General features: G+C 40.4%; 2 protein-coding genes and 1 long non-coding RNA gene across 4 annotated transcripts; 2 read left to right on the forward strand and 1 right to left on the reverse strand.

The window, feature by feature from the left end:
- The first annotated feature begins 2,526 nt into the window (after positions 1–2,526).
- On the forward strand, positions 2,527–10,172 carry ddx18 (DEAD (Asp-Glu-Ala-Asp) box polypeptide 18). The gene is made up of 15 exons (XM_079663705.1): positions 2,527–2,646; positions 3,876–4,102; positions 5,272–5,430; positions 5,523–5,744; positions 6,219–6,354; positions 6,922–7,022; positions 7,132–7,331; positions 7,522–7,636; positions 7,960–8,099; positions 8,180–8,341; positions 8,438–8,590; positions 8,713–8,826; positions 9,279–9,335; positions 9,425–9,602; positions 9,729–10,172. The coding sequence occupies exons 2-15, from the start codon at positions 3,997–3,999 to the stop codon at positions 9,875–9,877; spliced, it is 1,992 nt and encodes a 663-aa protein (XP_079519831.1). The 5' UTR covers positions 2,527–2,646; positions 3,876–3,996; the 3' UTR covers positions 9,878–10,172.
- A 739-nt stretch (positions 10,173–10,911) lies between these two features.
- LOC307028567 (glycerol kinase-like) lies at positions 10,912–36,389 on the reverse strand. Of its 2 annotated transcripts, XM_079663706.1 has the most exons (20): positions 36,100–36,388; positions 33,222–33,295; positions 31,486–31,592; positions 31,277–31,354; positions 25,650–25,729; positions 25,412–25,549; positions 25,079–25,188; positions 24,864–24,930; positions 22,315–22,350; positions 21,845–21,912; positions 20,925–20,967; positions 20,738–20,818; positions 20,504–20,582; positions 20,235–20,331; positions 19,926–20,010; positions 19,552–19,672; positions 15,251–15,394; positions 13,144–13,230; positions 12,904–12,987; positions 10,912–11,752 (listed from the first exon to the last, which is right to left on the reverse strand). In XM_079663706.1, the coding sequence occupies exons 1-19, from the start codon at positions 36,151–36,153 to the stop codon at positions 12,905–12,907; spliced, it is 1,632 nt and encodes a 543-aa protein (XP_079519832.1). In that variant the 5' UTR covers positions 36,154–36,388; the 3' UTR covers positions 10,912–11,752; position 12,904. The 2 variants fall into 2 exon arrangements, with proteins under 2 accessions (XP_079519832.1, XP_079519833.1); XM_079663707.1 differs by lacking the exon at positions 12,904–12,987 and having other exon boundaries at positions 36,100–36,389.
- Positions 36,390–46,193: 9,804 nt separating this feature from the next.
- LOC307030369 lies at positions 46,194–47,414 on the forward strand. Its single transcript, XR_013805635.1, has 2 exons — positions 46,194–47,055; positions 47,276–47,414. It is a non-coding gene; the product is annotated as an uncharacterized lncRNA (long non-coding RNA).
- Positions 47,415–54,346: the final 6,932 nt, after the last annotated feature.

The following is a 54,346-nucleotide window of genomic DNA, read 5'->3' on the forward strand; positions in this document are numbered from 1 at the left end:
GACGAAATACACCATCGCCTCAGCTGTGCCAGTGGGGCTTTCTCAAGGCTAAGGAAGAGAGTCTTTGAGAACCGTGACCTCCAAGCAAAGACGAAAATCTTGGTCTATAAAGCTGTGGTGCTCCCCACTCTTCTGTATGGATCAGAAGCCTGGACCACATACAGCAGGCACTTAAAGGCACTTGAGGCATACCATCAGAGATCCCTCCGAAAAATCCTTAGGATTAGCTGGGAGGATCGGCGCACTAACACCAGCGTCCTGGAGGAGGCTGACATTCCCACCATCACTGCCACCATTGCCCAAAACCAGCTCAGATGGACTGGCCATGTTATCCGCATGCCTGACTCTCGCCTCCCAAAACAAGTCCTTTATTCCCAACTTGCTAAAGGGAAACGGGCCCCTGGAGGCCAAAAGAAGAGGTACAAAGATAACATAAAAACAAACCTAAAGAAGTGCCACATAGACCTAAAAGCTTGGGAAGACAGGGCAACAGACAGGGCGACCTGGAGAAACCTTGTCCGTGAGGGTGCTGCACTATACAATGATGACCTCTGCCATGCTGCACAAGACAAGCGCAGACTCAGGAAGGAGAGAGCAACCACCAAACAGGTCCAACCCAAACCCTCCACCACTACATTCCCATGTCCACACTGCACAAGGATAATCAGGACCAGAATCGGCCTCTATTCCCACCTGAAGACCCACAAGGACCAAGAAGGAGGACAGTCATACTCGACTACGAGTGACCGCCGATGATGATGATCCCTGCGTGGTATTATAGTAATAGCAAACAGCAACGTTCAACTCCTTTAATGGTATATTGCGAGTGCAATAAGAAGCTACAGGGACGTTAATCTACGTCGGTAATATTAACTTTATTTAATAAAAGATTTACATCATACAGCCCATGTAGTATAATAGTTTACAAATGATGAATTACAGCAAACATGTGCAATATATCCATTATTACAGCTCCGTGGGCTGGCAGTAAGGCGATATGGGTCCGTTCTTATTGTGCATCCATGGGTAAAGGTAAAGGGTAAAACGGGTAAAACTCATTTAGTACTGAACACGTCACATCACATGAACGTGCCGGTGTCGGTACTGAAGTATTATTTGAATTATTTGAAGTATTAAAGTAACGTGTTATGGCAGGAAAGTTTTATATAGCGTATTTCTGGTATATTCATTTTTATGTCAACCTGATACTGTATATAGAATGTGTGTTAAACTTGTGATTTCTGCCTTGAGTAAAATGATTACCCGTGGATGAGTATTTTTCAGAAAGTCAGTAGAAGAGGCATAGGAGTCTCGGCAGATGTATCCATGTTAATTGAATTGGTAAAAGGTCAGAGGAACTACAAGAGAGGGGCTTCCTCAGACCTAATACAATTAAAGTCTTGTTGATTAGTGGTTCATATCCAGCATGTATTAGCTAAGAAACGATAACAATGTTGGTGCGTAGCTGCATAGGGGAAAATGTATGTGCGCTCCTGTGCAGACGTTAGTTAATTGGATAATTCATATCCTGCAGGACTCCTAGAGAGGCAATGGGATAATGGTCATTCTGAATTATCAATACATGTATTCCGGTTAAGTGAGCTGACTTCGAGGTTAGAGGATGTGTGTGCTTAATTACTCTGTAGGAATTAGGAGCAGTTTGCATGGCAGGAAACATCCTTATTTAGACACACACACAAACACACACAACTCACTGGCTAGCTCGCTCAGAAGCGAACTCGCCAATAACAAATAACTAGGGAGGAGCAAGCGATAAAACTCCTCCCCACCTGTGTATAAATGTTGTGATGATTTTGGTGTTCGGCGCTCTTGTTCTGACTGGCCGATCCTGAGAAGTGTCTCACGCGGTGGTAGAACCTGAGCCCGGAGTACTCTGCATTTTGAAGCTGCTGTTGCGGAGTGCTTCGTGATTAGGTGTTGTATCTTTTACCATTAAAAGCAAATATTATTGTTTAACCCTTATCCTGGTGTTTTGAGTTTTCCTTCTTTTGAGAACCCGCTCATATAGGAACGGCGCGGAGCAGAGGTTCTGCCCCAACAGTACCATATGTGTTCGGGGTACCATATGTGTTCGGGGGCTGTCTCTTACCACATATGGAAATGTGAAATATGAACACATATGGTACCCCGAACACATATGGTACCGACACCGGGCGGCGAGGTCCCGTGGGTTAGATGCGCGTTCATAATGCAGAGGGAAATAACTCTCAGAATAACGTTATTAGCACATTTTTACAACTTGAGGAACGAATGTTTTTAATAAGGGCTATACAAGTGTTCATACTGGCTAGTTTATTTAGTTTAAAAAAAATTATCCAACGATTTACAGACCATTCTTTCCCCATGTAAGTCAATGGGAAAAAGTGTTTCCGGGCCTGGCTACCAAACGGAAGTGTAGTACCGCCGTTTGGCCAGCACGAATATTCTCATCTGAGTCCGGCGCACTTCCTGGGGGCTTGGTGTGTATGTGTGGCGCGAGCATGAGAGAAAGCGCGCACCGGTTACGTGTATTGTTGTTGTTAGCATCTGGTGCTAGCTAGCTGCGCTAACCGATATAATGAGCTGTCAACAAGGTGGAGGAGAGTCCTCTCCTGTCAGACTGAGAGACTGATAACTACGGCTCAGGTGAGGTAAAGGACTCTGAGTGTTTAGATAGTTAACTTAGTCTAAGTTCTCTGTGGGTCTCAAACGGTTTGGTCACCATTTATGTAAACACATATTTCCATTTGAGGGGTAGTGATTAGTAAAATATGCATGAATAATAATTAAAAAAATTCACTAGGTGAAAAAAGGTAAGATACACTTTAAAAACTTGTTGAGAGCTAAAACTAGTCTTTGCTGCTGCATCAAAGAGGAGCAGGGGGGAGAGGGGGAAGACGGGTGAGGCTGGTTCAGGAGCCCAGACACACTCACAACTATAAATGAACCAAAAACAAATAAATAAACAAGTTTCAATGTTTTACATATTGGATATGGTATGTTATTGGTTATGGCCATGTTCTTATGATTTTATGATTATTTAAATGTATACAGTTCTGTTTCATATGGGTGTAGTCTCTTTATTTCCCCCTCAAAGTGCACCAGATTGATGCATTTAAGTCCAACATTTAAAAAAAAATCTTACCGGGGGAGCATGCCCCCAGACCCCCCTAGGGGATTTGAGGTCCACCTCCACTTAAAATATGTTCACATGGATAGGTTCCTAAATAGATTGGCACGTTTAAAAAAAAGATAGTAACCCATTTCCATATGTTTATTCTGGGGTAGTATATTTAAAGTTTAGGGCTATCACTATTGGCAGCAACGCTGTAAATATTGACAAATAAATCCAGGAAAATGGCACAAAAGAAAACTGGTAGTGGCCTGGCTGGGTGTATAATTCCCGGCCTGACTTATTGTCCCAGTCCGGCCCTGCTTATATTTATACTTAGTTAGTTACAATTATATATAAAAACACATGATATACGTAGGCCTATGTGATATGATGTACTAATAATTCTAATATTTTAAAAAGTTTCTAAAATGTGCTGCACATAGACATCTAAATCTTTGAATACACCTGTCGGTCGTTAACTAAATCCAGTGGTAATCTAAAGATGTTCAGAAACGATGCAGGAATGTGGTACAATAATTCAAAAAATGTAATCTATAAAGTTAAAATAGTCAGCTAAAAGTGAGCTAAAATGAATGTATATTCTTTGTTGTACCTTAATAATACAACTAATGCTATTAATACTTACTCAGCGGGGTTAATGTTAGCATCGGGACGATCGGGACGCCCACCGAAGTTTCATTCAAACATTCAACATTTCTTGGAATTTTCTAACTTTAATATATTTTCCCCTGGCCAAAAGTCTTTCCTCAAAGGATTTTGAGAGTGGTCCTTCGCATTTTCACTCAGGCAATGCAGACTGCTACCCCCATTGGGTCCTGAACACCGCACACATATTACACACGTGTGCATGCACAGCAGCCATGGCGGACTTACAGATGAAGCTGCTCCGCAAGAAAATCCAGAAGAGAAGTGATAAAGACAAAGAGCGCAAACTGTTGAAAACGCAGGCAGAAGACAAAGAGACCGGTATGTCATGTAGAACAAATATGATCTTGTTGCATTTGTTTAGTGTTTCTGAAGGGGTGTCGAACTTACATGCTAGGCTAGCTACGTTAGCTTCTCACGAGAGGGATTTCAATCAGGAACTCTTGTCACACCGGTTAAACTGTTTCATGACATTAGCTGGTTTTAATATGTAACGATATATTTATCCGTGTGTCACCATAATTTGTTAACCATCACAATGATTGATTTTTTAATTTTTGTAATGCTGCTAGCTGGCACTGGACAACATGAAAGTTCTCCTTACGGATGTGACAGCAGAAGGCCCAAAAGTATCATCCTTCACTGGCTTCCATGAACCTAAAGAAACGTTTTAAACACCCTGGAAGAAAAGTGAAGCATCATGAAGTCCATCAGAACTGCTCAAAGATCTTTCCATATCCTGTGTGGTGTAAATTAAACTAAGTACTGTACTTAAGTAACATTTTGAGGGACTTGTACTTCATTAATATATAAATTTGTTGCTACTTTGTACTTCTACCCCACTAATATTGGACTTTTTACCCCACTATATTTATTTATCACTTTTTTATTTATATATATAACTGGCCGATCCTGAATATATATAGACACACAAAACAAAACACTGAACTACTAATAAACCCACTTTTTCACAAAGTCTCTTAAGATTTGCTCCACATTAACACGTTTTAAAAAGATTATATTGCACACAAGTGTTAAACAGTTTACTTTTACTCCACTACATTTAATACCTTTAGTTACTTTACAGATGTGCATGAATGATGTGAAATATAATCAAGTGTTAAATCAGACTTTAGTTCCACCTGGAGTAAATCCACAAGCTACCCTGCAGTATACAAAGTCATTCAAACTAGCTGCACCTTTACCAGCTTTGAGAACACTTTCATGATCAATCATCATAAAACATATTATTCTGAAATGGACCAATCTGTTGACTTTTGGTACTTTTAAGTATATTTTGATGATAATACTGTCAGAAAACTACTTTTTACTTGAGGAAAATGTTGATTGCAGTAATTTGACTTGCAACAGAGTATTCCTTCACACTGGTACTTCTACTTTCATTAAGTACGCAATCTGAGTACTTTTTCAACCTCTGCATATCATCTGGCTGATAGTGTGAATGTGTTTTTGTTTCAATGTGTTGACAGCAAACGGGTTGGAAACAGAACCCGAAGCTGCTTGTAAGCCTGACGACAAACCCAAGAAACCCCAGCAGAAACAGAAAGAGGGGACCCCCACTGAAGACGCTACTGCGAAGAAAAAGACCAAGAATAAGAGAAAGCTCGTGGACACTTCTGGATCACCAGGTAACACATGAGCAGTCTGCTAGCTTCACATTAAAAACTAAATATTTGTTTACCTGTGATGGCTAACCAACATGTCATACTCCTGTTTCCAGTTGAGAAGAAAACCAAAACGGTGACAGAAGCAGATGATGAAGAGGAGGACGATGAAGAGGTGGAGACTAGAGCAGCATTAGCAGATGGAGAACAGGATGCAGACAAACCAGAGGAAGCTGCAGATGATGATGACGAGAGCGGAGAGGAAGATGAGGACAACAAATCTGGAGAGGAAGATGATGAAGAGGAAGATCAACCTGAATTACCATCCGGCTTAACGGGTAAAGAAGAATTAGCGATCTGTTTAACTCACGGATGGGAGATGATAAGAATGTATAAAAACCAATTCCATTATTTATTCCTCTTAACGATCTGATTCCTTATCCTTTCCTAATAACCTGTTGGGTGGAAATAAACCGTTGGTACAGACAAGGCCTTTTAATCGATTTTACTTTGATTTTAATTTGTAGTCGTTGTTTGTATAAAAATGTAGAATATTACCATTGTTAAAAATTCTGCGTTTTAAACTGTCTTACACTTCTGTGAAGTTGTAATGTCAACAAGACGATAAGAAAAAACAGAGACTCTAGTGGTGGTCTTTCTGGGGGTCCCCAGTGATTCTCCTGAATGGACTCACTGCAAGCACACTGGATCTGACTAGTTTCCCAACCCCTTCCTGACATGCTGTGTTCCTATGCTTAATCTACGCCTTTCCTCTCAGCCCTCCACTGATGAACTGTTGTCTGCTATTACAGGAGCGTTTGAGGACACAGCCTTTACCTCTCTGTCTGAGCTGGTGAGTGACAACACGCTGAAAGCAGTGAAGGAGATGGGCTTTGAACACATGACTGAGATCCAGCACAAAAGTATTCGCCCCTTGCTGGAGGGAAGGTGAGCGTCACTCTGCTGTTACTCTTTAACGGACAGGTTTGTTGTTCTTAGGCTTTTAGGCATCCGTTTATTTTAGAAAGAAATGGAGAAGCACCTGTCGTTTGGCTAGGACAGGATTAGTCAAAGATATCGCAGATTATGTGCCAGTCAAGTCTATGCGTAGCTTGATGGTTGTTAACACCGGTCCACAGACAGTGACCGCCTTTTTGTCACAGCAACACACTTGTTAGACCCTATAGTGCCACAGTGACGCGTCTTAAAACCCGGAAGGACGTGATCCGTCTATTAAATGTGTGTCAACCACAGACCTTATTTCCAGCTATTTTCCAAAATCCTATGGAGAAATTGCATTGTTTTTTTTGTCAAAGGAAGTGGTAAAATGCTAACTTACTTCTGGGTTTTAGGACGCTTCACCGCGGCACTCTATTTTACACTTTATATATGAAAAGCAACTTATTCAGATCAAAAGGGAAAAGGTGATTTAAATGATTAAAATATATTTTTCATTCCCATTAAACGTTACTTTAGTGTTGTATTCATGAAACGGTCTTCTTTTCTTCTCTGTAGGGATGTCCTGGCGGCTGCCAAGACAGGAAGTGGTAAGACCCTGGCCTTCCTCATCCCGTCAATAGAGCTCATCTACAAACTCAAGTTCATGCCCAGGAACGGTGAGACTCCCGTTAATAGACTCTTTCTACAAATTGCTGAAACATTTCTTATTCCTTGTGTATCAAACTGTGTTCTGATGCTTCATACTGCCCCCCCACCAACCCCCAGGCACAGGAGTGGTGATCCTCACGCCCACACGCGAGTTGGCGATGCAGACCTATGGTGTGCTGAAGGAGCTGATCCAGCATCACGTGCACACCTTCGGGCTGATCATGGGGGGCAGCAACCGCTCCGCTGAGGCCCAGAGGCTCGCCAACGGGGTCAACATCGTGGTGGCCACACCAGGCCGACTGCTAGACCACCTGCAGGTGAGCTCAGCCCCAGAATCACCACATGTACTGAGCATCATGAACAGAGCATCACACATTCACCACACTGTAGAATTGGTGGTATGACACATTGACTAAACGTTTAATCACTGTTTTATATTTTCCTTCTCTAAACTCTTATTATGAATACGTGGATAAGATCATTCAAACTAAATAACATTGTCTTCAGAACACGCCCGGATTCATGTACAAGAACCTGCAGTGTCTCATCATTGATGAGGCCGACCGGATCCTAGAGGTGGGCTTCGAGGAGGAGCTGAAGCAGATCATCAAACTGCTGCCAAGTACGTGCCCACCCCACCCCTGACTGTTGTACACATTTGTTGGAGTATGTCAGCAATTTAATGATCCACTTCCAGAGTTAGGACAGTAATTGACAGTTTGAAAGAAAAAGCTCACAATCAAAACAGAAAATTAAGAAATATGTGTACTTTTAGTCCGTAATAAGCTTTTATATATTTAGATAATGTCCCGCCCTGTCTGCCAAACAGACATATTTCTGTTATGTTATAGTATCCAAAAAGACACACATCACAGGCTGTGTTGACCTCGCTCCTCTGATGCACCTTCTGTCTCTGAACCCCTGCCTATTGTCTGCTCTCTCCAGAGAAGAGACAGACCATGCTGTTTTCAGCCACGCAGACCCGGAAGGTGGAGGACCTGGCCCGTATCTCCCTGAAGAAAGAGCCGCTGTACGTGGGCGTGGATGACAACAAAGACAACGCCACAGTGGACGGCCTGGAGCAGGTAGGCTTTGCTGCGGTTTCTGTGAACGCAGAGCTGTACTGCCGCTCCGCAGCACTCTAAAGAAATGTCTCATGTTTCAGGGTTATGTGGTGTGCCCGTCAGAGAAGCGCTTCCTGCTGCTCTTCACCTTCCTGAAGAAGAACCGCAAGAAGAAGCTCATGGTCTTCTTCTCCTCCTGCATGTCTGTGAAGTTCCACTACGAACTTCTCAACTACATCGACCTACCTGTCATGGCCATCCATGTAAGAAGCGCCACGTAGCTTCACATTAAGTTGTGTTGAGTCTGTCTCGTCTACAAAGCCAGTGGTAGTAACAACGGTTCTTCTTCTCATTTCCAGGGCAAGCAGAAGCAGACCAAACGTACCACCACCTTCTTCCAGTTCTGCAACGCTGACTCGGGCATCCTGCTGTGTACTGACGTAGCTGCCAGAGGACTGGACATCCCCGAGGTGGACTGGATCGTCCAGTACGACCCCCCAGATGACCCCAAGGTATCAAAACGGCTCTTGTTATATCACATGATAATAATTGTTCAACACTTGTTTACTTCTGAATTAAGAAGAAATGTTAGGAATCCTATTAAGCCTACCAACCCCCTCTCCCCCCCTCACAGGAGTACATCCATAGGGTGGGCCGGACAGCCAGAGGCATCAACGGCAAGGGCCACGCGCTGCTGATCCTCCGCCCCGAGGAGCTTGGCTTCCTGCGCTTCCTGAAGCAAGCCAAGGTAACATCTCTCTGCCCCATTAACATTCACCTGAAGGCTCACGTAAATCCACAATTTACATTTTCTGCCAATTGTTATGCCTTTCCTGCTGGACATGTAGGACTTGTCTTTATTTACATGGCTATTTATTAGACTTTGCAAAAAGTGCTTAAAGTGAGAAAATATAACACTGATAGGGGTTCACATAATGCTGTGTTGCATTTTGACTAAATCTTTGTTCATCAAGTCACTATAAAAAGATCAGAGAATCCTAAATCGTTTTGGTTCATTTCTGAAATGTTCAATGTATTTTACAAACATTAACTCTTGGATTTTTGTTGTCCTAACTAGGGCTGGCTAGGAATATAGGGCTTAAATCTTTGATCATGATATCCATGATATGTATCACGTGTTAAGTATAAAATATTGAGGTCAGGTGAATAATGTCAGTATGAACACCGTTTTCTGTCCAGGTCCCATTGAGTGAGTTTGACTTTTCTTGGGCTAAAATCTCTGACATCCAGTCCCAGGTGAGAACTTATCTCTCTTAGAACATTTAAATACATGTATATATGGTTTTGTGCCAGTTTAATCACACACACTGTCTGATGTTCTTCAGCTGGAGAAGCTGATAGAGAAGAACTACTACCTTCACAAGTCAGCGCAGGAGGCCTACAAGTCGTACGTGAGAGCTTACGACTCCCACTCGCTCAAACAGATCTACAGCGTGAACACCCTGAACCTCCCCATGGTGGCGCTGTCCTTCGGCTTCAAAGTACCTCCATACGTCGATCTGAGTATCCTTTCCTGTGGTTTGTTTAATGTGTTAAGTCTGTCATGGCCTGTATCCCTCATTTCATGTGCAATGATATAGAAATGTATAATAAACTGCTGAAGTTTCCCTTAATCCGGCTCCTCTCCAGACGTGCACGGTGGTAAAGGAGGAAAGCTGCAGAAGAGAGGCGGTGGAGGTGGCTTTGGATACCAGAAGTCCAAATTTGGGCAAAAGTCAAAAGTCTTTAAGCATGTGAGCAAAGGAAAGGGGGGTGACAAGAGGCAGTTCTCCCGCTGAAGACCGAACAGTGAACTCCTGGACTGATTCCTCTGTGTATTTAAAGAACCGCCTTTTTTAGTACATGAACTTCCTGCTTTGTTAGGGCAGGCTCCGGCTTTCCTATATGTGTAAATGCATTGTGTAACTGTGAACAAACATCATCGGGGTGTGGTGTGTTAAAGCTGCATTCCAATGTGGACTTCCTGTTCCGGAATATTAAATCTGTTGACTTTAAATATGTTAAGTTTGACTCGTATTATGTAGACTTTGCTCATTACAATGAACTAACCTGAAATAAACCATGAGGTGCTGATGTACGTGTCTTTATTTTTCAACATCACATTTTTATCGATCCATTCCTGCAGAGCTGAGGGCTCTTCTTAAACAGGGTCTGATCATTAGGAACTACATGGAACGTTTTATACACCTTTTTTAAAAGAGCAATGTGTATTACCAGGCCACTTAATCTAGAGAGATAAGGGGGTGGGCAGCATTTGAACTCCAGTACTGGATCTATAAAATCTAAATGTATACAACTCATAATCTTCACGTGTGGTGTCAGTCTATTGTTAGCGCTGGACTAGCTAACTGGTCTGTTGCTTTGACAGTCTCTTTAATGTATTAAATCCAAAGTAGCAGAAACGGTCGAATCACCAGCACACTACAGTCATACAGACTCTAACATCAAGCGCGGAGCAGCTGTACTTTCTCGTCCTCATGATTTAAGACCAGAATGGAAACGGTCATTATCACCTCGAGGAGCCAGGCAAAGCTAGTCCGTTAGCTTCAGCAAATATCTGCAACAGTACATGGACGTCTTGACACTAATAGCTTCACATTCTGTTGGTTCCCTTTTTGAATGTGGTAAATTACATTTCTGGCAATATTTCACACATTGTGTCTTTGAAATATGTCAGATAATACAGTAACCAAATGCTATATATATATAAAAAGGTTAAACTTTCAGAAGACTAAATCTTGATGTCTTCATTCAGGATGTGTATGATTGTTTATATATAACTGACTAAATACAAAAACTCATGGAAACAATCGTAGTACCATGATGTTTTAATAGATTGTATAGGGGCTTCCTTTAGTCTTAGATTTGAGTAATGATCAACTCTCAAAGAAAGAATTCTTAAAAACATTAATCCATCTTAAAACAATCAGGTTAATAAACCTGTTTAAATCCTGCATGGCTCACAATCCTCATTATACACAGGATAAATTATAAAGTGCTGTTGTGATATTGCCTGCAGCTAGATGTCAGTTAATGCATAGTGTGTGCTAACATGTAGCATGTTTCCCCTCAATCTAGAAAGAAAATCATGGTAAAAATCCAGGAAACTAATTATGCCTGATATCCTTAACTCAGAAGATATCTCACAAATTTTAAGTTCTTCAAAAAATAAACCCCACTAACAGTAGAGATGCTGAGCAGTAACCTTTTTCAAGCATTAGTCCCACTAATCTTGTGCATCCCAAAGTTAAGAAAGAGGCACAAAGACATTAAAACAGTGTACACAACAATTAACAACAGTGTCACAGTGATGAGGTACACTAGTGTGCTTGTTTGCTACCAACACCTGAGTTTGCTATGCTCAACAAGTTGAAGAAGGCAAATTCATAGATTAAAAAAAGGATGCTTTAAGAACACTTTCTTTTCAGAAAAGAAAGACAAAAGAAATTCCATAAATCCCAAAACGGTTCCATAGTGCTCCCCAGGTTGTGTCAGTCTTTAATGCGGCTGGCTCTTCATCCTTCAGTCAGATGTGGGGTCCTACTGCTAGCTACATCATGCAGCCTTCAAGTCTTTTATCCACTGGGAGCACATCACTCTTCCAGAGGTGTTGCCATTGTACTGCTCCATGATCCACAGTTACAGCTGGGGATCTGTCAGGGGAAGGACAGTATTATCAGAGAGACTGCCACACAGATCGACAAAGTTCTTTTGGTTGGACATACGGTGGCAGGTAAAAATGTTTGAACCAAAACATGAACCCTGTGTGTGTTTGCTCTGCCAGTTAGCATCTTAGCACAGCTACGGTGTGGAACAGGTCCGACTCAGTCTGAATTCAGAGGTTCACCCCAAAAATACATATTACATATTTTTCCTTTTATCTCTAATCAATCTGTCTTAGTGCGAGTGGCAGAGTGTGGGAGATATCCACCTTTTTTTCAAAATATTAGATGGCACTCAGCATGTGGTTTCTTTATGTGTTAAAAAAGAAAATAAATCTGCCACAACAACAAAAACAAAGGCAACAGCAATGTCTCCTTCCGGAAATCATGACCTGGTTATTCCAAAGACCTTGTTGATAGCAGTTTAATGTAGGGACTACTTTATTTATACCAAACTACACCATGTTTTCCTTAGCGCAAACACAGAAGAGGCTTCAGCTCAGTCATTGGTAGGAGTAGTTTGGAAGAAGGAAAATAGTTCATACATCAAACTGCTCACAACAATGTTTAATTACATTATATTGTAGAGTTGGGGGAGACATCTCCAATACTCTGCATCCAACACAAAAACTATCTAGATTGATAAATGGCCCTACAGGCGTTTGATTTTGGGATGAGCCAGACTGAGCCCTGACTGCCTGTCTTTAAATTTAAACTGCTGCTTAACTAATTACATAACAACGTCTGGAAGAGTAATACACACAGTAACATGCACACCTAAACAACTTAAACAACATAGTAGGGCTAGAGCGACGCAGTTGATTAATTTGACAATAGTACTCTGTTGTCTAATAACTGTAGTATTTAAATTAGTTCTTTAAGAACAACTGTATTTACCATTCAGCACTCCTTAAAAAGCTGGGGGATAAACCTGTCATTCATTGATTGAAATCATTTGTTCAATGAAGGCCAGGTTTTGTTTCAGAGAATTCTTCGAAGTGTAAAAAATGTGTATTGAAAAACTGGTCGGTCAAACCCTTCAGAACAGTGTTAGTACAGCCTGGTAATGGGACCATGCCACAGTTAACCCTTCACAACATAAAGAAGCAGCCACACACACACAGCATGCAGCAATGTCGGACCTTAGGGGTCCGCTCTGATGTGGGGAGGGGGGGGAGGCACCCCCCAGGGTGTGCCGTTCATCTTCTTCCCTACACCTGTTGTCACTGAAGAAGAAAGAGAGCATCCAGAGGGATCAAACCAGACTATTGCACTTGTTCACTGTTTGAGATTCAGGGGAAAATGCTACAAAGAACTATACGTCACTGACGTTGTAATAACTCAATCCGTTTTGTTATAGGACAAATATTTCAGATGTGTACCGTTGGTATTGCAGCAGGGCTCGTTGGTCTCCCAGTTCATGGACCTCTGGACGGCTTTCTTCCAGCGAGCGTAGCGGAACTCGCTCTCTGTTTGTGAAGACGACACATACACCAGGGTCAGATTAGATCAGCGTTTCTCAAAGTATGGGGCGCGCTCCACTGGTGGGGCGCAGAGATGTGATAGGTGGGTCACGAAATAAAATTAAAAAAAATATATATATATATATATATATATTTTTTTTTTTTTCACACTGGTGGAATATCAAAACCATGGCCCGCCCGGAGTGCAAAAAGCATCAATGAAAGCGACCCTCTACCACACAAAACAACACCTGTAAATAACCCAATTTGTGTTCTTTGAAGTTGAAAAGGATATTGCATTGTGTTTGTTACTTTCGTTGCAGTTGTATGTCTTAGGTGTAATTTGGCATGCTTTTATTTTGAAGGCAAGTTTACGCTGTTGACAGTTGTTGTTGCTATGGAAACAAGACCATTACTCTCCCGTTCAGTTACTATAGCTGGCCCTCTGTGAATTCATGGCTGGACGTCCAATCAGCTCCTGTCATCACCTCGCAGAGACAAGCTTCTTTCATTTAACACTTCACATTCAAACAAACTGAATAGGCAGATGCAAAGGATTTATTTCTTTGGAAATGTTATTTTAAATACAATTTAGTCAAGTTATTTTTGGTAAAACTAATGACAAATATTACTAAAAACATATTTAAAAAATATATATAAAGCGAAATATAATTTGTTTGAATGTTTTTAAATATTATTTTGTAGAATATCTTAGGCCCTCAGAGACGGGCTCGCCACTGGTAAAAATCTCTCATACACACATGTGAAACACTCTCACAGACACACACAACAGCGTTGGAGTCGGGAAGAAAAGCAATGTGGAGCGAGAGAGAGAGAGAGAGAGCGAGAGAGCAAGAAAGAGAGCACACCTTTATCTATTTAATAAAGTTATAAAAAATAGAGTAAGAAATCATTCCAATGTGTACTATAGGACAGTAAAAAATTTAAAAGGGGAGGGATTAGTCAATTATGCATAAATAAAAAGAAAGAATGCTAACTAGGTAACATAAGATAAGAATAAACAAGTTTAAATTATTTGTTGTGATCATATTCTAAAGATGTTTGGATTATTGAAAAGTATACAGCTCCCTTTCATCTGAGTGTTGAGAGCTGTATCCATAAATTCATGTTGGGCTCAAAGTAGGGCTGCTCGATTATGGCAAAAATCATAATCTCGATTATTTGGGTCAAAAATGTATATCACTATTATTAAAAACGATTAACCATTTACTTTGAAAACATCAATTTATTGAAGAAAATAATTTGAAAAGTATGTTTTTAACAGTTGATTACCCTGAACTTTAAGTATAATTCAACTGAATTTTTTTTAAATTGTTTTATTTCGATTATGTTGTTTTCATAATCGTTGCAAGCCAAAATCGTAATTTGCGATTCAAATATGATTAATTGAGCAGCCCTAGCTCAAAGTGCACCAGATTGATGCATTTAACTTCAACATTTAAAAAACATCTTCCTGGGGGTGCATGCCCCCGGACCCTAGACTAGAGGATGTGACGTCCACCATCAAATAAAGCAGGTTAAAATAATTAAATTGAATACATTTTATTTTAGTAAACACTGAAAACGGGTCCCACAAACCCAAACAGCAAACAAAGGTTAAAGGTAGCATATAATAATGTTAAAATGTGCTAAATATATACACTGCAAAAAAAACAAAAAAGGAGTAAAAGTAGCTCACGACTTGTTTTATTTTTTGAAAGTAGCTCTCATCCTAAAAAAGGTTGGAGACCCCCCCTGTTATAGAACGATACATTTGACAATTTTAAGCTTGGCCTACCATTTTATTGGAGCGATGAGGAACAGGTGGGGCTTGAAAAGGCCCACCTGTTCAAAGTGGGGAATGACAGAAAAAGTTTGAGAACCACTGGATTAGATGTAGATTTGTAAAAGACACACCGTCATGATGGTAATATCCACTAGATGGCAGCAGTGATGTGAACCCCTATGAGAGTCACATGCTCTGTATCGAGTGCCTCACACATTTCCTCCAGTTTTTCCTCCTTACCATCAGGGTTGATCTGAGGTTCATATTTCTCAGATGTGGCGTTTGGCAGATGACTCGGGCTCAGGCTCCACACCCTCACCCCCTCTGCTGCCCCAGCTGCCATGGCTGCCCCCAGAGCGGTGGTCTCTGACATGGTGGGTCGCACTGGAACAACATGAGCCAGACACACAGGAGACATGTTTTCAGTTAGGTACAGTCATGTCCATTCATTCTACGAACTAGACAAGTTAATCATTTCATTTATATAAACGCTAAAATGTTTTTCATGTGGCAGATATTTAAGGAGGAACAATGTTTTAAATACCTGAGTTTATTTTTAATAATGCAATCTTCCAATGAGCATTTTAATCATGATCCAAGATAGAAAAGTGGTAAGATGTGTCCTGCTATGAGTAGGCTGGACGTTGTCATGCCTATTCAGTTTAAACTAATAATGTCATTTGGGTACACCGCTAAGTACACATCAGTTATCTTACCCTAATCTACAGCATTGAAGTCAACATCTGTGTGTGATTGTTTGTGTTTCCTTTGAACTGGGACAAAAGTCAGAGGACAGAGGGTTTAAAGTCCAGGTTCAATCATTGGTTACTCACAGTGACAAAACACTTTAACAACAGCTCTAAAGTTTCTCAGAGAACTTTGGTGAAGCTGTTGGACCTGCCAGTGTTCTACTGATTCACCTTTTCTTTTAATGCAGTTATATGGGACAGCTAAACCATTTCAATCCATGCAGCTGAACCAGAGAAAGGGGCAGTGTATATGTACATACTGCATACTCAATATGTATGCCCTTCATACTACACATTCAATTGTTGCCGTTACCATCACACTTCTCACACTCTTCACTCACAACACGCCTGAATCGATCATGTGACTGCATTGTCATGACATTACCGGTCCGAGCTACAGTTCATTTCAAAGTTTTTCACAGAAGCCCCATCAACATTTCACATTCAATTTCATATTTTCTCCTACTATTTTAATGAATTTGAAAAAACAGAACTATTTGTGTTAAGTCAATATATTCTACTGTTCATTATAAAATGTGAGCTCCTCCTAATCGTTTTGCACCATCATTTGTAAAAAAAAAAACAGTCTGCCTTTCAGTGCATCGGACAGTCTGGTGGGCTGCAATGGATTCCAGGCAGTTTATTTTGTAAGCTCACAGCTCAAATGTTGACTAGTAAACACCCGGACATTTCTCACTGACACGTCATCCACATATGTGTTAATAATACATACTCAATTTACCACATACTTAGTTTAAGTATCTTAGTAAGCCAGTTCCAACAGAGCCTCTTTTACATTCACGCATTCTTTCTTGTCAAAACCTGGGCCCTTTCTCATTTCTCTAACTCCCCTCCTCGACTCCCCTCCTCGACTCCTGTCCTCGAGACTTAGTCTCGCCCACAGGAGATGCGAACGGAGGAGTCGAGGAGGGGAGCCGAGGAGAAGCAGCAGGCGGTTAGAGGAATGAGAACTCCTCTCCTCTGAGCGGTCATCTTAAAGAGACGTCCATTAACACACACCTACACACTGTACCACACGCACCTACAGCTCCTAAAGCACATAATCAGGCTACAGCCGTTGTATATTTTATTATGTGAAGCACTAAATGGTCTTAGAAAAATATCGACTCTTTGTTTGTAGATATCTACTAAACTAAAGCAAATACGGAGAATAATGTAGGCCTGTTATACTGAGTGATATATATTTTACACACTGTTCTGCTTTCTGAACGGACCTCACAGCTGTTCTCTCTGTAAACATCGCGTTGCGATGAGAGCAGTTAATAAAATAATATCCAGGGGATGCATGCAGAGCTGTCATTGGCTGAGATAAGTCCGGCCGTGCGTCACGACCATGGTCACGACACTTTGAAACATCTCTGTTCCCGGAAATGCATCCACGAAGGAGCTGTGGAGGACCGTGGAGGACCCATCAGTGTATCCTCGGTTATAGCTCCTCCAGAGAGCCTCCTCGACGCTCGATCCTCGAAGTGCATTTAGAGAAATGAGATGTCCTTCAACATGGCGCGCTAAAATTCATTTCCGGGTCACTACCGGAGGACCGAGTTGTCGAGGAGTCAAGGAGTCGAGGAGTCGAGGAGGGGGATTTGATGAAATGAGAAAGGGCCCTGGAGTCTACATTACCCACAATGCAACCTACTGTTGCATTGCACCCATAAAAACCAAAACCATTTCCTTCACCCACTCTGCTCCCTGGTTCACCCCTGAACTCCGTCTGATGAAAACCCGTACCCGGCAACTTGAAAGACTCCGCAATAAAACAGGTCTCACGATTCATTCTCAAACATACAAGGACCACCTACAGCAATACAAAGATGCCCTTTCCCATGCCCACACCACCTACTACTCTCAGTTAATCCACTCCGGCTCCGGAAACCACAAAACACTCTTCTCCACAATAAACAAACTCCTCAGCCCCCTGGACACCACCACTCAGTCATTCACAGTCGACAAATGCAGCTCTTTTCTCACATTTTTTCAAAGCAAAATAGACAACATTTACAGCAGCTTAACCACCACCACCACATCTGCTCCCCCTCAAGCCACCTGCCCCCCCTTATCCTGCCAACCCCTGTCCCAGTTCTCCCCTGTCTCCCCTACTGACCTCTCTGATCTCCTCACAGGGATGAAAACTGCCACCTGCACCCTGGATCCCATCCCCTCCAGCTTTGTTAAGGCCTGCCTTCCTACTCTCTGTTCTCTCATCACTGCAACAATCAACTCCTCCCTGTCTTCTGGCATCATCCCTCCATCTTCTGAAAAAACCCGGACCCAACCCTGACAACCCTAATAACTTCAGACCAATCTCAAACCTACCCTTTCTGTCAAAAGTTCTGGAACGCGCTGTTTTGTCACAACTCAAGCATCACCTCTCCACCAATAACCTCTATGAAACTTTTCAATCCGGATTCCGCTCAAACCACTCCTCAAAATCACAAATGACCTTCTCCTCTCCTCCTCCTCCTCCTCCTCCTCCTCCTCCTCCTCCTCCTCCTCCTCCGACGCCGGTAACCTCAACATCCTCATCGACCTCAGCGCTGCCTTCGACACCATCAATCACTCCATCCTCCTCACCCGTCTTGAAACCACCTTCAACATCACTGCCCTCTCTTGGTTCACATCATACCTCTCTGACAGATACCAGTTCATCTACATCAATTAAGACATTAATCCGCCGTCATGGACTTCAATTCCACTGCTTTGTCGACGACATCCAGCTTTTCATCTCCACCAAGTCCATCTCCACTGCTACCCACTCCATCCTGACAAACTGCATCACTGAAATCAAATCCTGGCTCCAACTCAACTACCTCAAACTCAACTGCGAAAAATCTCCAATAATAATCATTGGACCAAAAAATCTCACTACATCTATCCATAACTTCACCCTCAACATTGACGTCTTTCCAGTTCAAACCTCCCCTCACATCCGGAACCTAGGCATCATATTTGACCAAACCCTCTCCTACAACACATACATCAAACAGATCACCAAGACAGCCTTCTTCCACCTCAAAAACCTCGCCCGTCTACGTCCATCCCTCTCCCCCTCCCCCTGCTGCAGAAACCCTCATCCACGCTTTCATCACCTCCCGTCTGGAATATTGCAACAGCCTCCTCTATGGTTCACCTGCAAAAATCATCAACAAACTTCAATATATCCAGAACTCCGCCGCCCGTCTACTCACCCACATCTGTGAACACGTCACACCCGTCCTCATCAAGCTCCACCGGCTCCCCATCCCCCAGAGAATTCAGTACAAAATCCTCCTGATGACATACAAAGCCCTCCATAACCTGACCCCATCCTACCTGACTGACCTCCGCTCTGCTACTGCCAACCTCCTGTCCCCCCTCACCCGGACCAACCTCAAGTCCTGGGGCTGCAGAGCCTTCTCCGTTGCTGCACCCACCCTCTGGAACTCACTACCCCAATCCATCAGAGACTCTTCCTCCCTCACCGTATTCAAAACATCACTAAAGACCCACCTGTTCAACACTGCATTCAACCACTGACCACCCCCCCCCCCCCCCCTCCTATTTTCTGTTTTGTTGATCTCTTTTTGTATTTTTGTATTCTCTGTCAAAGCATCTTTGAGTGTCTAGAAAAGCGCTATACAAGTATCATTTATTATATCTTATTGTAAGTCGTTTTGGATAAAAGCGTCAGCTAAATGTAATGTATTATTATTACTGTTGACCCTTTGTTCAGAGATTCAGAAACACGTGTTTATTGTTTGTAGTGCATGTGTGAGTTGTGAGTCCTCTCACCTACGGGGATGCAGAGGATGTCTGCCTGCAGCTGCATCAGGAGTCTGTTGGAGGTCATGCCTCCGTCCACCTGCAGCTCGTTCAGAGGGACGCCGCTGTCCTGGTTCATCGCATCCAGGATCTGAGACACACAGGGCTGTCACGTTAACCCAACAGCAGCCAATACCATTCACACACCTTTAAAACCTGAAGGATGGTCACTGTAGCTGAAATAAATGTTGTGCTTTCTTACCCTTTGTTGTTCTGTATGTATGTATGGATGGATGGGAATACATTACAATATAATATGTTTAAATACGTTTCTTAATCTTCCCCTATGTTGGGAATAGGTGTGTGTTTGGATACAGGAGGGAGCATGAGGAGACGCTGCTCACCTCTCTGGTCTGAAAGCAGACGGCCTCGAGGGCAGCAAAAGCCAAGTGGTTCCTGTTGGTGAACTGAGTGAGCCCACAGATGATCCTGGAAAACAAACAAAGGGAATATGTTAATAGGCAAACTTTAATGTTGATGGTCAAGGGGCTAAATTAGGGTTAGGGTCAACTAATACGTAATGTTATGCTTTTACGTTGCTTACGAGTCCCTTGAGAAGACACTAAGAAATCAAAGTATCACATTATAACTTGTCTCAGTTCAGTGTGAAATTACATTTGATAGCTCAACAGTTAAACATGCGCCTGCCTCACCCTCGTGCACTGGGCTCCCAGTAGGGGGCGTAGAGTCCGGAGAAGGCGGGCACAAAGTAACAGCCGTGAGACGTCCCGGCTGCAGCTGCTAGCTTCTCTGAGAGAGAACAGAAAGAGAAAGAGTTGTTAGTCAATCCCATTATATAATTAAAGGTTCTATATGTAAGCATTTACATGTATGAAACGCTTGATAGAGCCCATGTGTGATCACAGACAGATTTGTTCATGAATGGGTCAAATGTCACAGGTAAGCTGTAGCGTGTTAGTACCGATCTCTGAGGAAGACTGCACGATGCCCAGGTTGTCCTTCAGCCAGCACACCACTGCCCCGGCGATGGCTACAGAACCCTGGGAGGAACAAAGAAAAACATCAGGCCCAAATCACACAAGAGGCAGGTGGAACATATCACAGCAGAGTGCACCATTGAGGACTTCATTTTCGATCTGGAGGCGGATTTAGAAATAAAACGTAGTTGAAAATAAGACATAAAAGCTTCACACACCTCGAGGGCATAGCAGGCAGGCTCGTCTTTTCCCAGTTTGTAGGCAACTGTGGTCAGCAGGCCGTGGTCCGACATCAGAGGCTAACAGAATGACATGGAAACACATTATGCAAAGTGTAAAGCAAAGGAACATAGGGCACAGTAGGCAAGAAGGTAAGGTCATGTATTCTTGGACACAGTATCTTACCTTGGTCCCTGTATTTCTGAGCATGAAGCAGCCGGTCCCATACCTTCACAGAACCATGACGGAGAAACAGATAGATGAGAGTCCTGATGCATGTCATCAGTAACTCAAAGAGAAAATAACCTCCCTCACTTATAAGGTACTGAATGTTGGAGAATAATAGTTCTCAAGGTTTGAAGAACGTGATTAAAAGATGATGTTTTACTATATGACATTTATATTTTGTTGCTTTATTAACAAAGACAACACTGTGTAATGATCAGAACTAGAATGTATATTATTCTGATGTCCATGTTTTCATACATACTAAACTCGCTGGATTAAACACACCATCATCACGTTACCTGGTCATTGTTTTTTCTACTCTGATCTTTATAAACCTCCTATTCATATTTGTGTAATGTGTAATGTTTTATTAATGTCATTGTGCAGCTGCACCTGAAAGAAATACGTTTTGGAATAATAGCTCCCTATTTTCCCATTTTCTAACATTTGAAATGCTTTAGCTATTCTGACCATTTTCCCATATGTATATTTCATTATGTTTCTTGATAGATTTGGAAACATTATGAGCTCTTTGGTGACTTTCTTTCCGCACAAACATGACCGAGCAACACAAGAGTTGCCAATAGTTCCCAATGAATGCGCTCTTATTGGGACTGTCTGAACATCCTTCAGTAGAGGGCTGCAGCACCTTCAGTCAACCAATCAGCATGCTTAGATATGCATGCAAAATAGTATGTGATGTAATCTAGTTAATCTTAAATCAAGCTTTATCTGCTTTCCATTCGAATACAGGGGTCAACACAGATAGCGTTTTAAAATCATCAGGCATCGTTATTGTTATGAAATGTTGTCAAACACAATAGTAGTATACTATCTTTAGCAACGAGGTGTAATAAATAAAACAGTGGAGGGCTTACGTGTTTTTGGACTGGCCTTCCCTGAAGCACATCTGACCAACCAGGGCAGCCGACTGGTCGCCAAGACACTGAGGGACACAGTCACAGTAACAAAGAAATGATAATCCTCTACTGATTACACAAATATGCATACACAGATACAAGGGTGTACAACCCCCCAAAACACACAGTGTCTTACACTTCAAAAACAGACTAAGTCAAGATTTCCCTCGAAAAATGGAGCTGGGTGGATGCTGCCCTTTTTTCTTTAACAAAAATAATTAGAAAAGGAGGCCTTAAACAAGGTTATTAAAGAGTTGTGACATTATAAAGCTGTGAACTGGGTAGGAGATATTACAACTGAAAGTAAAAAAGGCTGTTTAATAGATACAGTACTGGAAAAATAAGAATCACATGTCTAAAAATATGGTGAATGTAACTTTATTAAGTAGTTATTAAGTAAGCAAGTAACATGACATGTACGTTCTTACCCCAGAGATTGGAACCCCTGCAAGAGAGCCGGATTTCTGGCAGGAAAACAAACACACACATGTTCAGAGGTAAAATAAATGATTGCAGGAAAATGCCAACTGTTATTTAATCCAGTTACAAAACAAGGGTAAATAGTGCACTGTGTTTGCATCCGAAACATTTTAATCAACATGAAGGGGCAACATGACAATCCAACACCCGAGATAGGAAAATACCCATTTGTAGCCAAGAACGCTACCATCCAAAATAAAAAAAGAGGAAAGGTCGCTCAGTGCAGTAGGATCTCCACCAGGCCTGTCTCCCTCTCCCCTCCCCACAAAGACCAGCTGAGTGTTCCTTAATGGCTCCTCCCTTAGAGTCAAGATGGTGACAAAATAGGAGATGAATTCATCTCCACCAGGGCTAATTTAAATGGATCATCGTGTATGGAATTGATCTGCAGATGAGCTGGTTTCAACTCAAACCAATCTTTTCTGTCCATGTCAGTTTAGATGGTCTGCCAGTTGCCAGAAATGCCTCATTATATAGATATACTGTATATACACACAGTATATTGCAACTGAATCAGTGCGACACAGCCGTAGATTTTACACAATTTTCTGTGGCGAAGGATCAGGATAATACTGTCTAGGGAAGCAGGAGTAGTATCAGCCAATGAAGCTGTCTCTTTTCTAGGGCCGCCTTCTAGTAGCATAATAGGTCAAAGGTAGGTTTAAGAGGATGTGGGTAAAGTACAGTCAATAACTGTATTCTGAGTTAAAGGTGGGGTAGGTAATTCACTTCAGAAACCCTTTTTGTTATATTCGATGGAATGCTCTTAACATCCCGATTAATTAATATATTAAATGCTTTGACAAAAAATATATACAAATATTTCATCTGTGGAAGCCGTGGCGCTGTAAAAAGCACGACCAATCATCTGAGCCGGCCCGCGGCAGATAACTGGATGGCCTACCTGCCTGTCAGCCTTCCATCTGTGCACAAACTTATCTCGTGCCCTCATTGGTCATGTGCGCGTTTGTGTGTGTTGGAGGAGGGGCTCTGTGAGGAAGTCTGAAGGAAGGAGCAGATTTTTTCCGGTTGTGTACTTTCAAATTCTAGCGCACTCGAGCTGGTTTCTCCATTCTTACCTACCCTACCTTTAAATGAAAGACTGTGAAAAACAAACTGGACTGCGGGGCAAAGGATGTGTTGCATAACAAATGAAAAACCAGGTTGTGGTCAAGAGATAAGACACAGGCACAGACAAACAAAGATAATGGAACCTAAGACACACACACACACACACACACACACACACACACACACACACACACACACACACACACACACACACACACACACACACACACACACACACACACACACACACACACACACACACACACACACACACACACACACACACACACACACACACACACACACACACACACACACACACACACACACACACACACACACACACACACACACACACACACACACACACACACACACACACACACACACACACACACACACACACACACACACACTAAAGAAATCTTATAGCTGTATTCATGAGTCCTGATTTTAATGAAATCCTCTTAACAACACATTTTCTGTCCATCAGGAATTCCAAAAGTAAATTGAACAGGACAATAACATTTAGCTGGAATTATGTTAGTACCTCACTATCTACACATCAGTACAGTATCTGCCTTTCTTTGGAAGAACACGTTGCATCTTATTAACTCATATGTTCACTACAGTGATTAAAATAGTTCATCAGGCCGATGCATTACATCGTGACTTTAGACTTTGATATGCTACAAGTCATATCAAGATTGCAATAAGATGTCATGGCCAAGGCTGAGCATTTCCACTTATGATCCGTGTAGCAATAATTCTAAAACAGAACCAGAGAGCATCTGCATACTGCCATATACTGAAGAAACAAATGCCTTCAAGTTGTGGGTTTTTCACGTCATTAGGGTAGTGCTGTGGCTATACGAGTGCTATCAGAGGAGAAGTATGTTTGTATAGGTACTGTTGAATTACTTTCATCAATGGCAGTGACCTCTGCTGTTTTGGTTGCAAAAGGAGAAATGGTGAGCTTGCATGTGTTATCAAATGATCTAAAAGTCTAATAATATACGTGCAAGTTAATTTCCTACGCTAACTTCCAGAGTGGCTGTGGTTCAGCCTTTTTCCATCCATTTATCCTGGGGACACAGCACCATGATGGTCAAGTGTTAGTTTCAGTAACTAATACGTAAATGAATAGATAAGCACACACTTAATGTTGAACAGGGATAGAGTTACATTAAGTAATTACAGGCATGAACAGATTCATTTAGAAAAAACTAAATATTTAGAGCTGCTGTGACTCATTTGGAGGGTCAATGGTTTGATTCTGGCAAAAAACCTAACCCCCCCAATGTGCTCCTATAAGCATTTCTACAGTATAGAATGTGTATGTAGATCACTTTGGATAAAAGTGTCAGGATGCATACAGAATCATGTCAAAACACAGACGGTCTAATTGAAGCTTAACTGAGCTTACCATCCAGCCGTAGATTTCAGAGGAGCTTCTGACAGTGGGGAGGACTTCCATCGGGACATCAAAGTACCTAAAAGCAGCATCACAGCAATCAGTGGTGAAGATGCGTGTTTATCGTGGACCAAACATGACAGACAGGGTTTTTATTGAGCAGGTCTGCAGTATAGTCTGTATTTGGACAGTGATTAGTGTGGTTTGATATGTTCCTGTTTGTTTACCTGCAGAGCTCAGGATCCCAGTCCATGCTGTGGATGTTGAAGAGCATGGTGCGGCTGGCATTTGAGACGTCTGTGCAGTGGACCCCCCCGTTGTTACCCCCCGTCAGGCACTGAGGAAAACCACACTGGAATTATCACATGTTGTATGTAAAAAAAGGGGCTGGAGATTCTTTATTTGTTTCTCTCTGCATCTCGTTATAGAACAGCCTCTGCGATGTCAAGAGAAACCGTTTCTCTTCTGCGACTCACATCGGAAACAACATATTCTGGATCGTAAACAGACTTTATAAAAAAGGCGCAGCTAATCAGGTACAAATACATATAGTTGCTTACCCAGATGATCCAGGAATCCACTGTTCCAAACATGGCACGCTGACTAAGCACCGCTTGCTGCACTTCCTCAACGTTGTCCAGCAGCCAGCGGAGCTTCACTGCGCTGAAGTAGGTGCTGATGGGAAGGCCGGTCTTGTGCTGGAGAGAGTCAGAGTCTTTGTTTAGATACTGTACCATATTCAATCAGAAGAAAATCAAAAGGGAGAACCATCCAAAGTTCTTTCTTACCCACACTCACCTTGAGGTGGTTCTTGTTTTTGCCTGGAGACTTGTTGATGAGACTCTCCACGGTAGACTGTGTGCGCAGGTCCAGCCAAACTATAGACAGAGAGGAGGAGGGCTTACATCAGCGTTTCTCAAAGTGTGGGGCGCGCCCCACTGGTGGGGCTCAGAGATGTGATAGGTGGGTCGTGAAATACAAAATAAATTAAAAAAAAATATATATATATATTTTTTTTTTTCACACTGGTAGAATATCAAAACAACGGCCCGCCCGGGGTGCAAAACACATCAATGAAAGCGACCCTCTACCACACAAAACAACACCTGTAAATAACCCAATTTGTGTTCTTTGAAGTTGAAAAGGATATGGCATTGTGTTTGTTACTTTCGTTGCAGTTGTATGTCTTAAGTGTAATTTGGCATGCTTTTATTTTGAAGGCGAGTTTACGCTGTTGACAGTTGTTATTGCTATGGAAACAAGAAACGTTTCACAGCGGGCGGAACTTGTCATAAAGTCCGCGATAATAAAGCCCACCCATTTAGAGGGAAGATATTATTGGTCAATTGTACTGTCATTCGACATTACTCTCGTTCCGTTACTATAGCTGGCCCTCTGTGAATTCATGGCTGGACGTCCAACAGCTCCTGTCTTCACCTCGCAGAGACGAGCTTCTTTCATTTAACCCTTCACATTCAAACAGAAACTGAATAGGCAGATTCAAAGGATTTATTTCTTTGGAAATGTTATTTTAAATACAATTTAATCAAGTTATCTTTGGTAAAACTAATGACAAATATAACTAAAAAAATATAAAAAAATATATAAAGAAAAATATAATTTGTTTTAATGTTTTTAAATATTATTTTGTAGAATATCTTAGGCCCTCAGAGCCAGGCTCGCCACTGGTAAAAAATTCTCATACACACATGTGAAACGCTCTCACAGACACACACAACAGCGTTACAGTCGGGAAGAAAAGCAATGTGGAGCGAGAGAGAGAGCAAACCATTATCTATTTAATAAAGTTGTAAAAAATAAAGTAAGAAATCATTCCAATGTGTACTATAGGACAGTAAAAGTTTAAAAGGGGAGGGATTAGTAAAATATGCATAAATAAAAAGAAAGAATGCTAACTAGGTAACATAAAATAAGAATAAACAAGTTTAAATGATTTGTTGTGATCATATTCTAAAGATGTTGGGATTATTGAAAAGTATACAGCTCCCTTTCATCTGAGTGTTGAGAGCTGTATCCATCAATTCATGTTGTGCTCAAAGTAGGGCTGCTCGATTATGGCAAAAATCCTAATCTCGATTATTTGGGTCAATAATTGATATCACGATTATTAAAAACGATTAACCATTTACTTTGAAAACCTCAATTTATTGAAGAAAATAATTTGAAAAGTATGTTTTTAACAGTTGATTACCCTGAACTTTAAGTATAATTCAACTGAAAAACCTATTTAAAAAAAAAAAAATTCGTTTTATTTCGATGTTTTCATAACCGTTGCAAGCCAAAATCGTAATTGCGATTAAACTACGATTAATTGAGCAGCCCTAGCTCAAAGTGCACCAGATTGATGCATTTAACTTCAACATTTTTTTTAAATCTTCCCGGGGGTGCATGCCCCCGGACCCCCCTAGAAGATGTGAGGTCCACCACCAAATAAAGCAGGTCAAAATAATTAAATTGCTTACATTTTATTTTAGTAAACACTGAAAACGGGTCCCACAGACCCAAACAGCACACAAAGGTTAAAGGTAAGCATATAATAATGTTAAAATGTGCTAAATATATACACTGCGAAAAAACAAAAAAGAGGAGTAAAAGTAGCTCACGACTTGTTTTATTTTTTGAAAGTAGCTCTCATCCTAAAAAAGGTTGGAGACCCCTGTTATAGAACGATACATTTGACAATTTTAAGCTTGGCCTACCATTTTATTGGAGCGATGAGGAACAGATGGGGCTTGAAAAGGCCCACCTGTTCAAAGTGGGGAATGACAGAAAAAGTTTGATAACCACTAGCTTACATACACCTTGAAATATGTCAATTAGACCGCTGTTGTCCATTTACTAAATAAATTAGGACATTTCACAGCTTTCTTCTGCAACCCTGAAACCTTCAAAATAGATTGTCTTACCTTTGAGTTTAAAATGTGTAGAATTTGAAAGTAGTTAAGAGGTGAACTTTCATTAAAAGGCAAATATTAGAGTAAGTACATAAAGGAAACCTATTTGAGCAACAATTTAGTTGCTTTAAACATTTCTTGTAAAAATGTTGACCTCAATCTGAAGACTGAGACCAGGAGCAAATGACAGTAATTCATCAGTCAAATTAATGACGATATAAAAACATTGTTGTTATTCCAACAGTAAATGCATCTCACTACAGAACCAAATGACACACTTTCATTGTCCCTTTCCAGTGGGTTCTGAAGAGGACATATTCTGCTGATGTTCAGTTGTATCAGTGTGTAGTGTCTCTACTTTAAAGAGTCCTCTCCTGCTGATGTTCAGGTGTATATCAGTATGTAGTGTCTCTCCTTTAAAGAGTCCTCTCCTGCTGATGTTAAGGTGTATATCAGTATGTAGTGTCTCTACTTTAAAGAGTCCTCTCCTGCTGATGTTCAGGTGTATATCAGTATGTAGTGTCTCTACTGTGACATGTCTTCATGCTTTAAATGTTCAAAAAGCTCTTTATCTTTATCCTACTGCCTGTGCTGCAGCTCCTCCTTTCACCCTCTGTCTGAAACCAGACCCCAGTCTGCTCTGATTGGTTAGCTGGTCGGCTCTGTTGTGATTGGTCAAGAGCTTAGAGATGAAAAACTGAGATTTTATCGTTGTCATTGGGATTGTTTCAATTATAACAAAAACAAACGTGCCATTTGAATCACTCACAATTGTACACATGGTGTCTTTAGGCTAGATAATAGAGCATTGTAATCTTTTGAAGGACTGCTGTGTGAACACTTACAGGTTGACACCCCCTCCCCCATCACATCACTCACATTCCATTGAAATATCAGCCAATAGGATTTCTGAACAGCTTGCATGTAAACAATCCTCTCAAAATGTATCTGAGGTGTTACAATGAAAGCTCCCTCTGATAGTAATATAATGCCGTCAGGGGGCAGGGCCAGACATGACGTAGTCCACTGCCTTCTGATGCAATCTAGTCATGTGCTGGGCCAATTCCCAGATGACATCATCTCTTGTTTGCTCAACTGAAGATGTTACAAATCAAATAACTGAATGTTTAGGGTGACACTTCACAAGTGTGAAGCCCAAAATGTTGTAACAAGTGCATTTTCCACAATTCTGTGTTTTCTTCTTCTAGACAACTTCATTTTAAATCATTTCCACACATTTTACTTTTCGTTTTGGGATATATGGTCAATTGACCTCCTTTATACAAAATTAAATCACATTTTTGAGTTTAAAAAACAAAAAATGTAATTATTTGACTAAATTTAAGATCAGAGCAACATATTGTGATGGATAATCATGGACTAGTATATCTGGTAACTGAGGAAAAAATATGTTTTCCAATCTTCTTTATTTTGTATTTCCTACCTATTTAGGGTTAAAAAAACATCTTGCAAATTAGACTTTTTTAATTAAATTTGATTTTTAAATGTTACAGTATGTCCACTGTAGAGGACGTCAGGACCATTTTAGTTTGAAAAGACAGCCAAAATTAACAGATAGACTATGTAACGTATTATGGTTATAGAGCGATATTAATACAATAATACATTCACCTTTATTTAAAACATGAATAAGTAATTGATCTGAACATTGCTGTTTATTTGGTCACAAAAAAACTAGTTTGGTTTTTGGTGAATCTTTCCCGATCTTAAAAGACTTTGTAATCAAAGTAGTGGGAAAGTACCTCATTGATTCCAGTCGGCACGGGCTGTGGGGTCATCTTGACTAGTTGTATGGATGTGGCCTCCATTTGACCATGCTCATAGAAACAAAGCTTGCATTCCTGAGGCAATTCTCATTTTTCCTGCCTCCACTTAAAATAAAAACATCAATAAGACATACGTGCTACTCTTGGCCCACAGGGGTCTTTCCAGCTCGTCCCTATCTGTCTCTCTATCTGTATCTGTGCGCTCATGGAGCCTCCTGCATCTTTCTTCCCCTTCTTCTTGACCCTCTTCTATCCCAGGTGTGAAATCCTCATCTCTCTCATCATCTGAGAGCTCAACATCTGAATCTCCCTTAACTATCTGCTACAGAAAATGTCTGCTTCAGTTCCGTCTCCTGCAACAAATTGAGTCATTAAAGTCCTTATCTTGTGTAATTTACTGTAGCTGAAAGATCATAGAACTGTTTCAAAATGCATTAACTTGTTGGGTCTTATTCCAGTAACACGTGATATAGATCGAATATCGTTTCCTATTTGCTGTAAATCACTTGTTAATATCGGGAAAATGGGTCAAATTCAGAGGTATCCAGAAAAGTCTGGATTCAAACTTGCCGCTGCTTGGTGCTGTGTTGTGACGTCACGTGTGGTTCCGCGAATCCTGGTGAGTTCAGCCCGTCCCAGCATCACACAGTGTAGCATTGCTGGTATAGCCGCATGTCAACTTTGTGTATCAGTGTTTATCTCCGAGTTTGTCTTGTTTTTTCCGGATCATGGTGAAGAGGTGTGTCGTTGGCGGGTGTAGCAACACCAATCGGGATGGTTTTACCGTTCATTTGTTCCCGAAAGAGAAGGTTTTACGGGAGAAATGGGAGCGATTTGTGCGATCCGGACGGCAGCAGGGAGCGAGACAGCGGCAGCCGGGAACCACACGTGACGTCACGAAATGGCCTGCTTCCAGAAGCAAAGTTTTTTTATTGGACCTAATATTTTTCCTTTTTTTACATATTATTCAGTATGAAATAAAGAAACATACATTGACTATCTGTTGCATACACCCCCCAGAAATCAACTGCCAAAAAAAGTTTTTAATGTAAGATAAGGACTTTAAGTCCATGAAGACGGTCCTGACGTCCACTAGAATGGACATTTATAAAAGAGCTGTTATTTCAAAACTTGAATTATTTAATTGCTTTCAGAACTAATTATATAGTTCCTATAGTACATGTTAATAAACAAGAACATATTTGATTTTCATGGCAAAAATGACAATTATTCAACAATATTTGACTTCTCCTCCTGATTCTATAACATTTTGTTTTTGGTATGCCAGCTATTTTGGATGTAAAGAAAGAGGAACTTTCCAGCATGCAATTTTAACCAATGACATATCACTGGAAAGACCAGGATGTCCTCTGTACAGTACATCAGGGATTGGTAGATTACCTCAAAAGAGTAAAAGGAGATCTGGGTCCCAGGCGGTCTCAGGAGGATATGTCATTGTTTAGGATTCTGTTTAGAAACCATTTAAAACATTTTTATAAGGGCAGCAAGTAATGACAACAAATGCTAAACATTTAAATATAACAATATTTCAATGAAAGTAGTGAACATTCATATTTCTTGAAAAGAACCTAGTATGTAATCATCCATGTTTTTTGTGACATAGATAACCTTATTCCAACGGAGGACTACAGGAAGGTCAATTGAATGTCTACTCTATGTTAATAAAATGATACGCGTACATTCAGATGTATAGTGCACCCACCAATGGCGTTGTAGAGAGGCTCTCCTGTCTCTTTGTCCCAAACCAGGGTCGTCTCTCTCTGATTGGTCACCCCCAAAGCTGAGAAAACAGAAACAACATAAATCTCAAGAAACTCCCATCTCCACTATTCCTCTGTGTTTCAGTTCTCTTCTCCAGCTATAGGGGGGGTTACCACGTCTGCCCCCACAGCTCAGTATCACTGTGCACACCTTTAATGTTGGAGATGTCGATGTTGAGCAGGCGGAGTTTCTCACATGTCCTCTCCATGCACTCATAGATCGACTGCATGATCTCTTTGGGGTCCTCCTCCACCCAGCTGTGGACAGACAGAGAGACAGGCATGTTGACACACACAGAAAAATACAAATATGAAAACAAAGTCATCAGGATACAGCATAGTTGTGTGTAGCTGTTTCTATGCGTTACCTGCTCTACTGTGCCGATTCTATTCCTGGATAACTATTGAATCACGAGTATGGTGATTTGATCACATAGACACTCAAAAACGGAGCGAAAATAGACTAATATTATAGTTTGACTGAACTTGAGACTATACCAAATACATAAAACGAGTCTGTCCGAAGATATTTAGTAGTTTATGACTGTGGAACAAACAGTACAAAACCCCCAAACGACTCTCTTTCTGAACTGTCTCTTTGACCAAATCACAGATACTATACTGATAGCCCTCTGACATAGAGGGAATCTCTATAATAGGGTTACAGTATATACTCAATGTATTGTCGCTTCCTCAGGCTCTAGTGAAAGACTATATTGCCAACACTAAGTACAAAATGTCTCATAGTTTGTTAACAAGAGGCTTGCTTTGGATGTCACTCTCCTGCGGCTCATTCCCTCTCAAAGACACACCTACAGGTGGATGAGTGTGTGAACATGGATGTACATATGAGGCTTTTTGTATCTTGAGAGACTAGGGAACCTGTAAAGAGTCTAAAGAGAGCAAAATAAATGAAGCCCCAGAGTCCTTTGCCATCTCTGTATAGTGTAGGTTCAGAAAGTGTAATAGAAGATGCCAGACTCCGTAAGATAAGGTCAAACAAACCCCTGTGTTGTGTTAGAGTAACTGTGTATATTGGGTATTATACTGATGTGATCATGCACATTAAAGGGTTGAATCAAACACTTATTTTATGTATGAAATGTACGGTACTTGAGAGAAAATATAAAATATGTTTAGATTGTATTCGTAAATCCTATAGCCCAGTTTATTTTACAATGGTTCAAAAAGTAGTTTTTGGCAAACAGCTGTAACCATGCAACATGACCTCAGCTGGTCCTTGTAGTTTCAGGATGTGCATTCATGCAACATATCTAACATTTACACAACAGGAAGTTCATCATCTACCACATTTAATGAGAGTAGAAAGCACCATATCAATGGATATCAACCAAGCCTTAGACTCAATTATGTTACACACATCAAATAAAGTCAGAGAATAATCTGAACGCAGCTAAATTGTAACCTAAGTAACCGAGTAAACAGTTAGGAAAAAGCAGATTGGTTACATTCGGCAGCCCTTTGGTTGAATGCAGTATGGTTTGAAAACGTTATCTTTAAATATGTATTTGGACATTTAGTTAGGGAGTTATTTTCATTTCTGGAAGACTTTCTGTCTTTGGATGTTAGGCAAACAGCTATAATACTGAGTGACTACTCATACTTGTAATATTTTGTAAAACCAGTTGAACCAGAAGAATATGGTTTAAATTTTATTTTAAGTTTCTCTTAGAAGCAAAAATTCCACAATTTGAATGTGAAGTAGTATATGATAATTGTATAATTGTTTGAGTAGAGCCAATTCACATTTTAGTGAATTGTAAAATGTCTTTCGAGTTGGACTGTGGGTCATATAAAAGAAGAACTTTGACAGTCACCATGGTCTGTTGGAAGTGTTAATCATTGAGAAACAGTTGACGCACTCACCCCTCCTTGGGGAAACTCTGCTTGATCTCTACTTGGTGTTGACTCATCAGCTCTGCGGTTTTGGCGTTGAACACCTGTGGAGAAGTTAAAGTCATAAGAGACCATGCACATAAAACAGAGGACACAGGGTGTGCCTGGGAAACATTCTCTTAATTATAAAGGAACACATCATTTGGTACAACACAGGACTGGAAGAGGTACAGAATGTTTTAATTTCCCAGTGATAAAACTGATGATGACTGACAGGACTTTGCAATGCTGCAATGCAGGCACAGCAACTATCATGAACGTCACTCCAATAAAAAAGGTGGCTGCCTATTACAGAGGGGAAAGATTGAAATGTAAGTTATGACCTACATTTAGACAGCATTTATTCAAATAATAAAGTATGATAATTCGTGTAAGCACAGCAGTACAATTCGGCTACAGACAATATTCATAGATTAGGCTGCATGAATTCAACACAGCAAAAGGGGAAACTGAGACGCATTCACCATGTAACCCTTTGACCAGCCACCAGCTTGTAACACATTGCACTTGATGACCCTCTCACTGCTGCACAGTCCGGACAGACACACAACAAGCAGAGCCCTTTGACACTAACATTCTGTCGAGGTCGCGCAGTTGGACTGCAAACAGGAACATTCTCCCCCCTTCTTAAAAATGGACAGTGGAAAGGTTATAGTGGGACTGACATATATACGTTCATGGGTCTGTGACTGTTGATCCAATAATAAAGTGTTGCCTCAAGCATACACTTTGGCTCAAAGCAATCAAGATTATCGTTATGAAACTACGTTAGGAAGGTGAACAAATATATGAACTTTGTGGATGTTGGAGGTAAGGCTCAGTTATGTTGTGAGGATTTATTTAAACATTGCCAAGGGCTTAATTATTATCTTCTTTGACCGGAGACATGTTCCCTTATCGTCGCTTGTGTCCTGAGATCAACCTTACAGACAACCTGATTTAACCTTCACTTCTGGTCTAAATGACCTGTTTCATTGAACAGCATTGAGTATAAATTCTTTAAAAATCAGACAATGTGATTTTCTAGATTTTTTTTCTCATTTTGTCTCTCATAGTTGAGGTATACCTAGGATGACAATTACAGGCCTCTCATCTTTTTAAGTGGGAGAACTTGCACAATTGGTGGCTGACTAAATACTTTTTTGCCCCACGTATCTCTACATGTTCGCCAAAAATTCATCAGCTTTTGATCTATTGTTTTGAATTTAGGTCCGACACCAGCCAAACAAAAGTCCCCAGAGTGGTCTCAGTTGGCTCCAAGAAAAAAGCTATCATTTTCACAGAAATGTTTACCAGATATACTCAGCCATTAAAAAGCCTTTCCGTCCATCCTTTGGATCTAACAGTAAGTTGAACTTGTTAACTGCCCATATTTTGTGCCAAGTCTCCATCTTCCAGCTGACCTACTCGAGGATGCCCAATTATGTTCACAATGGTTAACCAAACAGGACTCATATTACTCAACTGAAAAGCAAAAGACTACTTTGAAAGTAGTGTCTGCAGTATTCAGTATTCAAGTGGAATCAGGAAAAATAAGGGGACATTAAGCAGGTGAGTCTCTTTGATAAATTTATGAAACTAAATGGTGGGATTTCAAGAAACAGGATAAGTGATAGGTTGCGTTCGAGGAGGTGATGAACCTTGGCTCACTTTTCAAAACAGAATTTCAATGACCAAAACTCTTAATGCAAACACCCAAACTGACTGACTATATTATTGTCTTAATACACAATGCTGTCTTTACCACAAGACACTACTGAGGGGACCATCAATAGCATAGTAGCAAATCACTTCACCTCCACTGCAATGCATTTCTTTCATTTGGCACTTCATGTTTAAATCATACAAAAACCACTTTGTCTTCTATTCAGTGGTGGAGAGTAATAAAGTACAGTGCATGTATTACTCCAGTACTGTACTGGAGTAATACATGCTGTCTAAATGTAGGTCAAAACTTAGTATAGTGGACCTATCATGCTAGATTTTAATACTTTTTGCACACATATTAACAATCAGATCTCCTGTCACATATTGAGGCCAATTTTCTAAAGAATAGGTACCTTTTAAACTTTGAGCACATTTTCTGGTCACCCGTATTTGTATTTATGTAAAACAGCACTACATTTACACTACATACCAAGCAAAAAAGGCTAACTTAATCTCTGTTGCACTATTTTTGTCATTGCTGTTTTTATAATATTTGATTTACTTTTGTACACTTTTTTGCTGCATCAATTGATGGCCCTTATTGTTATTTCATATTTGCGCATAAATACATATAACTTGGTTATGTCCTTATAAAACCCATAAATGATGTATTTCCAGGTCTAATAGAGTTATGAACCCAGTGCACGTGCTTTTTGAGATGTTGAGCCCTAAATGAGGAGGATAGTCCTCTGTGACAACAGGTTAGCACCATAGACAGAAGAAGTTTGCGCATAGAAACTGAGGATAACGTCAGAGCTAATAACACTAGCGTCTCTCGTCCAGTAGGGGCGCAAGTGGGCTTATATGTTTATATTTCACTCTCAGCATGTTTTTGATTTATTTTAGGAGAAAACATGCAAAATACTGCAAAAGCTAACGGTAGCTAACACCACACACATAAACTGTATATTTAGAACAAATAGATATTGAAGGGGATAACCTTTGCCGCGTGAAGCCAGAAACGTAGCTGTTACAGGAGTTATAATTCCCACTTGCAAAAGTTCGTTCAGTCGAAGTGGTTGTTGTTTTTTGATCAGCTATGTCGGCAAATAAGATAGCAAATGTCGACTCATTAAGTAATCAGGGGAGTTGCATCAATACAGTGAACTTTGGGTAAACATCAAAGTAAATCATCACTCACCAGAAACCGTGTGGAGCTCGTGCCCTGGTCTATCGCAGCCACCAGCGGGTCCATACTGAATACTTTTTCTTGTGGCGCTTCAAAAACTCAGAAAAAGTCGTTGAACACTGCCAGCTGTTGGGGTTCAGGCTCTCTGGGATCCACGGCGTGAGTAATGTTGTCCTCCTCAACAGCGGCCGCGACTCCTCGTGAGGGAGGAGGTCGGCAGGGCAGCGAGGGGGAAGAGTGTGTATGAGGATAAGAAGACCTTCATGCAGGAGGAGGAGGAGGTTAAGTCACCAGAAAACGTCCGCAGACAACGCGATTGGCTGCTAGCCAGTGGGCCTCGCTCCGGCCAATCAGGTTTGGGGGCACGTTCTCGCTGTATTTATAAGGCTACAGTCTATGCTCCCAGTAAATGAGAATAATCGATAGGCTGTGACGATTTATTATATAAAGTCGATATTTAAGCAGACAGCTCTCTCTCTCAGGGATTCTCTCCCCTTAGAACTGGCAATTAATCAAACCTGAAGACTTGAATGTATGAAATCATCTGTTAAAAAGTCGTTGAGCTTTTTATTTGAAATATTTATTCTAGGTAGTTAAAAGGTTGAAACATTATAGTTCAGAGGCTATAAGTAATACACCTGACTAATACCTAACCAGATCACAGTGGTGAACCGTCAGGGCCTTCAAGGTATTCAGAGAATACCTGGAAAACTCAGATAAGGAAAAACAAAAAATCGATTTAATTATATAAATAAAATGTAAATAAAATGAATAAATGAGAATCGTATCTGTGTTGTTGATCTGTATTATTACAGTGTTACGTTGATTTGTTTGTCTTTCTCCGGCCAAGCACTACGCATTTGAGTGGTTTTGTGTAATAAAAAAAAATGCAACCAATCAGATATATTTCTGGGTCTCTGGGTAGAATATCCTTCAACCAAGGTATTCTATATTCTTGATAGAATTCCCTGGCCGTTACACTGAATGAGAGCGGACGTTTGGATTGACAGTTTGATCAACCAATCATATATTGATTTGCAGTGGCGTTTTTATATGTACAAAAGTGGTGGGGCACAAAAAACTTAGATGTCTATAAGCTTCTGCAGTGAAGTTCATGGCACTGACTCTTCAGGTTTACAAATATTATATTTTGACCTAAATCAAAATATAATATTATTTTCAAAAGCTTTTTTTGTCTGATGCTTCGATTAATTTTAAACAGACAGTTCAACAAAAGGATACCCAAAAAATGGAATTTTATCATTTAAATATTGAATTGTCCTATCTTAGTAAGATCCCATTTTCAATAAAATTGTGGTCTTACCTTTTCTTGAAGATGAAGTCCATTTGCCTATCCTTCTGGAAAAAAATCTCTTACTTTTTTTAAAAAGTCCTCATTATCTTCTTGTAGTTTCAAAAGTCTATCATAAATAGAATCGATAGATTTATGATTCGAAAATTATAAAACTGGGTAGACATGTGGATATTATCCGGCTGAACAAAACGTGCATTTATCTAACAGGTACGTTTCCCACAGATCTTATTTTGAGTTATTTTTCTAAAATCCTATGGAGAAATCTCATTGCTTTTTTGAGCCATGGCTCTAAACTGCTCAATAGGCACACACTGTAGACACTAATTAGAAGAACACAGACTAAACACAAATGTACAGACGAAGCAGATGATTAAACATGATCTTAAAATATATTTTATATATATATTATTTTTTTGCATTTTGTTGTACTCATTATTTTTAATACTTTCTGCTGACACTAGGTGGGGCTGTGCCTCGGTTCCAGGTTACTCTAGAACAGTGCTTCTCCAACTTTTTTCAGTAATGTCCCCTTTGAAACATTTTCTCCGCCAAGTACCCCCTGACCGACCCCAAACATTTTTGATAAAAAAAAGCCTATAGGCCTATAAATAATTGCAAAGATGGAAGTAACACATGCGTGACTTCCGGGCAAAAATGACGGCTCCGCCCACTTTTGGGGAAAAAACAAAGCTGTCATTTGAATGGCGGTCAATTCAAATTCTGAAGTTTTTGCCAATCCGATCAGAAATGTAAGAAAACCGTGGATTTTTGGATCTTCAAAGAGCCCGGTTACAATGGCCAGACAGGCAAACAATTACATTAAATCATTGGAAATCGACGAGCGGGCTCGATATATGGTTAAATATAGCAGTTGGCAATCGATCTCCATACATGAGAGTAACATCTACGTCACTTCAGGGCGAAAATTACGGCCCGCCCACTTTTGGGGGAAAACACTGTATGTCTATACGGCGCTGATTTGAAGGGCAATTAAGCCTGAAGCCACAGAGCTCTTCTTTTACTGTCCTTTTTTCTTAGAGGATGAAGTACAGAAAAACGTAACTCTGGATTTATTTTAATGTTTGAGGTGCAATAAACGTCTTCGCTGCTTTCTGTGTATTTTGTGGCGGAAGTACAGCGCCACTTACAGGCCCAGCATAAGTACTACAGCGTCTCCAGCAGGTCGAGCGGTCTCGTTTGGACGGACACGTTTCTTGAGCCGATTCCGTGTGGACGGAAGACTTTTTTGATGTGGACATCACAGGCTTCCCGCTCAGCCTGTCACGCTTACGTCGGAGGAGGGGCGAGATTAACCCGAGCAATAACAGCTAATGACGAGTATGGCAAATCAAAGTTGTAACAAGCAGTAGCGCTGAGCAAAGTGTGTGGGGGGGGGGGGGGGGGGGGGGGGTCTACAGAAGGTCCAGTTGTGATAGACACAGTGCATATCACTAACCTGCCCTGGCATGCATGGTGTGGGGGGGGCCATTAACCAGTTCCCCACTTCCAACCACATTCCTTCAGTGCTTTTGCCTCATACCACACACACTTTGAAAACGTGGCCTTATTTTCACTTCTTTTTTCAACACTTTACTTGGAACATCTTTGAACCTGTCTGCTAATAAATGCTTGTTTCGAAATTGTACAATATGTCCTCTATTTCTACCATCTTCAGTCATTTATTTCGGAAAATGCCTAAGTTTTAAATGTTCTGCAAAGTTGCAGTAGAAAATTCAACTGTAGAGCTGGTGCATTAATGGGAAACCCTTCAAGTTTGAGCACCCTCTATGAAACCTCAAGCTACCCCACAGCACCCCCTAGAGAAAATCTCTGGCGCTGCCACTGCTCCAAACTTCTGTAGGTTTAACACTCCCAGCATGCTGCCGGCTGCGCTCCATCAGGACCGAAGCCTCTCCACCTGAACAGTTTCTTCCCCTCTGGGACAAGGCCCAGGACCCCCACTGACACTGACTATTACCCACCTCACAAACTTTATACATTGCATTAATGCACATCACATCATGCGAACAATATATCTTTCTTTTTAACATTGTAAATCCTGCTCCTTGCTATGTCTTTTTAACTCTGCACAGCTCTCCACTTTGAATATAGTATTGTCATATTTTATTATATTTTACTGTACTCAGTTTCTCACATAATTATATTTTGTGTAAATATTGTCTTTATTTTTTCATTTGTTGCAATAGTCTGAACATTGTTTTTTTTAAATAGTTTTTATAATAGTTAAATTGTTTTATTATTATTATGTTGTCTCTTTGTATACACCACATAATTATACCAAAGGTTTAAACCTACTTGGTAATAAAACCGATTCTGTTTCTGATTCTGATTTGGATAGTCAAAAGTTAGTGTTCTTTGACAAAATCACTTTCAGTGTACATGGTTAAAGCAGGTTTTACTCACATTTGTTAAATTATAAAAGTGTCTCTCACACACACACACACACACACACACACACACACACACACACACACACACACACACACACACACACACACACACACACACACACATACACACACACACACACACACACACACACACACACACACACAGCTGCTCTGTGTGCCACAGTACTGCTGCAGCACTCAGCTGTTGCAGCACCCCCTCTCTGCCTTTCTCCTTGAATCAGGTCTCCTCTGCTGGGGATATTCGTCCTAAAGAAAAAATGTTTTAGAAATCTTAACCCCCTTGCTCTAAACTTTAAATGTGCTCTTAAAAATATATCAGCTAGTTTCTGTAACACAAGGCTACAGCTTCTCTTTTGCTCAAAAGGATTCACTCCTACTTTACTTACTTGACTTTTGGGGCCTTGCTGATACTCATCGCTTGCATTGCTGCCAATCAAACCAGGACTGGAGGCAGTGGCGGTTCTAGAACATTTTATATGGGGTTGCAAAGGGGGGGCAAGAGGTCATGCCAGGGTGGCATGGGAGGGCGGACAGTACGTGGTATTTTATAGTGTATACAACCTATTTATTGTTAATTCATGCCCTAACACAAGTGTTCTTAATACACAAGAGAAACAAGGTGTTCAGACAAACAATCGGGTGCCTTTGAGTCCCCCAAGCTTACTTCAATCATTTTAAATGAAAGGAAACTACAAAATGTATTTTATAGCAATTAATTAATGGAACAGGTTGTTTTGCATTACAATGTAAAACTAAATATATATATATTGTTTTTTAAAAATTGGTTGATTAGACAGACATATTTGCATATCCTCACTAAGCATTATTACATATTAATTTAATATTAAAGAAATCAAAATGGCCCATTATCCCAAAATGTAGCTGCTAATATAATCATATGCTTGTCAACTTCAACTGATCAAAAATAAATTCTGAAAAAATACTTGAATTATCTATGAAATTGCAATATTGACACTTGTCCCTCAGTTTGTTTCAACCCCGTCACGCCATACCATTTATCCTCCTATTAAAAATAATGGATCAGTCCATGTGTGATCTGCATTGAGGGAATTACATCACAGAAGTCTTTTGAAGGAAAGATGGCAAAGAAAGGCAAGTGTCAGTATCTTCTCTTACCTATATTTCAGTTTTTGTATTTTCAGATTAAGATTGACAAGTTCACATTTCAACTCTGTTATATGAATTAATAATAGTAAATAATTGTTTATTACAAAATAAACAATATTTTTGCAAAGTATTACAATTTTGTAATGTCCTTGACTTCCATGTGGTGCCATATCTTAGCTAAACATGCGTGGCTACTTTTTTTTCAAAAACTTCAACCCTGTTACATTTTTTCAAAGAAATTCCTAGTAATTATTTATATTTTGTGCCTGAGGTGGGAACATGTAAGTAGCCCACTACCAGATGTTATGACCAAACATTTTGGTTTCATTTTTCATGTAAATACCTAAAAGGCACCCAATTCAGAGAATTCTGCTTACTGGTACAGTAAAAGTATTTAGTTATAATTAAGTACAAAAATGGGATCACCCATCTCTTCATAGAGCTAAAGGTGACCTGTGCAGCAACACATTTCAATCAATATTTGTCAATACTAAGAGCTGCTAGATTGTGCTACTGTGATGGAACATGTACGGAGAATAAGAACATACCATGTGGTCCAGCTGGAGTTTCATCTGCCTCCTGATCCCTGCCTCTGTTCCTCTTTCTGACACTTCATCTTTATTCCTCATACATTTCTTCTTCTTCACTAATGTCTTCATCTCCTCCTCCTCTTCCTCCAGCTCTGACCTTCCTGGTCTCTTCACTGAACTCTCTTTTCCTTTTCCTCTTTCTGTTCGTCCTGATCTCTTCTCAGATATGTATTTTTGTTGTTGTTGAATAACTCCAGCTACACTGGCCTGCAATAGTCTACTTGTGAAAAGCACTGGTACAAATGCTTGTATAACTTTACATGTTAGGGCCATGTAGCTAATAAGTAGCATATCATAAATATAACATCAGAAAGTATTTTTCAAACGCACACAGGCAGCTGTGTTCAGATCCAGTTTGACGGTAAAGTATGTATCCTGGTTTCATTGATCTTGCTGTGATGTGTAGTTTACGTGGATTTAATAGTACCGCATAGTTTAGCAAAGTGATCGATCTCCCAGCTAGCGCTGTCTGCGTAGCATTTTTTAACGTAACGCCCCCCCCCCCGTAGATCCGCCCCTGACTGGAGGTTAAATTATGTTCACTGTAACCCCTCCACTAAAAGCACTCCATACATGTAAGGGCCCGAGAAGGACCTTCATCACATGTTTTTCACTTGAAGGCACGAGAGGGCCCATTTGCAGCGTTCTTTGTTTTTTTTTGGAACAGGGGGCAGTATGTGCTGAGTTGCCATAAACCAAGTTTTCTTTTGATCACAAAGCTACTGTTATCACATTTCAAAGCTGAAAAAGAGGGGAAGGACTATCTTATCTAACTTTCACTTTGAAGAAGTTGAAACCATTTCTGTGCTTTGTCTCTGTATGATTGTTTACTTGGTGATGCTTTTGTCTTGTGCAGATCACTGCATTACTTATTACTTATTATCCTTTAAAGACAAGACTCAAACAGGAAGAGTGCAGGATATTAGAGAATTCAAAATGTTTTAATTTTATATGAGCATCAAAAACTGTGCATTCATTTGTGACTTTTAACCATACATTTATGGAGGAACTGCTTTATATATTAATGGAATGGAAAACACAACGTTGAAAAGTAAGGTGACAATAAAAACTCAAAACATATAATTAAGTAAATGCAGTAATGCCATACAGTCCACATTTGACACTGGAGTACAAATAGCTCATGTTTTTATCTGTTACTAAGTGGTTTTAACATGTAGGTTACATTCTGACTATTTATACTATGATGTCGCCAACAATAATAACTAGAAGAGGTTCTGTAGCTCATATCATTTATACCTACCTTTGACATAATAGGCTACTAGAAGGCTTCCCTAAAGAGACAGCTGCATTGGCTTCACTCCTGCTTCCCTTCTCAGCACTATCCTGATCCTTCACCACAGCACATTGTGTAAAAGTCCTTTCTTTTCTTTCAAATGGTCAACATCTTTCAACTAGAGGTCCATGTAAACCAATTTTCTGCAGGGCTGGAGTTGAACTGGGGGCAGAGAAAGGGGTCACAGCTGTTCAAGTGATAACATTCCACAGAAATGATCATCTGTGCATCCAATGATCTGATTACACATCATATCATAATCAGGTCTCTATTAGGTCATTAAAGGCTCCGCCTGGCTGTGTATCACATCATGGGAATGTATTACAGTAAACTGGAATATGCTTTGATAGTCTGATAAATTACTGAAGACCTGACCAAGCGACATATAAGTCCATTTACCATGAACTCTGACTGAAAGCTCAATAAGTTGTTGTTGTGAGAGAAGTCTTTCATATCATCATCTACTGCTGTCCATTCACTGATAGGTCCCACATTGATTCAGCAATAAGGAATGTATTAAATGGTTGCACTGTAACCACGCCACCAAGGCACTTCATAAATGAAAGGCCCCCTAGAAGGACCACAAGTTTTTCACTTGAAGGTCACCCTGAAGAGCAGGAGGGCACATTCGTAGCGTTTTTTGTTTAGCCAGAAGATTTTAGCTATAGGTTCTATCGCTCATATTACATATATATATGTATATATATATGTATATATACATATATATAGTTATATATTTACAACAGACTGTGTACTGTGGTGTAACCTTCATCAGAAGATTATTTATTAAAATGTAAAAGCAAACTGTGGTGCAGATAAACCCAGTAGTTATAACTCACTGAAGCCGCAGGGTGGCGATATTATATTAAACATAGAATGTCTTTACTTCCTAAAAATGAGAGCATGCCATGTCTCCTCACAGAGAGGGCTGCGACTAACGATTCCAATCGATTTATCTGCCATCAGACATTGTGACACATACTAAAGTGATATCTTTAAATGTCCTGTTTCATCATTCCAACACTCAGTGTGAGGAATCATGTGTCCATCATGGAAGCCTTGAGAGAAAAGTGAGTGACATTTTTTAAAAGTGTAAGCTTCTATAAGGTGCGTTCACACCTGCCTTGTATAGTCCGGTTGAATCGAACCCTGGTGGGTTTAGCCACTTGGTGTGGTTCATTTGGGTCGGTGTGAACACAATCCGAGACCTCTTAAGTGCACGAACTAAACAACCGGACTCTGGTCCGCTAAAACAGGTGGTCTCGGAGCGCTTGCTTACGAACTCTGGAGCAGTTCATTGCTGGTGTGAACGCAGTCCACACCAAAACATAGGAAGCGTAGATTACGTGTCACAAGAACGCGGATATCTTCAAAAATCTTTAGCGAAAGAGTCTTTCAAGACATCCGCGGTTGTTTGGTTAAAGAGTGAAGCAGAATGAAGTGTTGAACAGTGTCGTGTAAAGTAAAGATTCTCCGTCAGCTACATACAAGTAAGAACACCTGTCGTCGGTGAAACGCCCCTCCTTAATGCAGAACGTCTCTCATTGTGTTCTAATGTTTTTTAACGGACGTTGTCTGATTATATAATCATATGCGCGGGCCGCTAGTGTCTGTTGATCTCGATTAACAGCAGCATGAGAATAACCTGCCGAAAGTGCCGATGCCCCATGGCGGAGGCTCCGGTAGAAATTGCAGGTGTTGTGTCAAATTATACACCCCCATCATGAAATGCACCCCTTGTCACGGGAACGCGCATAAATGAAACGTTAAGACGAAAACTAAACGTTCTGTTTTTTTTAATGGTAATTTACAGACTGTGAGTCGCTTAGTGGTAGTTCATATAGTAGCTCATTCATTCGTCACTTCTTTTACGTTCCCACATAACTAAACTGCATTCTCAATTACGTTTAGCTCGAAACGTATTTTCTCCCACGTTACGTTCGTTATCAATGTATCTCAAATACGTTTATTTTTTACATATCTTCTAATCTAGAAACATATTTTCTCCCACGTTACGTTAGTTATGAACGTCTCTTAAATACGTTTATTTTCTACATATCTTTGCCATGTATTGTCTTGCATATTTGTCATATAATAAACAAAATATATGTTTACAAATGTTAGCCTACATAGTCTTTGTCAGCATATTTTTGCCACGTTATGCTATCTTACAAAATAAAAGTCTCACATTCATGAGACTTGCTCCATTCATTGGTACTAATCCTACAACCATACCCTGAAAAATGACCCGTGTGAACGCAAACCGAACCTTCTGAAAAAAGAAACAATGTGACAAACTGTGGTCTAGGGGCCTCATTTATAAAGGGATATACGCTCAAAAAATGTCGTACGGCAGTTTCTACGCAATGTTTGCGATTTATAAAATACTAACTTGACGGGAAAACGTGCGGTCCTCCACGCAAACTCTAACCCATGCGTACGCACTAAGGCACAAAAACGGGAGAGACGAGAAACTGCGACACCGTTGGCAGAAGGAAGAATGGAGAGAAATATGTGGAAATAATAAATAAAATGTTACCTCTCATTTATCATCTATGAAGAATTCATTTTTCAAACATTGATCAAAGCCAATCTTAAAATGATTAAACAGACGCCTGTTTGCGACTCCTCAGTGCACACAAAAACATAACTTGGAGAAATAAATAAATACGGATATGTTATTTAAAACCACCTCGAATATGTTGTGTTAATGTTATGAAATGTTTCCTCAAAAATGATGCAGTAAGCAGGAGGACAGAATTACGTCTAAACTGACGCCGTTTTGCATTTCTATAGGTTGTACCAGTGGCGAGCCGTGACTTTTATACCTAGGCCCTCTGACCCCCACCCCTTCCCTCGAGTTATTACAGCGTATACTTCAGCGGAATATCCAAACAACGGCCCGGGATGCAAAACGCATCAATGAAAGCGACCCTCTACCACACAAAACAACACCTGTAAATAACCCTATTTGTGTTCTTTGAAATTGAAAAGGATATTGCATTGTGTTTGTTACTTTCCTTGCAGTTGTATGTCTTAGGTGTAATTTGGCATGCTTTTATTTTGAAGGCAAGTTAATGCTGTTGACAGGAAGTTGTTGGGGTGGAACTTGTCCTAAAGTCCGCGATAATAACACCCACCCAGGGAAGATATGATTGGTCAATTGTACTGTCATTTGACATTACTCTCTCGTTCAGTTACTATAGAGAGGCGAAGTCCCTCCCCTTCCGGGAGCCTCCATGGGACCCCGGAAGCGGAAAATTATAAATTGAATTCAATGGAGAGAGAAAAGTTATCTTTTGATCCCGTTTGAATTGTGCCACGAATGACACATATGATGTTTGTCAATCTTAAAAAATAATTTCCATTTAAAAAAAGTCACAGTTTGTCGTAAAACTGTTGAAATATAAGACTATGAAAAATACGCAACTAGAAAGACTACAAATCCCAAATCGCATTCTGGGTCGCATAAGTGATGTCATAGGCGATAATGCTCCAAGACTGGTTGCGACTCGCAATTAAAGCAAAGAAGAAGAAGAAGATCTCATAACTGATTTATTCCCTCCAATAAATTCACTTTTACAAGATGCCTGTGTGCTTTGTACCATGTTGTAATCACAAAAGTGATCATACCACTTGCTCGTTCTATCGCTTCCCGTCTGGAGAAAGGACCAGGAGTCGCTGGATCAAACATATCAGGTAATATACATGTTTTGCATGGAACATAGTCAAGTTAGCTACCTAGCTAGTAGCGAGCACGTTAGTTAGAAATACATTACATTACTTAGCCTTGTCATTTGTATTAGCCTTAACATGAAGTAAACCAAAATGTTAAACAGTAAGAGTAGTCATGATGGTAAGTATTTTGTGAAACATTTGAAGAGTAGCCTATCGCCCCCTCCACCAGGTGCTAAGGGGGCGGGAGGTAGGCTAATGCCACATTAGCATCGGGGATCTTTTCTACTTCATGCTATCTGCACAAATGGTTAACATTGAACATTAAAATATCAGGCAGTTCAGGGAGAGTCGAAGGAAGGCAGGCAGCTTTGCATGACATTCTTCTGATGTGTTTCATTGTATAAAAGAGTTAATTATTCAGTGTTGTTACTGACCTTTTTCTCTTTTATTTCCTTTACCTCACCTGTAACTGCTGAGACCCTGAGGAACATGCACACTGGACTGACCTGCTCTGGCAACCTGATTTCCACTGTAAGTAATAGTATTTGGTTATGGTATATTATTTATATACATCAAAGGCACAATGCACCCCCCAGAGACACACATGTATTGAGTGTGATATTTTGCATTGGTCATGTGAAATCATCTTTACATACTAGAAAACTTTAGGAGCGGCAACTTGTTTTGAAATTGAATTTTTAATATCCGATAATAAAGTTGATCTGTTTTCTTATTTCTTCTCTCTTCCCAGCTCCATCCATCACCATTCTCTGTTCTTGCAGGTCCTGCTTGCTCATATTTTTTTACACAATTACAAATAAAGTCAATGTATTGTATGACATGAAGTTGTGCTTCATTCTGAGTCAATAATAAATGTATTCTGCCTTCAACTGCACAATTATTGTGGACTGCACCAACATCCATGTAGCTGCCCCCCAGTAAGATGAACCAAGCAAAGTTGACATACTCAACATACAGCTGTGCTCTTAAGTTTACATGAAGAATTTGTGAAATATTGGTAATAACAGGTTTAAATGATTATTAGTCATTAATTATATAATTTTCTCCTTGTAGACGAGCAGACAGGGAGCCAGATGAGAAAAGCAGAATATGCAGCTGCCATTTTCCACATGGAAAAGAGAAAGGGCCAAGTGTATTTGAGTGGACCAAAAAAGAAAGGGAGCTTAGCTGTTAATCAGTCCAGGGAACTGAAAAAACTAACTCCACTAACCCACTGAAAAACAGTCCGTAGAGATTTAAAGGCGTAGTTGTAGTTCAGTCCAACGTTTCATTTGGATTCATTTGACAACAGTCAACTATTTTCATAAAGAATATATATATTTTTCAAATTCAAAGTCAACTTTATTGTCAATCTTACTCAGTTTGTGTTTATAGACAGAGAGATCAAAAAGACGTTTCCAACAATCCCAAATACGAAAAATAAAATTATACAATTTACAGATATGTATACAAATATATATATATCCTATATACACCATCATGTATAATGATGGTGTATGATGTAGAAGGAAGTGTGGTAGATAACAAGTAAATATAGTTACATACAGATCCGTGTTACAGCAAAAGATGGAATAACTAAGAAGCACGCAGTATATTAATAATTACATGCAACAATTAAATAACTGCTCAGCATCTCCACCACAATCCCAATCTGCTGTGTCCTGTTTTCCTCCCCTCTGCATAACACCCCATCACACATACGAAACACAACACAGAGTCCGAGGGTGTTAAGAGTATGTTTATTTAAATGTCCTCCTCTCTACTGGTCAACACAGGGAGCATATGCTGGGTGTAGAATTGCTCCAGGAGGAGGAGATTTCCATGCCATGCAGGGTCTTTGGGGATGGGGATGATGATCGCCTCCTTCGTGGTCCACAGTAGCAGAGACTCCGGTCTGTGATGTGCAGCTGTTATATAATACAATACATTTTTGAAAAACATTTGATCAACAAAAAAGGATTTGTTCAGGATCTAGAGTCAGTGTGTAGTTTATTAATGAATATATGAATCAATGCTCTCTACATTAGGAAAACACATACCACACAGCTGTGCCTAGATAACCAAACAAATTGACAAGATAACCAAAATCCTTGAATCTACACACAGCAAATAAACTCAAATGACCCAACGAGATGTAAAAGGAGATCACACATATACACACTTGCCAACCTTGAGACCTCAGAAATCGGGAGCATTTCAAAATGCAAAATGGGGGGGGGGGGGGGGGGGGGGGGGGGGTTGCTAGTGGATTGCCGGAGCTGTTAGATTAACATTAACATGCTTATATTGTAGTTCTAAGTGCAATGCCTTGCGGCCTGTAGCACCATCCTTTATGGAGCATATGTGTGGGCAGGAAAGGAGTGAGCAGAGAGTAGAGTAGTTGTCGATTTGTGTTCTGTTTTCTGTGACTATTTGCCTCACCCTCTCAGACTTTGAGTTGCGCGCGCTACTAAAGAGACGTGTTACCATGGAAACCAAACAATGGTGTAGCTGTATTAAAGTCCGAGTGGAAACAGTCCTGAGTAAATCTGATTTCGTCAGAAATCTGGAGTAATGTGGGACCAATATGACCCCGGGAGGAAACCGGGAGAGGGCAATGAAATCGGGAGGGTTGAAAAGTATGCACATACAGTATAGTCGATATAAAAAGGCCGCTTCAATCTGAAGAGCAACGAAAAAAAAAACATTAGTGTACCTTGTTAGCTAATTTTAGCTAGCTGACATTAACGTTAAACATTGCACTGATGTTACTCACTGAAACCTTGTAAAGCCGGTCCCGCATGCTGGCTCTTACAGAACCGACTAACTCCCCTTTCGTGTATGTACAGCTCTCAACATGCCCAGACTTGTAGTGATTTTCACCTCGTTTCATACTTTTTCGCCTCATTCTGAAAGAAACAGGTGAAATTTGCTCACGAGACGGCCATCTTTGTGATGGTGTTGGGCGAGAACAGAGACCTGTAGTTCACTGAGCGGTTTCACACAAAAAAATGTGTAACTTCACAGTTTTACGACACATTTTTATTTTTTTGACTTGCAAAATGTTCTTTTAATTTGACAAACATCATATGTGTCATTTTTGGCACAATTCAAACGGATCAATTGACTTCAATGTATAATTTTTCGCTTCCGGGGTCCCATGGGTCGGAAGTAGATGGGCGGCCCAGCGCCATATAGATAGAAGAGTTACGACAGCGGAAGTCCAAAAACGGTTATCGTCACGTGGTTCATGCAGACGAGAATCGTTCCCCGGAAGTTCATGGCGGGCAATGTGAATGCATTGATAACAGGAGATAGAACTTCGACTTTTGGTAATTATTAGTGAATAAAGGTTTTGATTTGCAATATTTATACAACAAATCGATGTGTATGTATTTACATCAATATGTTTTAAAAAATAAAATAGAATTTGCTAATATTAAGTGATAATATTAGGATTAGTGTGAACAACTAGTTTACATGTTAGGCTAACAGTGCCTTGGTTAAAGAGCCTGTTGCTGTTTATTTATAGCTTTGAATTCTTTCAAACCAATATTATCTTCTTAAACTTGTATAGTAGTCAGGAGCATCACTTTCTAATGTTTATTGATATATTTAGAGGGAGGGGATCTAAAGGAATGCTTCAAAATTCAGATTAGATTCATTTCTACCATTTTCTTAAATTCATGTTAGTTTCAGTAATCCCATGGTAATTGAGGACACAAGTTATCTAAATGACTAATGTCATCTTTATGGCTTTCAGAAAGGACAGGAGACCGACAGGTGACTATCAAAGGACTAGCAGCAGCAGCAGCAGCAGCAGCAGCAGCAGCAGCAGCATGATGATGATGATGATGTTAAATGTGTTGTTTTAGGAACATCCATTGCAAATACATGGAATTCAATAAACATTGAATAGCATATCATGCAGTTTGTCTGTGCCTTTTCCTCCGTGTTGTCCTGGTTTGCTGTGCTGCCTCCTAGTCGCCACCATGGTTTGCTGTGCTGCCTGGGGATGCTCAAATCGCTCTGAGAAAGGAGTACGAATGTACGGCTTCCCCACTGACACAGAGCGGAGGAAAAAATGGCTGGCACAAGTCAGCAGGAGCAATTTCATGACCAACAGCAAAAAAATATGTGAGGTTAGGTTATTGTATACAAACACTGCATTTGCACTTTTTCACAAAACGAAAACCACACCATTGGGAAAGCTTAATGTTTTGTTTAATACAAAAAAACAGGGAAAGGCTTGAAAAACACTGAGAGTTGAGACTCAGGGTGCAGGGTGAGGGTCTCAGTGCAGGTATTCAGGCTCCATTGAATCCCCCTCTGGTTCTTGTGCTGAAAGAGGGAGTAACAGACAGGAGACAGGGTTATACACACCTATATAGCACACCTATTGGATGGGAAATTGCCTTGGGGAGATAAGGTGTGGTCTTTGTTCCCAACTGAAGTTATGGAACTTTATTATTTGTGAGTTTAACAAAGTATGACAAATGGCATCAGTAACAGATGTGATATGAATTTCTATAAAGTTGTCTCACTTTCTTGGTCATATTTTATATACAGTATATAATGAGTATAACATGTCCAGTAAGTATAAAGTGTTTCCTAATACTGTGTATTCAACCACTATGGTATAGTGTATGGTACTATACACAAGTTATTGAGCCGTTTCCGCTCTACATCCTGAACTCCTCCCTTCGATGCAATGCACTTCCGTTTTGGCGGACTGGGTTTGTTTTGCTAGCTAGCTCCGTTGTGCCGACAAAGCACTGATATCGCAGAGACAAAGAGGATATAACAATTACAACATGAAGAAAAGTGGTTCGGGAACTACGTGTGCGGTAGTTGGTTGCAATCACTCGAGAAAGCACCTGAACGAGTGGTTAGATAGAGAGTGCTACGACCACAAACCAGCACCCAGCACCCAGCCATGTTGTTCATTAAATACAGATAAACACAACAAATACTGCATGCATTGTATTTTTTAATATTATATATGAATATTTTCATAGTGATGTAATTGTGTGGGCTGCTTTTATATTTTAATTTGTAATACCTGTTAGGATTAAACATGTGATCTTTCTTGTTGAAGCCATTTCTTTAGTTTCCTCTCAACAATTAATTCATTCAGTGTTATTTATGTACAGTATGAGCTTAATATGAATGATGAACTGTGTTAAAAGAAATTGTAGCACTCTAAGGAACATATGAAATGCAATAATGCAATAACAGTGCAATAATGAAATTAAATTACATCAAACTTTATTTTCACTCAAACAGTACAGGCACATATGATATATTGCACAGCATAAAGAGATCATGTAAATTGTGCATTATGTAAACAACAGACAACTGTTGGCTCCTGTGGGCATGACCTAAATAAGGCAGTTTATTTTGGTTTTATGCTGGGCCACGTCGTCATGTTATCCTCCCAGTTTTGCACTGAATTCGGGTGGGGGAGAGTAACGCCATCTCCAGTCAAAGAAGTAGAATCGTGTTCCCAAGCTAGCATCACTGTTAGCATCGAAATCGCTGTGTTTACACCAGTGCCCGTCTGACTGTTTACATCGGTTTACACCGACAGACGCTGTGCAAAAGACTTCCGGCGGAAATGAAGTGCATTTGTGTAGTGTCATGGCGCTACCCGTGTTTTGGCGCGTAAACTTGTCTATGGTATGGTATGGTATCCTAGCTTAATCTGTTATCTGTAAACGTTCCCTAAATCTACTAATTTAGGGATAATCCACTGACATCCTTTAATACACATGTTAATTTGAATCAGATGTACTGATAATATCCGCAATATAAATCTTTAAGCTTCTTCTTACCTTTAAAAGTCCGTCACGAACGGTCTATTATGCTGCAACTCTACAGCTCTGTTAGCCTTGGCGCTAACTTCCGGGGAACGATTGAGAGGCTCCACGATCCGCCATTGCTGTAAAAAAGTGGTCCATTGGAGTGAACGGAGATGACATAACTCTCAGTCTATACGGCGCTGGCTGGGCCCTCTGTGAATTCATAGCTGGACCGCCTGGACATCCAACAGCTCCTCGCTTCACAGTCTCGCAGAGACGAGCTTCTTTCATTTAACCATTCACATTCCAACAGAAACTGAATAGGCCGATTCGAAGGATTGATTTATTTGGAAATGTTATTTTAAATACAATTAAATCAAGTTATTTTGGTAAAACTAATGAAAAATATAACTAAAAAAAAATATTTAAAAAGATATTGAAAAAAATATTATCTTTTTTTAATGTTTTTAAATATTATTTTGTAGAATTTCTTAGGCCCTCACAAAGGGCCTAGAGGGCCCTGACGGCTCGCCACTGGGTTGTACGAGCATTTTTTTTATATACTACCATGTTTAATCATGTTTTATGCCGTTTGCTAAGACTTGATAAGTCGCTCATAAAACACAGGAGGTATTGAAACTAAGAACACCATTTGTGGTCAATTGTACAGCTAATATAACACAACACATTAGTTGTATTTCCTTTAACTGGTGGATATAGAGTTGCTGCAGTGGAGACGCTGCGCACAGCTGATCGACAGCTGGGACACAAACCACCAAATACGAAAACATATCTCAGATCCAGTCGTCATGACTCCACTCCGCAGGGATTCCCCGTTCATTTCTTACAGTTTCTCATCAAGGGGGTGTCTCCTGTCCCCGCTACAAACACACTGCCTGAGGAAGGCTATGGTTGCGTTTGGATAGTATAAAAATCAGCTCCTAAGTTCTAACCCTATCTCCTATTCCTTGACCTCTGAGTGAAACGTCACGGGGTTAAGGGACAGTGGATAGGAGAATTCAAAAGGATTTAGGAGAAGAGACTGCGGTACTTTAGAGAATCCAAATGCACTTTCACTATCCGACATGTTTATGATGCGCCAGCGGACGTCATTGTGTGCGTCTGCTGCTGTGGGGAAACTATGGAAACTACAGTTTTCTATACAACGGACTACAACATGGATGTTTAATAAGAACGACGGACTCATCGAGAGACTCTGCACCGTGCTCAGGGGCCTCATGTATAACGCCGTGCGTAGGATTGACGTGGGAAGGTTGCTTACGTAGTAGAAATCCGAAAAATAGGCCCATGAATTTTCCGCCACTTTCCGATTCACCAAACATTTCCCTTTATAAATCACAACCGACTCGAAATAAGGTGCAGCTTTTGCGGGCTTCACGTAACGCCCATGTTTGCCTATAAATAGTCAAAGAAACGCCCTTTCACTCATTTATTTTTGACTGACTGCATGCAGATTGCAGGAAATGACGACAAAACAGCTAAATAAAACATCTCACACCGTGTCAGATTTTGGTTATTTTGGGGAGGTCGAGATAAATCATATTGTTTGGTGGATGCAGTTTGAACCAGAGTAGCAGCATGGAGGTCGGATCGTCACCAAAATAAATAAATAAGTGGTCCGAAAAAGGTTAATGACAACAAAAATACACATAGCCTTCCTCAGGCAGTGTGTTTGTACCGGGGACAGGAGACACCCCCTTGATGAGAAACTGTACGAAATGATCGGGGAATCCCTTCGGAGTGGAGTCATGACGACTGGATCTGAATTATGTTTTTGTATTTGGTGGTTTGTGTCCCAGCTGTCGATCAGCTGTGCGCAGCGTCTCCACTGCAGCCTGTGCATCTCAACCCCCCCCCCCCCCCCCTCCGCAGCAACGATCTGGTCATTCTACAGAAAAGGTGGAAAGTACTGTCACTAACATCTGCAGACACCAAAATACATGACGTTGACCTAATACTCACATTCATTATATATGTTTAATAAATAGAGATTGTCTTTG

The sequence above is a fragment of the Notothenia rossii genome (genome assembly GCF_949606895.1).
Source record: "Notothenia rossii genome assembly, chromosome: 2".
NCBI classification, from domain to species: Eukaryota; Metazoa; Chordata; class Actinopteri; order Perciformes; family Nototheniidae; genus Notothenia; species Notothenia rossii.

Excerpts from the sequence above, each read along its gene's own strand:
- ddx18 (XM_079663705.1), top strand. The coding sequence starts at position 3,997 with ATGGCGGACTTACAGATGAAGCTGCTCCGCAAGAAAATCCAGAAGAGA. Across the intron at positions 8,100-8,179 it reads CAGTGGACGGCCTGGAGCAG|GGTTATGTGGTGTGCCCGTC; the intron begins GTAGGCTTTGCT and ends CTCATGTTTCAG. Across the intron at positions 8,827-9,278 it reads GCTTCCTGAAGCAAGCCAAG|GTCCCATTGAGTGAGTTTGA; the intron begins GTAACATCTCTC and ends TTTTCTGTCCAG.
- LOC307028567 (XM_079663706.1), bottom strand. The coding sequence starts at position 36,153 with ATGGACCCGCTGGTGGCTGCGATAGACCAGGGCACGAGCTCCACACGG. Across the intron at positions 20,819-20,924 it reads TCAGAAATACAGGGACCAAG|CCTCTGATGTCGGACCACGG; the intron begins GTAAGATACTGT and ends TCATTCTGTTAG. Across the intron at positions 20,583-20,737 it reads CTGCCTGCTATGCCCTCGAG|GGTTCTGTAGCCATCGCCGG; the intron begins GTGTGTGAAGCT and ends TGTTCCTCCCAG.